General features: G+C 47.3%; 4 protein-coding genes, 1 long non-coding RNA gene and 1 other non-coding gene across 14 annotated transcripts in view; 3 read left to right on the forward strand and 3 right to left on the reverse strand.

Moving 5' to 3' along the window:
* rab35b (RAB35, member RAS oncogene family b) overlaps positions 1-1,249 on the forward strand; it is a 15,778-nt gene extending 14,529 nt beyond the window's left edge. Inside the window, exon 6 of the mRNA XM_049005432.1 lies at positions 1-1,249. This exon is cut by the window's left edge and continues 473 nt beyond it. The gene's annotated coding sequence lies outside the window, so the exon portion shown is untranslated.
* A 520-nt stretch (positions 1,250-1,769) lies between these two features.
* On the reverse strand, positions 1,770-36,422 carry bicdl1 (BICD family like cargo adaptor 1). 3 transcript variants are annotated; one of them, XR_007389126.1, is made up of 11 exons: positions 35,396-36,421; positions 33,316-33,531; positions 15,393-15,509; positions 12,189-12,335; positions 9,377-9,556; positions 8,816-9,034; positions 8,202-8,345; positions 7,990-8,120; positions 7,205-7,325; positions 6,714-6,833; positions 6,375-6,512 (listed from the first exon to the last, which is right to left on the reverse strand). XR_007389126.1 is itself a non-coding variant. In XM_049005426.1 (10 exons), exons 1-10 carry the CDS (start codon positions 35,819-35,821, stop codon positions 6,339-6,341), a joined length of 1,875 nt encoding a protein of 624 aa, XP_048861383.1. In that variant the 5' UTR covers positions 35,822-36,422; the 3' UTR covers positions 1,770-6,338. The 3 variants fall into 3 exon arrangements, 2 of the variants coding, with proteins under 2 accessions (XP_048861383.1, XP_048861387.1); XM_049005426.1 differs by lacking the exon at positions 6,714-6,833 and having other exon boundaries at positions 1,770-6,512; positions 35,396-36,422; XM_049005430.1 differs by lacking the exons at positions 6,714-6,833; positions 15,393-15,509 and having other exon boundaries at positions 1,770-6,512; positions 35,396-36,422.
* On the reverse strand, positions 18,548-20,443 carry LOC125728527 (uncharacterized). The gene is made up of 3 exons (XR_007389167.1): positions 20,015-20,443; positions 19,850-19,904; positions 18,548-19,189 (listed from the first exon to the last, which is right to left on the reverse strand). It is a non-coding gene; the product is annotated as an uncharacterized LOC125728527 (long non-coding RNA).
* An 8,804-nt stretch (positions 36,423-45,226) lies between the features above and the next one.
* LOC125728494 (eukaryotic translation initiation factor 4E-1B-like) lies at positions 45,227-46,510 on the reverse strand. Its single transcript, XM_049005431.1, has one exon. It carries the CDS (start codon positions 46,296-46,298, stop codon positions 45,639-45,641), a length of 660 nt encoding a protein of 219 aa, XP_048861388.1. The 5' UTR covers positions 46,299-46,510; the 3' UTR covers positions 45,227-45,638.
* Positions 46,511-53,856: 7,346 nt separating this feature from the next.
* On the forward strand, positions 53,857-54,019 carry LOC125732343 (U1 spliceosomal RNA). Its single transcript, XR_007391725.1, has one exon. It is a non-coding gene; the product is annotated as a U1 spliceosomal RNA (small nuclear RNA).
* Positions 54,020-65,604: 11,585 nt separating this feature from the next.
* Positions 65,605-71,383, forward strand: part of LOC125728367 (citron Rho-interacting kinase) — a 57,524-nt gene continuing 51,745 nt past the window's right edge. For 3 of the 7 annotated variants that reach the window (XM_049005382.1, XM_049005397.1, XM_049005405.1), the window contains exon 1: positions 65,608-66,004. The gene's annotated coding sequence lies outside the window, so the exon portion shown is untranslated. Of the gene's footprint in view, positions 66,005-66,031; positions 66,181-71,383 lie in introns of those variants that run through there. The other 4 variants (XR_007389050.1, XM_049005378.1, XM_049005388.1 and 1 more) reach the window with 3 other exon arrangements.

The raw sequence follows: 71,383 nt of genomic DNA on the forward strand, positions 1-71,383 counted from the left end.
ACTTTAGGGATCGGACTCTGCCAGGAGGCCAGGCGTTCTCTTGTTTGTTTGTTTTTTTTATTGGGAGGTGAAGAGGTCAAAGGAGAACTGGAGGCTGTGTCTTACAGGTTATCAACTTTTTATAATCAGTGAAGGAAAAATAAGGATCAAATCTGAACGTCCATCTGACCTGCCCCCCCCCCCCCCGTCCCCCCATTCTCTGGTTCGTCAGGCGTCTGTTTCCAGCATCTTTTCTAGCAGAAGTGAGAAGAAATCCTCCATCTAGCATGGCACCAACTGTGCCGCAGGGGAGCCGGACTGTCGCTGTCAATCACAAACATGCCCTTTGTCCATTTGCCGCCGCTCTCCTCACATTTTTAAAACCTATTTTTTGTATTCCATGGTGCGGCCATCATTTACCTGACATGAGGAGGGATTGTTCTTGGCAAAGTCATCGTGATTGGAGGCTCCCTGCCGTCTTCTAGTCGCAGCCCTTGCATTTGGGAGGGATGACGGGCTTCTCCATTATTTTGTTCCTCTTCAGTGTCTCCAGGAGGAAACTTGCAGTATAGCCCCCCCCCCAGCATTCCCGTGCTCTGCATGGCCTGACATTCTCTCATTCTGCCACACTTGCAGGGTGCTTTCTGTCCATGAACGTGCCACGGTCTGTATTGTTTTCCTCTGTCGTGTTTGGTTGTGTCATTTTCAGGTGAAACGTGTGCCGTCTGGATGCTTTATTCTTCCCACTTAAGCAGGCCGGGACACGTTGCCATCGCATAGTATCGGTTCTCTGGTTCCGAGCCGTGACTGTTCAGCCAAACATGTTGGCATTGCCAATGTCACAGGACTTGTTGCCAAATTGGTGATCTGACCGTGGGGAGCTTGTTAAGGCCAAGGCTCCAACAGCTCACTGGTTCTCCGGGGTTTGCAGAGATCTGGGTGTGAGGGGAATGAGGGGAGGTACATGGTGCACAGTCTGCTGCTGGACCTTAAAGAACCAGGCGGAGATGAACAATGCCATCACAGATATGCTTGTTTCATATGTCTGTGTATATTTAAATATATTTCTGTAATATGTACAGTATATAAATGCATATTTAGGCACACATGCATGTATTTATATAGATGTATATATGTACATGCTTGTGTGTTCTAGTCAAAATGATTCTGTTTCACCTGTGGTTCTGATGTACACTGGAGAACTAAGATGTATCATTCATTTTTTTCCCATCATGAATTTAATCTATAATAAACATTTTAAAATAATGAACCTTTGACGGCGAATCACTGAGCTCCCTTCTTTTGCCGGTAGCTTGTGATTTTGCCGTGTTGCTGCCTCGTTTGTAATGTGGCAGGTTTCATTTTCGTGTGAAAACGGCAATAAGAGTATTCTTGAGCGTGAAGTGGTTTGGGGGGAGAGCCGGTGAGGGGTGCAGGCACACGTCCGAGCCTGTGCTGAGCCTGTGCTGCACACGTCTGAGCCTGTGCTGAGCCTGTGCTGCGCTGCTGTTGGCTGTTAATGCAGAATCTGTAAAACGTGAACATTTTTATGACCTCAGGTAGCTTAAATGACCGAGGTGAGAGTCTGATGAGGTAATTATTGCTACAGCTGTAATTTGGTTGGTGACCTTGCTGACTATATGTTGGTTTATGTATTTACATACAAGGTGGGGGCTGGTAAATCCATAAACCAAGGAAGGCTTAACATTTGGCAATTTTTATTCTCTTACAATGGCCCCCGGCATAAAGATGCATGTCAATGGTTCTTTTTTTTATTTTGCAAATGTCTGTGTAAAACCTTTTTTCCTTGTACAGTGTTTAGATCAGGGGTCACCAACCTTTTTGAAACTGAGAGCCATACGAAGGGCTTTCATTGTGAAACGCCCTCCTAAACTTATGTAAACTTCATGTATAATATAATGTTTTAAATGCTTTTTTTTTTAGATATCATTTTCAAATCTATATAAATGCAAATGTGATTGAAGAAGAATAGTAACAGGATAAAATTAGATTTTACACGCTGTTCACTAGTGAGTTGTGCTGTTTTTATAACGGGTCCGCGGGCGACCCGTGGTGCCTGGGGGCGTCCTGGTGCCCCGGGCACCATGTTGGTGACTCCTGGTATAGAGGATTATTACTAAAAGAAAAAATAAGCATTTTCCTTTTGTACATATTGTATAAAAGCATAAACATGGTTTTCTCTTTATTTCCTTTTATATACAAATGGGATATCATTATGAAAGTGCCCCTCAGTCATATAAAACTAGAATGTTATATGTACAGTACAATTCATATTTTTCACTTGTGCATAAGTCTTTAGTATGTTTAATGCACATCCTACATACAAACATACAAAATGTGTACAAAATTATAACTCCTTGCCGCCTGTCACTTGACGCGACCGGTAACCTCAGAATGGCATGAAAGCCAGACCTGGGCTGGCAAACCGGCACTGAGGAACCTCTGTGGGGCGCCGGTGAGCATGTCTGCCGAGGCCTGAGGGACTCCTGGAGGCCTTAGGTCCCATCTCAGCCATTTCATACTGTGTGTATACTTTGCTTCCATGCAGATACAAAGACAGGATACAGTTCATCCAGGATGCGAATCGGCAGCTGACGATGCAGCCGTCAGTTCTAAGGCTCTCACAGCAACATGAACGCCATCAGAGGACGTTAGCAGCCTTAATCTTAGCTTTGTACCCTTTGAAACTAATTGCACGTCAACTTCCAACTGTTGTTTTAAGCTACTGCAAAATATCTGTAGATTCAGTTATGACCTAACTGATTTCATCATGAAATGTGTAGAGTTAACGATTTTCTGTTGTAGAACTATCAAAGAAGTAAGGATGAATCTCAGCTTACATGTGGCCTGCTCCTGGATTTTTTTCTCTTACAGTGCTCAACCTTTTTTCAGCAACAAGGTAGAAGCAGAGCAGTGCACTGCCTGTTGGCCCTCTATAATTGGCTGCAGTGGGGTGCTGGGACCCTGCCCCTCTGGTTCACCTGATTCTTGCTGCCAGGCAGGACCTGCTGTAACCACTGTTTGTCTGCATGCAGGCTTTTCTCTCTGGAAGCTAAGTAGATGTAAAATACGTTGGTCACAATGGGAAAGTCCTACACGAGGTTTAAACAGATGCTCACCGAAGCTCACTAACACCTGAGCTGAGCTTGTGAACTAAAGAGCATAGGATTACACAAAAAAGACGCAATGTCTCCTCAGCGAAGGAAAGGGGGGTGGGGGCAGACTGACCTATGGAACGTGACCGATAAAGACACAAATCTGTAAACCGTAAAACAGGCTGTCATTCTACAGTGTAAACAGGTACAGTTGAGGTTTTTTCTTCATGGGGTTAAATACTGTTGATCTTCCCCTGTTCTGGCCTACAGCTTTCCTGGAGGGAGTCTGAAGCAGAGATGATGGGCTCCAATCTCAACATCTCAGAGCCACTGTAGCCATCAAGCAGGCCACCTCTGTGAGTGTCCTCTCTGCCTTTTCATAAGTCATTTAAAGCCAGGAAGTTAGCAACTGCTCTGCCAGAAGAAGCAAGGCATGACACATACACTCAGTGGCCACTTTAATCCTACGTAGTACCAAGTAGGACCCCCTACGCTCCTGCACATCCCTGTTGTAATGCGTGGTTATTTTTGCGCTAGTAGCCTTCCTGTTCAGTTTCTCTAACAAGGTCCTTTCAGCCACAGAAATTGCATGCACAGAATGCCTTTGTTCACTACCCTGGACTTTGTAAACTGTAGACACCGTAGTGGGCAAAAATGTCAGATCAAGCCATAGCTGTTTAAATGCTTGGCTAAATGGAGCTCCTGACCATGTGTGTCTGCTGTATGTGTTCAGCTGCAGCCACAGGGTCGACTGTTTGAGTGATTGAGCAGGTATACCTAATGAAGTGGCCACTGACTGCACGTACCTCTGATCAGCCACTGGGGGGCACTCTGCCTATTTAAACTTGGCTGAAATAATGCTACTACCACATTCTGCTGCTATGGGGACTTCTGTTCACTATGACCCTACATCAGCAGGAGGTGCTCTTATGCCCAGAGAACACCAATACAGCAAATGGGCTGCACAAGAATCATCACAAAGTAACAGCAGTCAGGTCAGGTTATAGCAGCCAAATCCTATACGCAGCTTCATTTTACCACCTTAAGCTTGGGAAAGCTTCAGTGAATGGATCAATGGGACAGTTCATCCTTCTATATACGTCTCTGAACAGCGTGCCGCCTCTCTTTCGGCAGGGTCAGTTTGCAGTCGTGCTGGAATCCACTGAGCCCTGTGTGTCTAAATTCAGAAGCACCCTCCCCACTCAGCCTGATGCCCCCCCCCCCCAGGAATTGTACGTCCTGTAAACAGTTGCTTGTAAAAACAAAAGACAGCAACAAACAAATATGTACATCTTTCTAAAAAATTTACTTTTCATTCAAAAGTTATAGATATATAAATATACTTCTCCCAAAACTGTTTTTTTTTCTGTTTAAAAAAAAAAAAAAAAAAAAAAAAAAAAAAAAAAATCATTCTTTGGGTTCGTTCTCACCAACACCTGCCTCATTTGTGCATAGCTGTGTTCAGGTATAACCAGAGCCTCCCTACAGCAGTCTGCTGCCAGTCTCTCACTAAAGCATGACAGGCCTCCCATTTGGCCCACAGCGAAAGCATTGAGCGCCCCCTAACCTCCAGGCAGTGTATGTCCATGTCCACAGGTCTAGAAGCGAGTCAATGACAAGCCATGAGAAAACATGTTTCATGAGCCCAGAAACACAGCATGTGCACAGCATGCAAGCGATGCCAACAGGAAAACGCCTGGCTACATGTTACCCTGATGCTGCCGCTGCTATCAGAAGATGAGCCACAAACCATTTAGCACTTCATCATAAATACCCGAGTGTGGTTATATGTGTATATAAACACACAAGCGTTTGCTTAACATTCAGTATCCGTAAAAAATGTCCTGCCCTGAGTGACTAATGAGCTTCTCTCGTTATTTTTAACTCCCGTGTAATATAATGATAGAGGCTCAGCCAGCTAACTCCCGTAACGGTAGAGGCTCAGCCAGCTAACCTCCGTAGCGTAACGGTATAGGCTCAGCCAGCTAACTCCCGTGTAACGTAACGGTAGCAGTTTAGCCAGTTCAAATTAAGACTGTCTATACTTCCCTTGTTAGTTGCAAGCCACTCTCATACTGGCCTCAACGCGTGGCCTGTGTCCCCTTGCTGCCAGTTTCAACCACCCTTTGTGCTCCTCCCAGACGTGAGGTTACCTGCATGCCTCATTACCAGGGGAAAGCTGTACACATATCTTTATAGAATATAAATATACTGTCTAATAGTACTTACATGCTGTATCGGCACCTGATTTCTAAGCAAGGATATGCTATAGCTTTTATAGAAACAAAAAATGCAATTGCACTTGCTCTAGTTTAAACAAAATCTGTTTTAAGAGGATTGCCAGTCGCATTTTGCTGCACTCTGTCCCCGACTGTCCCTGCAGTCCATGTTTTTCAGGGACACACGTGACAAGCCACTCCTGGAAACTGTCCCAGTCCAAGCATTTTCACAGTCTCCCAGGAGCATTTAGGGGCCGAGCATTGCAGCTCTCTTTCCTGTCTAAACACTGAGGCCGGGACCTGTCAGAAATGGTCTGAGATGCACTTCCTGTCACATGATAGGCTCCCTGGGAGGTTCTCAGAGACAGCACACATCAGCTTTTCTGTGCTGGTCCTCAGCTGACAGTATCACAGAGGCTGTGCTCCCCCCCCTAATATTTGAATGGTCCTAAGAAGGTGGTTGAACCTGGAAGCAACAAGATAATATGCCCTTGTGGAAAAAAAAGGAAAACTTGCCATCCTCTGCCTTCCCGGCTGGAGGTGCAGGCAGAAATTTAAACACAGAGATAGTTCTGGAGAAATTAGTCACTACTGGCTGAGGAGCTCATGTCTGGCCACAAGAGGGCCTTGTCATGCTGGGGCACCAATCGCAAGCCCACCCCCCAGGGCATGATGGGGAGACAGATAAAGTGCTAAATGATGGCGACAGCTTGTCAGCCTGTCCACTTCTCACTCTCAGAGTGCTGTCTGCCTCTCTGGCTTTGTTCTACACGTCGCCTGGTCCAGGGGTGGCCAGCCCTTCTCACCAGCTTAACGGTGCTCAGCCCGCCGCTTTAAGTTTACTAATGTAATGATATGGATAGCAGGTCACCTGACCTGGTGTTTCAGGTGAATTAAGTGCTTATTAAAATGCATTTAAAGGCCGCTGGGCTACTGCTCTTGGCCACCCCCGGCCTGCCTCCCTGTCTTCCTCTCTTATGAAGCCTGCATCACTTTGGTTAATTTCTTCCCCCACCCCAGCTTCTCAATTCTTCTTGAAGAAGGAGAACAACTTCCTGTCCCCATTGGCTAGGCGCGGAGGCCTCCTGGAGGGGGCGTCCCGCCTGGCCGGTGAATCGGAGGAGGAGTGTGACGACGCCCTGCCCCCTTGCCGGTGCTGGTCCATCAACTGCTGGTCGATGACCCGGTGCATGTCATCCTGGCGGGGGCGAGACAAAGATGTGAGGGGAGTAGCAGGAAATAATGGTTAGAGAGAGGAAGAGGACCAATGGCTGAAAGGGGGAGGGGGCTGAGAGATTACTTCCAATTTATCTTGGAATGGCTGGGCATGACTGGGGGGGCATGGAGGAACAGGATGTAGAGCTGGATGCAGGGGGAGGTGGTGCAGAGGGAGGCTCACCTCAAACAGAAGCAAGAGGGAGGTACCACAGGAGTGGTGGGGGGTGGTACGGAAGCGGAGTCAAGGCCACTAGATCAGAAACCACAAGAGCCACACAGTAAAGAGCCCTGAGGAGGCAAACTGCAGCCGGAAGAAGGAGAAGACGAAGAAGAAGAGGAGGAAGAGGGGGGGAGGAGAGAGAGAGGACAGAGCTGTCTGTTAAGGAGGACGGATGAGCAGGTAGGGAGATCACAGGCGTACTGGCCGATGGCAAGCACCTGTACATACACACAGTCCAAGTCAAGATTCTCGTGTCCGGAAAGTTGCCATTCCATGCAAGAGAGACTTAACTCCATACTGTTTGTGTTATATTTCATATAACTACACGTATGTAGACTCTTCTGCGGATAGCCTGGTCATGCCCCAATGCCACGTCCAAAAGCTCTCATGAACTAAGTAGTCTGGGTATAAGGTTTCTTCAACACAGCTGTGACCTGTGAACTCTGACCTACCTGCCAGGCCTCAAGCTGCTGTGACAGGTTGAGCTTCTGCTGGATGGCATCCAGCAGCTGGCTGTTCAGAGACATGATGTCAATCTTGCACTTGGCCAGTTCCATCTCCACCGCCTTCTTCCTGTGTGTGAGCGGAGAGAGAGAGAGAAAGGGCTGGGATGGTACAGGGCGGACACATTTACAGTGGTAGCTGGGCGTTTACAGTACAGACAGGAGAGGGATCATTGCTGCTTCTCCAGTTCCATGCCTGCGTGTTTCAGGCAGGCAGCTGAAATGAGTATGAGCCTCTTCGTTCTGTCAGGGCTCGCGTGCGACAGTAATGAACTCGGCTCGAAGCGGTCATTTGCTGTGTCATCCCATATTGATCCATTAGTGACAGAGAAGGTCACCAACATCACATCGATAATCTGCAGTGTGGGGAGCCGTCAGCCAAGTCCTGCATGGAATGACTTCCACTCGCACTCTGCCTTTTAGGGTTGTGCTGCATCACTGCTCCAGTGCAGGCGGAGAGATGCTGGCCCAGTGTCTTAGCCTGCACCAAATGCTCACTCTGTGTTCTGCTGCATTTTCCTCCAACCTCTGTATCAGTTATGTATGGAACATGAACTGGAGCTACTTGCAGTGACTGCTCTTAGCCACATGGTGGTGCTACATATGTTATAAATGCTACTTTCAGTATCCAGTCATTTGCCATGTGCTTGTTTGATAATTCAGATAAGAAGTGCCTGATTTATAAAACAGGGGTCATACTACTGCCCATTTTGGTTTCCTGGCAATAACCATACTTGGCAATTGCTTCATCCCGGTCCCGGATGGCGCTCTGCAGCTGCTCGCTGGGCTCCCGCACCTCCGCCACTGTTCGCAAGTGCTCGGTTTCCTCGCGCACAGTACATAGCTCTAGCGACAGCAGCGCCACCTGCAGGAGGGGAGGGATCAGCACAGCAATCAGGCATTGGTAAGTGTCCTTCTGTCTTGGTGTTATAGGTGACTCACTGACCTGGTTGTGCAGATGCAGCACCTCCTCCTGGCTAACTCGGGCCTTCTCCTGCTCGCCCTCACACTGGTCCCTGAGAGTCCGCAGCTCCTCGCTCAGTTTCCGTACCTGATCCTCTAGTGCCTCTTCGTCACTGCGCCGTGAGCCCTGCATAGGCCAGGTATTTATATACACAGACATGTATGTACACAGTCTTCCTGGGGTTTTCCAAACATAGAGCAATAAAACTAAAAATTTGTCCTTATGGGTAAATGAATATCTGCGTAGTGTCGGTGTTATAGATTATACCAGTGTTTCTTAACCCAATCCTCCGAGGCCTCCAGACAGTCCATAGTTTTGCTCCCTCCCAGCCAATAAAGAACACAGAATACCTGGTACAAGTGTGCTGGGAAGGAGCAAAAATGTCAACTGACTGGGGGTCCCCGAGGACTGGGCTGAGAAGAACTGGATTATACCACGCATGGAGTAGGTGTGTTTTTGTACCGTTTGTATGCTCAGTGTAACCTGGCTCCTTTCTGAACGCTTTGGGTCTAGTTCAGGGGACCCCTTTGTGTCACTGATGCAGCTGTTAGCTCTAAGTCTGCATACACCTCCATGTGTCTCGCAGCGCTCATTACCGTGGACTCGTTGCCATCCAGCAGGTTCTGCGTGAGCCTTCGCAGCTCCAGCAGGCTAGCATGCAGGCTGCCTGTTGGTACATCCTTGGCGGAGGATGTTTCAGACGACTCGTCCATAGAAGAGTCGGTGGAAAGTGCAGAGTCGGTGACGTCGTTGCCTCGCAGGTGAGAGCAGAGGGAGCGTACCTGGCAGTAGGCCTCCCACATCTGCAGCCGCAGCTGGGCGTGGCAGAACAGAAATCAGACATCCACAGCAAATGGCACGCTGATCGCCGGCAGTATGGAGCAAAGAGCAGTAAGTCTCCGTGAGATGGGTTTTCCTGCATAAGGCTTTGGAGAGGATTCACCTAGGGCTAGCTAACCTGTTAGCGCACACTGCCAGTTATACATGTAGAACCACCAGGCCTACATACAAGAAAATGTTAGGATATTCATGTGATTCTGGGAACTACTAAAATGATAGTTGTGTCACATATGTGTGCTTGGTAAAATGGTCGTGAGACGGTGCGTGAGCATATGTGCATTTGTGTGAAAGAGAGTGCAGTATCCCTGGCGTGGCACCTGCTCTCTCTCCTGCTCCAGCTCCTCCTGCTCCATGCTCTGCTCGATCTCACACAGCAGGCTGGGGGTGTGCACACTCAGGCCCTGCAGGCTCCGCTCCTCACTGATCTCCTCCAAGCGCTCGCTCAGCTGCCGGTGCGACAGCCTCACCTCCTGCAGCTCCTCCTGGCTCTGCCTCAGCTGCCAGACACAATGGGGGTCAGGGTAGCACAGCCAGTCTGGGGGTGCTCTCAGCGTTGCAGCCAGTGTGTGTGATAATCGGAAGGACAGCAAGTTAATAGTAACCGGACTAGGAGCTTGTGTCTGTTTCATTATAAAACTGACGATGTCATAAGTGCCTAATTGCGGCAGTGAATTACCAGCAGGGAAATTGTATTTAGATGTTTTTTGTAACTTATCATACTACTTCTGGGAAGTACAGTATGTGTAGTATCACTGAGTATCCTTTTCTTTAATTATAATGAATAGCAATACAGAGACAAGAAGTGGTATGGCAGTTAAGAAGCAGCACCAAAACTCTGGTAGTTACGCTGGCCTCCCTCTTTTTAAGGAGATTAAATACAGCTGCCTGCTCAGTCTCATGGTGTTAATCTGTAAGGCCGAAATGAACCAATAAGAATAATAATTATGAATAACCCCTAGATGAGAAATATTCTGCTGTAGTGCAATATAAATAGCATATGTATCTATAATTAGTCATAAAAGTGCAAGCCTCTGTGCCTGAGGTCACAAGTTTGAGCCTCGCCTCGTCGGAACGGTCACATGGCCGTGGGCCCTTGAATAAGACTGTTCCCTGGGTGGCACACACTGGCTGACTCTGTGCTGTTACCCCCAAGCTTGCTCTCACCTGTATGTGTGTTTGTGTATCTCATGGAGAGCAAGATGGGGCAAAGTGAAAAGAGGATTTCCCCATGGGGATTAATAAAGTATCACTGCAGATGCATGTTAAATACACTACACATGTGTAAATAGTTGAAGTACTGGTGTAGCAGCAGGTAGCATGGTGATTAACAATGCAGCATTGGAACATGTAATAATATCTCTGAACACTTTGCAAAACAGCCCCAAGGAAACACTGAGCTGCAAAGCCATTTGGAATGGTAGTTTACTTTGGTAACAAAGGAATACATAGTCATTACAGCCCTGTCAAAAATATCATGTATTTTATTACTGTGTTACTTAGCTGGCGTTTTCACTCAAAGACTCTTTCACTGTACATTTCAGACATTTATATATATGAGAATTTGCTGGGGCAGCTCATGTTAAGTCTCAGCAGTACAGACCCATCCAAGGCTACACCCAACCTACGTGGATGTATCCTATGTGCTTAACCAGATACCTTCTCACTTGGATAAACAGAAAAATGATCAGCTTACCTAGAGCATTTTTAACGAGCACAGGTCATATCTACCACAAGTAAACGGGAGAGCCCAAAAAAATGGTGGTTTAATAGTTAGCAAAGCGCACTTGTAATTCAAAGATTGTTCAAATTCCTGACCAGCAAGGCACCACAGAGGTACCCTGAGCAAGGTACCGCCCCCAAGCACTGCTACCTGGGCACTGAATTAGCTGCCCCCTGCTATGTCACAAAGTGACATAAGGGTTAACCCTCAAAATGACAATAATCTCGCAGCGCGCCCTGTTATATATAACATTTTAGGAGGTCGACAAATACACAACATCTGTGTACATGAATCAGTGTTGTTCTGTTAATGTTCTGTTAATGAGAAAGCAGCCCCTCAATTAAAGCCAGATAGTGGTGTTTATGAGGAACGGAAACCATTTGCCCTCCTTCAAAACCTGTGCTTACGGCAGGCTGCTCCATCTTAGATGGGGGGGGTACACTTTGCCAAATGAACAAGGAAAACTTGCCAGCTAGCTAATGCTCTAGTTGAGTAGGAACTAGTGGTTCAATTTGCTATATTACTGTATGTCTTGTTCCGAATGAGAAACAGAAGTGGGGATTCATGGCAGATGATAGACTTGTAAGACAGCCTGCATATTTTTAGGAACAGGGTTGGGTCAGCATTCTTTTATTTTAGGTAAAGGGAAAGTGATTAGTTGTTATTGTTGACACCCCGTAATACACAACAACAAATGGTGTCCTTTACATTTAAGACTCAAGGCTGTGTTCAGAAGACATGCAGTGGTGAGGTCTGCACATGCACAGTGATTAGATAGGATACCATATGACACGAAAACAAAGACAATGCCTTTATACTGCCAGTCAAACGATTATCAGCAACTTATTGTGCTTTATTATAAACAGATGACAACCTATGTAATTAAAACAGAATTAATCTTACACTCCTCAGAACTGCCACCTTTTACAGTGATTACACCAAACCCTAGACACTACATTAAATAAGGACTGGAGCTACTTTTCTGAAAGTGCTCACTAATGAACTGCATAGCTGGCCCTCTAACCCTGACCCTTCTATCCAGTCATCCCAGATCACCTCCACGAGGCTCATTCCACGGGACCAGCTGCTATTTTTAAATTCCACCCCCCATCTTCAAGTCGTTTTGACATTTACAATGAACACATTGTTTGACGTTTACCCAAAACTCAAATGTACAAACAAACAAACTGACTGGCACTGTGTATTATATTTACACTATCAATTCACTGTGGCGAAAATCACACCGCCCCCCTCGCCGCGCCATACACGCCCTTACTTAACAGGTCATTCCGATATACAAAATGCGTAAAACCACCCCAGATCAACATTTGTTATTTAAACATCCTCTCATCAGTGAAATGAAAGTATAATATTCTAAATCGAAGAAGGCGACACATGACGACCGTTACCTGCAGGTCCTTCTCGCGACACTGACTCTCCAGCTCGAAGGTGCGCTCGCGCAGCTTGTCCACCGTAGAGTGTAGCAGCACGTTCTCCTCGAGAGCTGCTTCCACGTGCCGCTCCAACTCGCGCTTGCGCTCTGACAGCATCTTTATCTGCCCGAAGGAAAAACCGACAACGGCAGCGATTCACTTTGACTTCTCAGAGATTCCTAATATTCCATTATTTGAGGCATTAATCCTATTTCTTTTTCCCCACCTCTTGACCCATGACTCGGGGACCGAGATGAACTAAGTAAACGTTTAAGGAGATTAAAACGCTCCCCCTGTTCGGAGGAATGCTCGTTGCCTAGAAGCTTTATGCACGTGGTTGGTGGCCGAAACTCTCTTGTTAATTAAAGAATTTCGCAGCGCCGCTATAGACAGGGCACACTTTTAATTAGATTTAGCTTAGTTTAGAGCCATAGTTTAAAGCCTGATAGTGCAGATTCACACTTCCTGTCTTGCGGCGCTTATCTTTCTTATTCTCGAAAATTGCTTTACTTAATTTGGAAGAAATCGTTAACATCTGATTGATTTCTGCTTGCCCGATATCCTTTTAAAAACCCTGGTACCAATTCAATACATACGCAGGGCATCGGGAAAGGCTTACAAAATACATAACAAATATAGTCACTTTAGTACTAAAAATGTACGCGTTTCTGGTTCTGTTTCTGTCCCGACTGAAACACTCCCAGAGTATCAATCTTGGCAGGAGTACAGGATGCCCTTTACGTCATTGTGAGAGAAAATTTGCTGACTTGGCCCAAACTATCTGCGTGAGTACATCCAGTTAAAAACACAGCCTGCTCTAGTTAGGAGATCAGTGTTTGGTATCCCTCATCCTGCCATGACCTATATCTGTTAACCTACTTCAGGATAAAATGCTGAGATGGTGCTCTGCACACCTCTGCACCAAAACGCACATTCACTTTACTGTAGATAAGGTTCTTCCATGGAAAAAGGAGCCTCATCTGAGCCAACTGACTTCCCAACGGAGATGTGGGATGATTATTGGGAAAATGGTGCGTTAAGAGTGAGCAGTGGCAGCCTGCGTGTCCAGTCTGCACCCCCGTTCTGCACAGCATGTGGGTTCCCTCCAGCAGTGCTGAATGGCTTCCCCAGTCCAAGAACGTATGGTTTAGGGGGCTGGTGTCCCTGAATTGCCATATTGTGTGTATATGCAAGCACTAGGCTTCCTGCAACTCGGGACTGGATAAGCAGTTATGGAAAATGGATGGGCGGAGAAAGCAAACAGAGAAGGGTATTTCTGAGAAGGTCTATATATGTCCGTAGGAGCATATACAAATGGTACGTTCCTGGTGCTGAGGTAGGAAGCTCATATATTCACTCACTCTGGCTAAAGATAGTGCTTCTCCTGTGCTAATTACTGCTGCGGTCTGTCCTCTAATCAGACTAAAAGCTGATTCGCACTTCTCCGCACTTGTACGTGCAGACACACTGCGCATGCGGCAGCTCCTCCTCCTCCTCCATATCCATATTGGAATGACGGAGCAAGTACGCAAAGTGCGCATGCACACTGTTTTTTATTACTGCAAGCTCGATAAAGTCATTATTAAATTGTACACACACTAGACGTGCTACATGAATTTCATATTTTTCATTTATGAGTATATGAACTTTGTCTTTGGTCAGTATTTAACTTTTTTCCCCATCCAAATTTAATGTGTCTTTAATTATGAGAGCCACAGAATCCTATGCAGTCAAACATAAACACCATCCTCATACGCTGCCTCATACGCTGCCTCATACCCTGCCTCATACGCTGTCTCATCCTCTGAAAAAACAGAGGAAACAACAGAGGAACAGAGGAAAAAAAGTGGTTTTTAAAGCCATGCTTAGGGCGTTGTTCTCTTTTTGGAAAAGTGAAAATGCGTTTGCTGTCCGGTAAGCAGCTGTAAACCCCGAACCCTGTCTGGCATGTCTTACTCAGACCTTCAGAGCTGGCACACCATTCCAGCAAAGCTGCAGTAAACCGTATATTAGGGGAGGGGGGGCACTGTTTTTGTGCCCGCATAGAATTCACAGAACTGAATTATATTTTCTATTCTATTTGTGCTGAATTCACAGAACTACCACCTTAATGTATAATCAGCTGATTTCATATTGTTTAGATTGAACTGACTGTGACCTAGATCTCGATATGTTGATTTTGGAATCATGACTTGAGTGAAGGAATAGGATGAATGTCTTGGGAGATTCAATAGCCATGAATGAATGGAGAGACCACTATTCCAGTGCTAGAATGAATTATGCTCCATCACTCTCATGGAAGTGATCATTTGGTTAGAGGTCCTCCAGGTCTGCAGATAATGAAGTGGTCTGTCTTGCTGCTACGGGTGAGATTGTGAAAATCGGAGCAGCCCATCTTGCTGTTATGGGTGATTTTGTAGAAAATGAGTGGCCCTTCTCTGCATTATGGGTGAGGGTGCGGAATCAGAACGGCTCGTCTTGGCGTTATATAAAATTTTATCCGGACATCAGATTTTGACTAGTATTGCCCAAGCACCCAGCTTCCGAAACCGTGGGCACCAGAAAGATGGACAAATAGACAGCTTCACCTCAGGTTTGTACAGTGGTAATCCTGTTCCAGGCCATATGGCCAGTCAGTAGCAGCCCTTCAGTCCACATATATTGTGTCTTACTGACTGGCTGCTAAATTATCAATGGTGCAGTCTTAATTGTCCAAACTTGAGGTCCATGTTTGTTTCAGACTAATGGATAGCAGGCATGCAGATGAGCTAATACAAATGTTTATCTACTTACTTCTAGTCCTTGCTGCTCCAATCAGGAAAAGGGACACAAACAAAGGGAGTGTATTTGAGAAGAAAATGAATATGTGGATTTATGGGAGGCTTTATAACCCTTGAGAGTGGTTGCTTATAGAAAACAAAGCATGTTTACCTTTTAAAACGTCTATCTGTGAATTTCTACACCTCATCGTACAATATCCAGGAACATTTTGACATGACATATGAATAAATCCATATTGTCACATGAAGTATATGCATCCAACCAGAGGAACTTGCATGAACTTGGCATTATCTCTGTTTGTCTTTGTGGATTCCCATTACATCATGTAGGTGTGAGGTGAGGGTGTCTGTGCTCTCAGCAGAGCTGTACACGAGACGCTGTGTGGCCAATGTCTTTCACCTCGGCCTGCAGACTCTCCAGGCGTGACACATGCTGGCTGCTGGAGGCATTCTTCTCCCGGAAGTCATCTCGGAGCGAGTGGACCTGAGTGGACAGCTGCCTCTCCACTTCTGCAGCCTGCGGAGGTACAGAGGAACGCACGTGTGCAACGACTAAGTGAGATGAGGTCTGAGTCCCACAGGCCGCATTTTTTCCCCTCCCTCTTGCCTTACAGCAGCATCCATCGGGTCGGCCATTACGGAACCAACGTGAAGGAGGCAACGGCGAGTCTCCAGCTTTTGGCTCACAGGAGGATGCGCTCACAGGAGGATGCGCTCACAGAGCCGAGCGAGTTTTCATCAGCGTTGCGCCACTCATCCAGCCATGTCAGGTCGCTCTCGTCGCCAAAATGGGAACGTGTCCCGTCAGGTTTGCATACTGTGATGTATTTTCTAACTAGCAGCCTGTAGCTTTGCCTTCTCTGTGTGGGAGTCTGTCCGGCTCCAGGACCTGCTGCCAGAAGCTGACAGCTCAACTGATCTGGCCTGAGTCATCCCAGTGTGGTGTGACAGGGATATATATACTCACACATAATTAAGTATAAGGCAATACCTCACCAGTCCGTCATTCTTGCTCTCATCCTCTCTCATACACCCACATGAGAAAATTTATTGTTCTCTATATACTTACTCAATGCAGTTTTAAAGCCCTCTACTGGAAACACTGCAGATTTCCTGTTTCACCATCAATTGTTCAGACACGCACCACTTCAGTTGAGATAATCAGCTGTTATGGCACAGCGGCTCTCCCTGATTGTGTTCTGTGTGAGGCCGGACTTTTCCCCTCGGCAGAGTGACTCTCCCTGATTGTGTTCTGAGTGAGGCCGGACTTTTCCCCTCGGCAGAGTGACTCTCCCTGATTGTGTTCTGAGTGATGCCGGACCTTTCCCCTCGGCAGAGTGACACACAGTGTGCGTTTAGTCACAGTGAGCTTGACTGTGTCCCCACCCCCGGACTCCCTCCAATAAATATACCTTCTGTGTAATGCTACATGCCGGGACAGCATGCAGTTCCTAACCTCTGGGAAAAGGGCTACTATAGTTTCTGTTTTCAACTGATAGAGTCCAAGTGGGTGTGACACGGCTGGTGAAAGTAACTGCTGAATATCGCATATTACCCAAACTCCTATACTGCTTCGAAAAACTGAGCTTAGTCAGCGTACTATCCAAACTCCTATACTGCTTCATAAAACTGAGCTTAGTCAGTGTACTATCCAAACTCCTATACTGCTTCGTAAAACTGAGCTTAGTCAGTGTACTATCCAAACTCCTATACTGCTTCGTAAAACTGAGCTTAGTCAGTGTACTATCCAAACTCCTATACTGCTTCGTAAAACTGAGCTTAGTCAGTGTACTATCCAAACTCCTATACTGCTTCGTAAAACTGAGCTTAGTCAGTGTACTATCCAAACTCCTATACTATTTCGTGAAACTGAGCTTAGTCAGTGTACTATCCAATCTCCTATACTGCTTCGTGAAACTGAGCTTAGTCAGTGTACTATCCAATCTCCTATACTGCTTCGAAAAACTGAGCTTAGTCAGCGTACTATCCAAACTCCTATACTGCTTCATAAAACTGAGCTGCGTTAATATACAGTATAAACCCCATTTCCAAAAAGTTGGAATATTTGGAATCTGTCATATGTTAATTCGCATGAACCTTTTACTGACAAAAGTACAAAGAAGAAATTTTCAACAGTTGCACTGACCAAAGTTAGAATTTGAACACACATAGCTTCAACATACTCAACAAAAGTTGGGACAGAGTTAAAATAATATTGAAAAGTGCACTGAATATTCCAGTAACACTGGTTCAGAAGACTCCACATTAAGCAGGGTAATTGGTAGCAGATTGGGTATGAATGTAACATCCATCAAAGGCTCAGTCTTTGCAAGCAAGGATGGGCCGGGGCTCATCCCTCTGTGCCAGAATTTATGAGAATTGTTAGTTCAAAAGGAACATCCCTCAATGCAAGATTGCAGAGTATTTAGGTCTTGCAACATCTATGGTACATAATATTGTGAAAAGATATAGAGAATGCAGACATCTCAGGTCATGAAGGGCAACTTCGGAAACCACTGTTGATGCGCATGGATTTTGAGCCCTGAGGCAGCACTGCCTAAGAAACTGTCATGCTACTGTGACAAATATAGCCACCTGGGCTCGGGAGTACTTCGGAAAATCATTGTCACTTAACAAAGTCCATCGCTGCACTCAGAAATGCAACTTAAAACTGTATTATGCAAGGAGGAAGCCATACATCAACTCCATGCAGAAATGCCGGCGAGTTCCCTGGGCCCGAGCAGATCTCACATGGATCGAAAGACTGGAACTGTGTGCTGTGTCAGATGAGTCCACATTTCAACTTGTTGGAGAACTTCATGTTCTCCATGCCAAAATTGAAACCAACCATCAAATACTAACTTTGTGCATACTTACAAAATACAATTAAGTTGGTCAGTACAACTGTTGAAAATTTTTTTGTACTCTTGTCAGTTAAAGGTACACGTGAATTAACATATTACAGAATTTAGTTTTTACTGCACTTGTTCAAACTTTTCTGGAAATGGGGTTTGTACAATCCAAACTCCTAGCCAACCTGCTGCACTGCACAGGAAGACCGACCAGCTTGGTCAGTATACTATCCAAACGGCTGTATTGCCTCATAGAACCTGCTGCTCTGCACGGGAAGACCGACCGGCTTGGTCAGTATACTATCCAAACGGCTGTATTGCCTCATAGAACCTGCTGCTCTGCATGGGAAGACCGACCGCTGTAGAGTGAAATGTGCTCTATAAATAAATTAAACTGACAGGGTTGCTCATTATACTATCTAAACTCCTATACAGCCTCATTGAACTGTGCACATTAACTGAAAGCGTTCTAGATCTTTATGGAACAAAACCAGATAGAGGCCAAAGTACTTTTAAAGTGCAAGAAGGTTCCATAAAACCATTTTATTAAAGACCTTTTACTGTTAGTTATGTAAGTATAATGCAACTTTATTCTATAGTTTTTCTTGAGAGATTCATAAATAGCAGTTGTTGCATATTACAAATGTAATCAGTAAGTTATACTGTACACTAAAACTTTCCAAAGGCATGTTGATTTCTGGCTGAGATATTCAGGGAAACACCATTAGAGGGTAAGGAAGACAAACTGAGATACCACCATGCTGAGGCTACGGGTTCACCCTCACGTAGCTGGAGAGGTTTAGGAACCCCAAAGTAATATTCTCCGTTTTTGTTTCTTTGCCATAATAAACTGCACAGAGGCGAAGGCTCGGTTTTCTCAATATCTTCCTATTTTAAAAACACCTGGGAGAACAAACCAGTCTGCACTTCATCAAAATGATCCAGCTAAAGCAACTAGCTATACAAGGCTGGGTGATGCATGTCTCTAGTATTTTACAAGAAAACAATGCAGATGTTGGGTGAAGATGATTTCTGTTATTATACTGGGCACTGAAGTGCATAACAGTATTAAAAAGCACATTAAGTTTGTGGTAGAATGCCATGTGACAGAGCTGTGTGCTTTTCATTTCACCTGTTCTCAGATTCCCTAATGTTCCTCTGTCAGTCCATGGGTCGTGTGAATCGATCAGTTGATTGCCAATGTTCCCTATCTTGCTCTTGCCAGGATCCGCCACTGCCTGCGAGAGCTAACATAGCATACTCTACACCTGAGTATCCAAATATGAGAACCTGCGAGAGTTCCAAGCATGGCATACTATAGATCTGAGAGTCCAGAAAAGGGAACCTGTGAGAGCTCCTAGCATGGCATACTATAGCTCTGAGAGTCCAGAAAAGGGAATCTGTGAGAGCTCCAAGCATGGCATACTATAGATCTGAGAGTCCAGAAAAGGGAACCTGTGAGAGCTCCAAACATGGCATACTATAGCTCTGAGAGTCCAGAAAAGGGAACCTGTGAGAGCTCCAAACATGGCATACTATAGCTCTGAGAGTCCAGAAAAGGGAACCTGTGAGAGCTCCTAGCATGGCATACTATAGATCTGAGAGTCCAGAAAAGGGAACCTGTGAGAGCTCCAAGCATGGCATACTATAGATCTGAGAGTCCAGAAAAGGGAATCTGTGAGAGCTCCAAGCATGGAATACTATAGATCTGAGAGTCCAGAAAAGGGAACCTGTGAGAGCTCCAAGCATGGCATACTATAGATCTGAGAGTCCAGAAAAGGGAATCTGTGAGAGCTCCAAGCATGGAATACTATAGATCTGAGAGTCCAGAAAAGGGAATCTGTGAGAGCTCCAAGCATGGAATACTATAGATCTGAGAGTCCAGAAAAGGGAATCTGTGAGAGCTCCAAGCATGGCGTACTATAGATCTGAGAGTCCAGAAAAGGGAATCTGTGAGAGCTCCAAGCATGGCATACTATAGATCTGAGAGTCCAGAAAAGGAAACCTGTGAGAGCTCCAAGCATGGCATACTATAGATCTGAGAGTCCAGAAAAGGGAATCTGTGAGAGCTCCAAGCATGGCGTACTATAGATCTGAGAGTCCAGAAAAGGGAATCTGTGAGAGCTCCTAGCATGGCATACTATAGATCTGAGAGTCCAGAAAAGGAGACCTGTGAGAGCTCCAAGCATGGCATACTATAGATCTGAGAGTCCAGAAAAGGGCCCTGCGAGATAGAGCTGAATGATTTATCACTTTCAAATCGAAATGTGTGACAGTCATTTTCACCAGTCAGAAGTCTCATGTTCCTCACCTGTCAGTCATGCTCACCAAACAGAAGTGGCCCAAGGTGACTGCGGATCCACCCACAAACAACAAACACGTGAAACCCAAGGAAAATGTTACATTTTGAAGTGCAAAAAAGTATTGATTCCACTGCTGAGCTATAAGTGAATTACTTACCAATTTCATGGTCAGAGATTGTTTGCAGAAATGTTTTAATATTAGGGGTTCAAGCAGCGTGAGGCATAACTTCGTAAAACTGTTCTCACGACAGTTTTAAAACTGATGTGCTACAGGATCCCTGTTGTTTTTTCTTACTGGAATTGTTTTATTTTTATTATTTTATTTAACTTAACACAGTCACAGCTTTTGTGATAATTGTTTTACATTTGATTGTTCTCTGCTAATTAAAAAAAAATTCATGTTGGAACAAATACATATCTTTAAATTCCCATCCTTGCATTAGAATATAGACCAGTAAATATTTTGATGGTATCTCATGTGGTAATGCCGCATCATATGTTTTAAATCTGTTACACACCAAATATAGAACTGAAATTTGAATTAAAAAAAGAAAAAAAAAAAATATATATATATATATATATATATATATATATATAGCAAATCAAATTGCACTGACGATATCTGATGGAAAAATCGTGATTGGATATTTTCTCTGAATCGTTCAGCCCTTCTGCGAGAGCTCCTAGCGTGGCATACCCTAGACTTAAGAATACAGGAAAAGGAACCTGCCACCTCAAGTTCAGCATCAACGATGAGAATTGAGTTTCGCTGGGACAGGGAAGGTAATATCTGGAGCATCAAGAGCATCATGGAGGAATTTGGGAGGAACCAGGAATGCCACAGTCTCCTCCTTCACCGTCTGCTTTTGTGGCCAACAGACAAGTATGGAAACATGAGAAAATATATTAGGTGGAGACAGGACAGAAATACAGTCTATACTGTACATCTGGAGCTGAAACCACAGCCTGATCCTCAGCAGAGCAGCATGTGGTCTTTCACTGCTTTTTCTGGTTCCCTCAGTCAAATGCTGGACGTGTCTTGCAGGACTAATAGGAGGCAGTTTTTTTCAAAAATTTGTCTTTTTTAATTGAATAACTGTGAGTTTATCCGACATTTATAGAAATCTGTAAAAAAAAAAAAAAAAAAAAGTAATGTAAAAGCCCAAATATATGTGAGCTACATTTGGTCTCTCTTTCATTAGGGTCCGAAACGGTGGCACTGCCTGCTGCAGAGTCAGCCAGGGTGATTACGCTGGATCTGACTCTCGAGCCTGCCACAGCTCCCCCTGACAGATCAGCCCGGAGCAGAGGGAGGAGGTGACGCCTCTTTTTGATGTTTTCCTTACACAGAGGCATGAAACCAGCACCCCAGCCTGTTTAGCTGTCAGACAGCTGTGGTACAGCTTCTATAGATGGTGCTGGCCTGGCGGCAGAGCCTCTGCTGTATGGGGGCACAATCTGCCCCACGGCACCCCTGGCCTCCTCCAGCTCCCTGCCCCCAGCCCGCCAGCCCCATTGCTCTCTTTTCTTTGGAAGTAGGAGGGATAACTCACTGGGTCCCTAATCAGCTGAGAGCCTGAGAGTTTTTGATGTGAAATCCATAACTGGACACCCTTACTGAGCCTTACGCTAAGGGTAATGAAGCAGTATGGGAGATTGAATAGTACACTGACTAAGCTCAGTTTTAGGAAGCAGTATAGAAGTTTGGATAGTACACTGACTAAGCTCAGTTTTACGAAGCAGTATAGGAGATTGGATAGTACAGTGACTAAGCTCAGTTTTACGAAGCAGTATAGGAGTTTGGATGGTACACTGACTAAGCTCAGTTTTACGAAGCAGTATAGGAGTTTGGATAGTACACTGACTAAGCTCAGTTTTAACGAAGCAGTATAGGAGTTTGGATAGCACACTGACTAAGCTCAGTTTTATGAAGCAGTATAGGAGTTTGGATAGTACACTGACTAAGCTCAGTTTTATGAAGCAGTATAGGAGTTTGGATGGTACACTGACTAAGCTCAGTTTTACGAAGCAGTATAGGAGATTGGATAGTACACTGACTAAGCTCAGTTTCACGAAGCAGTATAGGAGTTTGGATGGTACACTGACTAAGCTCAGTTTTACGAAGCAGTATAGGAGTTTGGATAGTACACTGACTAAGCTCAGGTTCACGAAGCAGTATAGGAGTTTGGATAGTACACTGACTAAGCTCAGTTTTACGAAGCAGTATAGGAGTTTGGATAGTACACTGACTAAGCTCAGGTTCACGAAGCAGTATAGGAGATTGGATAGTACACTGACTAAGCTCAGTTTTAACGAAGCAGTATAGGAGTTTGGATAGCACACTGACTAAGCTCAGTTTTATGAAGCAGTATAGGAGTTTGGATAGTACACTGACTAAGCTCAGTTTTATGAAGCAGTATAGGAGTTTGGATGGTACACTGACTAAGCTCAGTTTTACGAAGCAGTATAGGAGATTGGATAGTACACTGACTAAGCTCAGTTTTATGAAGCAGTATAGGAGTTTGGATAGTACACTGACTAAGCTCAGTTTTATGAAGCAGTATAGGAGTTTGGATGGTACACTGACTAAGCTCAGTTTTACGAAGCAGTATAGGAGATTGGATAGTACACTGACTAAGCTCAGTTTCACGAAGCAGAATAGGCACAGAGATGCTGCATTTAAATAACCCACTAAACATGAGCAGAATCTCAGCTGAGCACATATGAATACACAGAAATCAAAGGCTCCCGATAAACATCTCAAATTATCATAATTACTCCAGCTACAGTTGTTTCATTTATATTCTCATTCATTCTGCTAAATATTTCAGGGCCTTGTTACATCATTGAAGTAGGACTCTCAGTCTTCCTCAGTGCATCCTCCCTCCACATTGCAGTGCAGACAAACTGTTGAACTGTCATGCATGCTGATTGGTTAGTGCTGAATCATGCCATCTCTGCATATCTCCTAGCGCATGTGACAGCAATACCCTTTCATTACAATATACAAGACAGGAAGCTGTGCGTCACATGAACAGTAATTGCCATAGCAACGCTGGAATCCTGATTGACTCGATCCATTCAATATAGATCACTGAGGCAAAACAGTGTGTTGAGTGGGGAAATGACACATTTCCGGGTCAGTGTGACGGTAAAAAGTTAATTGCTTCACATTACATTGATTGTAGGCATAATTAAAAATTCTCCTTATTTAAATCATTTAAAAACTGTAAAGGGAAAATCAATAACTAAATATAAAAATGTGGCCTGTATTAGAGAAGGACCAATTATTCATGTGGAGCTGCACTTAGGGAGTATGACTCACGATGCTGATGTTACTGCGTCCTGCTATGTATTACACTGCAGGGTGCCACACCGGACCCTAATTCCGTAAAGCTACGGGCATCCCAAACGCAGAAGGGGCTGCAGCCTGAGCCCCTCTTTTTGTTATGGATTAAGTGACTCTAATACACTTAAGGGTAGGTTTGCCATTTCTGGGCCCCCCTTAAAAAGGATACTTTGTAGTGACTATCTGTGGCCAGCAGGGGGCCCCCAAAAACTGTGGTTTGAGTGGTGTTAAATGCCACTGCTAAATACAATGGGACAGAGCTACAGGGCAAGGGTCAAGCCTCAGTGCTGTACCTTTAAACAAGTTACAGGGCATTATGAATGGATATGAAATATATTCAAAACCTGTAATTCGAGTCACTGTGTATACATTTCAATGTGATGGGAATTTTTTTTGTTTTCCCAGTTCCCAGTTTCCAGGTTACGATCCCCGGTCACACTGTATGGACACAGGGGCAGGATTTCACTGTGGCATACGTGTGCTGCTCATGTCTGCATGCACACACTCACTTAAAGGTTGGTCTCCTGTCCTCATTACCCTTAGCGTCAGGCCCCTAGCCGTAACATACAGTGTTATTACCTGCCCTTAGCGTCAGGCCCCTAGCCGTAACATACAGTGTTATTACCTGCCCTTAGCGTCAGGCCCCTAGCCGTAACATACAGTGTTATTACCTGCCCTTAGCGTCAGGCCCCTAGCTGTAACATACAGTGTCATTACCTGCCCTTAGCGTCAGGCCCCTAGCCGTAACATACAGTGTCATTACCTGCCCTTAGCGTCTGGCCCCTAGCCGTAACATACAGTGTCATTACCTGCCCTTAGCGTCTGCCCCCTAGCCGTAACATACAGTGTCATTACCTGCCCTTAGCGTCAGGCCCCTAGCTGTAACATACAGTGTTATTACCTGCCCTTAGCGTCAGGCCCCTAGCTGTAACATACAGTGTTATTACCTGCCTTTAGCGTCAGCCCCCTAGCCGTAATGTACAGTGTTATTACCTGCCCTTAGCATCAGGCCCCTAGCCATAATGTACAGTGTTATTACCTGCCTTTAGCGTCAGCCCCCTAGCCGTAACATACAGTGTTATTACCTGCCTTTAGCGTCAGCCCCCTAGCCGTAACATACAGTGTTATTACCTGCCTTTAGCGTCAGCCCCCTAGCCGTAATGTACAGTGTTATTACCTGCCCTTAGCATCAGGCCCCTAGCCGTAATGTACAGTGTTATTACCTGCCTTTAGCGTCAGCCCCCTAGCCGTAATGTGCAGTGTTATTACCTGTCCTTAGCGTCAGGCCCCTAGCCGTAACATACAGTGTTATTACCTGCCTTTAGCGTCAGCCCCCTAGCCGTAATGTACAGTGTTATTACCTGCACTTAGCATCAGGCCCCTAGCCGTAATGTACAGTGTTATTACCTGCCTTTAGCGTCAGCCCCCTAGCCGTAATGTACAGTGTTATTACCTGCCTTTAGCGTCAGCCCCCTAGCCGTAATGTACAGTGTTATTACCTGCCCTTAGCATCAGGCCCCTAGCCGTAATGTACAGTGTTATTACCTGCCCTTAGCGTCAGCCCCCTAGCCGTAACATACAGTGTTATTACCTGCCCTTAGCGTCAGGCCCCTAGCCGTAACGTACAGTGTTATTACCTGCCCTTAGCGTCAGCCCCCTAGCCGTAACGTACAGTGTTATTACCTGCCCTTAGCGTCAGCCCCCTAGCCATAATGTATCCATTTAACATTTGATTATTTACTTAAACCATTATCAAGTAAGAACCAAGCTTATATTTAGGCTGGGAGGATGTCTCCTTAGGCCATGAGTTGTTATTTGCATATGTGTGGCTGAATTTCAAAAGAAACTTATTTACAAATAATCCTGAAGATCCACAAACAAATGGTGTAAGTGGGTGGATGGCTTACTTATTCGGCACGGCTGTTTTTGGTGCATCGCGTAGGGGTTGAGTCTGCATTTATATGGGCATATTCTTGTCACTGAGGCTGCCTAACGTGCCACAAATTGTCTGACAGGAAGCCGTGAGCTCAGGGAGGCACAGCGGATGAGGCACTGGTCTCTGCGGCTGAGCGGCAGAGTGGGCGGACGGGAGGGATCACAAGTAAGTCTGGATTAATCTAATTACGCTAATGTGAGGTCAGGAACTCACTGCCCGGAATAACCAGGCAGGCCTGAGCTCAGCCTGTCACTCCGCCCTGCTAATGGCACAGTGCCCCCTACAGACCAAACACCTACCAGCTAGGGTAACAAATAAAACATGGCATTACTCTAATCTACCCCCTTTGGCCAACCCAGCGATATCCCCTTGGTTAGCTTATTTTCTGCTGCTGTATTAAAGCAGGTTATGTTAGAGGGTGTTCAGTAATCCCATCTGAACTCATTAATCAGCAAGCAGCTTGCCAGGTAAAAAAAAAAGCCCAATATGTCAGATTCAGCTACATTAATTACTACTAACCAACCCTGTGACACATGTGTAGACGTCATCAACATCCACAGCTGCACAAGACAAATGGCATAATTTGATGTGTCACCATAAATATTCTGTGACCCTGACTACTCAGAGGAAAGCTACGGTCTCAGACATGTCCTTGGACCAGACCAGCGTTCATATTGGACCCGTGTATCTCTGGCTACTGTCTGAGAGCCAGATACTTCGTAAGCGTGGGCGGATCCTGTCACGGGAACACGGCAATGAGAGAGCATGATGTCACTTTCTGGGAGCTGGAAAGGCAGATTCTGCTTCCTCCATGCGGAGGGAAACGGGATTTTACTGCTCCCATTTCCCTGGGAGGATCCGTGTCGACCGCTCTGCAAAAAAGCCGCGCATTAAAATATCTGACTGAGGGACCGTTTATAATAAGTGCTAAATATATTCATAACACCTGCAGATATCACAGTCATTATTTTTTTCTTTGTGTTCAAAAGAATAGTAGCTTCATATGATGTAGGCCAGAAAACTTCAAAGAATCAGTTTGCAATGAGGTTCAGGGATCAGGCCGCTGACTCCTGAGACCAGCGAGCTCTGAGACCAGCGAGCTCTGAGACCAGCGAGCTCTGAGTCCAGCGAGCTCTGAGTCCAGCGAGCTCTGAGTCCAGCGAGCTCTGAGTCCAGCGAGCTCTGAGTCCAGCGAGCTCTGAGACCAGCGAGCTCTGAGACCAGCGAGCTCTGAGACCAGCGAGCTCTGAGACCAGCGAGCTCTGAGACCAGCGAGCTCTGAGACCAGCGCTGCCCTGAGTAGAAGACCCTACAGAACAAAAATAGAAGGAACAGGACAGACAGCAAGCAGCCCAGGGGAAGACCAGCAACAGCTTCTCAAGTGGCCAGTCTGTCTCAGTGATTCAAAGGAATGGTTCCCTCGGAATTCGGAAGCTGGGAATGATGTCACACACGAGTTAACCATGTTCCAGTACAGCAGGTTGAAAAGCCATTTAGCAATCTGTTTCAAAAAAGCAGGATTTCTTGCTTAGCCGGATAACCTGTTGGATTTAATGTACCCCAAGTTTAAATGGCCTTCATGTTTGTTCACTTACATTTAGTGCAGACTACCTTCAGTACAGACTAAAAAGAAGGTTCTGCAGCTACCTCCAAGGAACTACAATTGGGCCGAGTTCCTGCAGTGGGAATGTAACAGGTTCCTTGTTCCTGAAAAAAGTTTTGATTCCTGAAAAAAGTTCAGCGGTGGGAATGAGCCTTATGAAAGATGTTACATAAGAAACACTCTTGTATTGATAAGAGCCTTTTTGTTTTCAGTGGCATCAGATATGTGCGGCGCTGTTTTCCCGAGTTAGCAGCATCATCCTTTCACTTGTAAATGAGAAGCCACTCACTGGGCCATCTGGAGTATCTGTGTGACCAATAGCTGCACCAGGACGGAAGCTTGTGGTGAGCTTATTGCTTATGGGGCCCTTTCTGACTTTGCTTGTGTTTCCAGCAAGAATCCTCCTGCAGACGATGGTGGCACAGCCTGCCTGGCCATGTGCATTTGCCTGTAGTTCCGTGTGTGTAGACAGCCAGTACAGTGCCGTGCAGCAGGAGGATACGTTCCCATGGTTACTCATTTGGATTTATTCTCACAAGGGTTGTCATGGTAACTGGCGAGAATGGGGACCATGCTCCTGCAGGCTTTTTGCTGTCCTCCTCTCCCTGTTCAACCTCACGTCAGTCTGTGAACTACTGTCATCCTGAAATACGGCGAAATATGAGAAAACAAGAAGTGAAATAAGCAGCATAAAGAAGCAGAGAGTGCTGTGAAGCGGGCAGGCTGCCCCGGGGAGCTGAATCCAGCGGTTACGCCTTTCATTAGCTCACCGCCTTCCATCCCACTGCTCTGTGAGAAAGCTGCTGCAACTACAATCCCAGTCGGAGCTGCTTCAGTGACCCGGCCATAATGAGTGTGTTTTTGGTGGCGCCCAAACACCCCTGCTCTTTCACTCCTCCCCCTGCATTTCTTATGTTGCTCAAACGATGTTCCTGTTTCTCCCTCACTGACGGCCTGTGTGTGATCACCGGTTCAAATTCCAGGCTCAGCAGAGTGATTGCAGCTCAGGATGCTGTGCCTGTGGTCAGGAGGTCCCCAGTTCAAATTCCAGGCTCAGCAGAGTGATTGCAGCTCAGGATGCTGTGCTTGTGGTCAGGAGGTCCCCGGTTCAAATTCCAGGCTCAGCAGAGTGATTGCAGCTCAGGATGCTGTGCCTGTGGTCAGGAGGTCCCCGGTTCAAATTCCAGGCTCCGCAAAGTTATTGCGGCTCAGGATGCTGTGCCTGTGGTCAGGAGGTCCCCGGTTCAAATTCCAGGCTCAGCAGAATGATTGCAGCTCAGGATGCTGTGCCTGTGGTCAGGAGGTCCCCGGTTCAAATTCCAGGCTCAGCAGAGTGATTGCAGCTCAGGATGCTGTGCCTGTGGTCAGGAGGTCCCCGGTTCAAATTCCAGGCTCCGCAAAGTTATTGCGGCTCAGGATGCTGTGCCTGTGGTCAGGAGGTCCCCGGTTCAAATTCCAGGCTCAGCAGAGTGATTGCAGCTCAGGATGCTGTGCCTGTGGTCAGGAGGTCCCCGGTTCAAATTCCAGGCTCCGCAAAGTTATTGCGGCTCAGGATGCTGTGCATGTGATTGGATCCCATGCCCCCCCAAGCTCCTCTGCACATCACCTTAATCCAGCATTACAGGCTCCAGTCCGGCACAGACATGGCCGTCCATCTGCGGGGGCCCCCAAAGACGACCCCATGCCCCCCCAGCGTACAGTCGCTTGCCTCTGAACTGCATTGTCACCGTTACTTTAATCTTCAAAGCGTCAACACAGCAGTTTTGGAAAACAGGGTTTTACTTTGAAGAGAGAGACGATGGCTGGAATGACTGTGACTTGTCACTGTGTGGATCAAAGCCACTGCTGTGTCACGCTTCCGGGCCTCGTTTGCTCCTCAGCTCTCCTTGCCGTGCATGTGCCCACAGCATGGGCGTGTTTGGCTGTTTGGGGCGGGGGAGCAGTGGTTACATAAACCGTACATGACTGGAGGGAGGCTGTACTAGCAGTCTCCTGGGGAGGATGGGGTGTGTACGGCAGGCCGTGTGTTTTGTGCTGCCCTTTCAAGTGTAAACAATTTTGTAAATCACAATATGAGTTGTCCTAGTCCTTCATTTTGGATGTATTTAATTCTCTCTCATTCTGCAGCACGATGGACTCATTCTGCTCTCTCAGAGCTGGATGTGCCCCTTCCTCTTTCAGAAACAGCAGTGCTTTGTTCATCCACAGTGGGAAACCGGGAAGCGTTTGCATACCAACTTCAAAACAGAGACATGCAGGGTTAGTCAGCAGCCAGAACAGGATTAAGGATGTTGCTCAAGGGCTCAACACAGATTTAATCACAGGATTTGATCCTATTACCTTCTGGACACGGACGCAGAGCCCTAACCTGCTGGGCTACACGCCACCCCTGTTGTTCCCATTGTCATAAGCAGCAGTCCCTCTGCATTGACCCGCCCCTCATACCACCACGTGGCCTAATCATATGGATTTGTGTTGTCCGGTTTATTCTGATTTGTTGAACTTCACTTGCCCACCAGCCTGAAAAGATACACACAAGCCTCAGGGCTCTGGGTCGGACATCTGACCCAACTTCGTCTGGGACACACTGGATTAAGCCCCTGATAACCTTCCACCAGAAAGGAGCAAAGGTGCACAAAGATTTATTTCTGGTTTCTATAAGGCCATATCTCCTGGGTAAACAGGAACAGGAGACTGGGAGCAGTGACGCTGACGGATAGCTCCCAGTTCGCCTTCTGGTAGCATTTACTGACTTGCATTTCTTGAGAAGAGGATACAGTTTGATGAGTGTCCAGCAGAGGCACCGCCCATCCATCTCAAAGTCTTTCTTGGCAAGGTTCTCCAGGTGGTTTATCAAATACTGCAGTGGTGCCCAGCGGGACCCTGGGCCAATGCCAGGCCACCAGAGATAAGCCCATCCCCAGCATGGAGGTCTTACTGCAGACACGCGTCCCCAAACGCCTTTTCCATACAATATATTCATCCATAACATGTCTGTTCTAAATCCGGAGCCTTGCCTCTTTCTAAATAACATACTGGTCATAAACACTCTCGAGTTTCACACCTCGATTTGGACTGAAGCTGAGCTAAGCAGCGAAACATCTCACAACATCTGCATGTGTGAAAGCTGCCTTCCCGCCAGACTCTGTCTTCACAGTTTCTGCCACAGATATGATTTAGTCTCGAGAATAGAAGCTGAGCAGGGATTGCAGCCATCAGCTTTGACCGAAGCGGAGCAGGACCTGGGCAGTGAGGCCAGCCTCAGCATCAGGGAAGCTCACGTCCGCTGATGTCTCTATGGAAGGATCCTCTCCTTCCCCTGAAGGCCTGAGCAGTTCTTGTATCATAGTATCTCCTGTTCTTTGGGTTTTTGCCGGGTTTACATTCAGTGAGCGGCAGCAGCAGCCAGCAGCCAGCACAGACCAAAGACCAGCAACAGCTCCATCCACGGCTGGGAGGACTTGCCCCCGCTTGGCTGTGGCACAGGGACAAAACTGAAGCCACTTTATATTATTCGTACTTAGGTCCAGATGAGTAAATCACCTGATTGTTCCCTGCCCCAGGACGTACATGTCAAGAAGCATTTCCTCATGGCCATGTTACTGCATCATCGGCCCTGGCTTCTGAGGCGGGGGGGGGAGGGGGGAGGGGTGTTGATAGTTAACTAGTTCTAAGGTCTTGTTAGTTTGGGATGTTCCTGTCAAGTTGCCAGACAAAGCAGCTCCACATCCATGCAGGATGTGCAGGCAGCCAGAGCTGCAACTCTGCTGCGCCCCCGCATCCACGCAGGACGTGCAGGCAGCCGGAGCTGCAGCTCTGCTGCGCCCCCGCATCCACGCAGGACGTGCAGGCAGCCGGAGTTGCAGCTCTGCTGCGCCCCCGCATCCACGCAGGACGTGCAGGCAGCCGGAGCTGCAGCTCTGCTGCGCCCCCGCATCCACGCAGGACGTGCATGCAGCCGGAGCTGCAGCTCTGAGGTGCCCCAGGGCTGCAGCATCCCTCGGCCACTAACTGATTCAGAGCTGGAGTTCTGCTGCTCCCAAAATGGGGAAATCACATAAAACTATCACACTGAAGCACCAATGCAAATCCAAGTGGCCCAATCACAGTTCTTGCGGTCTGCATCGCATTTCTGAGGAGGTGCTCGTCAGGCTACGACATAGACTGTGGCTACGGTATCGGTTCCACACGGAAGCATAAATCAGCCTGTAAGACTGTACCGCCGTCACCTGAACTGCAGAGGTACACTGTGATGCTCAGCTGCTGCCCATGGCTCTCAGTATAATGTCACCCAACAGGTATCTCTGTATCCAACAGGTGCCTGTGTATAACACCGTCGGTACCCCTCCTCATCGCCGTCCCCTTACCCCGCTGTCGTCGGTCCCTGCCCTGCTGTTATTGGTTCCCGCCCCTGTGCTGCCAATCCCCATCCCTGCTCCACTTTCTCACAGCAAACATCCACCATCATTATGCTGATGGAAACCTCCAGCAAGATCAACTGCTTCTCCAGGGTACCGCATCTGCCATCTTCAAATGCATTTATGTTCCATCCCTGGGTTTCACTCACTTATATGATTGCGTCCCACTTTCCCTTCTCCTTTCTCTTTTGACAGCATTTAAGCTCATCGGATCAATCTTTCTTTTTCTTCTTACAATATGACCTCTTTTATGAAACCACATCTGCATAAAGGAGCGGCTGTTCTGCTGAGGCTGCCCTGCTCCTGTTTCCCAGAGTGCTTTGCTCTGTGAGATCTTCCTCAGTCTCCTCTGTCCCGATTCTCCTCAACCTTAAACACGACTGACACTTCGCTTTCTATTACGAAAGCAGAGGACCTGGAGGAGATGAGAGACCTTGGCCAGGCAGCCCCACTCTTACTTATCCCTCAGGCTCATTTACAGTCCACACTTTCACACTACTACCCAGAGTGCATCTCACCCCAGGTGGCAGAGAGCTTCCATGTCTCTGCCAGACCTCTGTGCTGACCTTTAACCCCGAATATGCCAGCATTTAGCCCGCCTTTTCCAGGACACAGTGTACCCAGCTTCTGCAGTGTGCCAAGCTCTGCAATCTACCCATCACCCTGGACACAGCCAGGGGATATCAGCCGAGTGACGACTCCCCAGAGCCCTGCTGCAGACCAGCGTTCGTGTGCTACGGGTGGGCTTGTTTGTTTCTTTGCTGTTTCTTTCCATGACAAGCTGAGTGGACGAGAATATCTGCTACATAAATTAGATGCAAAATTATTGGAAAATTACGGCACTCAGGGTGTTCACAGTCCAATCAAACAAATGACTCAAACAGTCAGAACCTTATTGCTCCAATTTAACTGCAATTATACAGCAGATTGATGCATTTGATTGTTAGAATATTTGTGTTTATATATGACTGAGTAATCCAATTATAATTGTGTGTGTCTGAACGTTACACGTGTGTGTCTGTATGTTACACGTGTGTGTCTGTATGTATACATGTGTGTCTATGTATACACGTGTGTCTGTATGTATACACATGTGTGTCTGTATGTGTACACGTGTGCATGTGATCCCACACATCAGGCACCCATGCCTCTAGCATGGATGACTCAGCCCTTTTATGTGACGCTCTGTAGCGACCACCCTGCCTCTATCGCTATGGGTTGCCACACACACACACTCACACTCGCAAACCTCTTCCTGGTTCCTAAGCCCCCTCCCCCACCACTGCCTCCATCCTATCAGCACAGCACAGCTCGGCTCATCCTCCCCGGCATCAGCCAATGGGGAGCCAGCACATCCCCCCTCCAGCCATACTGATGGAGATGCTTGGGTCTCCCTCTCTCTCTGTAACCTCATCAGGAAGAGAGGATATTATAGCCAGCAGGCAGCAGACAGGCACGCACTTCCAGACCAGAAGAGGAGGCTCTGAGCTCTGCGGTAACGGCGACCGCACACCGCCGCACACGACTTCACACACCCCCATACCGCAGCCCGCTGCTCCAGCGTGACTCCCTCCCGCCGCAGGGTGCTGTGGCGCTTAGAGGTGGGATCCACGTGACACAGTGATTCAGCCCCTCAGCCTGGCTGAAGAGTCGTTATTGCATGTCTGCTGTCTGACTTGCCCAAGGGTCACAGAAATGTCCACATGTGAGCTTATTAGCTAAACAAACTAGCACAGAAGCCATTCAGCTCGCGCATTTTCTCAGTCCATGCACTACAACTGGCAGCGTCTCTGTGCACCGAATAATCCAGATGTAATGACCTAACCAGCAGCTGCAGACACAGGCCACCCCCTGGTACTGACCCGGCTGAGCTGCTCCAGTAGTCGGTGGTTCTGTTCGGACAGCTCGGACACGGCGCGGGTCTTCTCCCGGTCGGCCTCCCGCAGCTGGACTTGCTGCCTCTCCAGCGCCCCCTGCAGCAGCCGCACATCCGCCTCCAGTTCGGCCACGCGGCCCTCCCACTCGCCCTCACGGCTCTGCAGCCGACGCCGCAGCTCGTGCTTTTCCTGCTCCAGGTGCTGTGGGGTAGCATCAGGAGGAGGGGGTTAGACCTCAGGACGCGAGGGTGTGGGCATCACGTCATGGGGGTGGGGAAGGTTACACGTCAGGATGTGAGGAGGGTCACTGAAGGACACAGAGACACGGTGGCACCTGCATCATGGTGTGAAATAAGCAGTAAATATGCCTTAAACAGTACAACAGGGGTATAAGCAAAGCGTACGTGCCAAGATAGAGAGAAATGCGATTAGACAAGGGAATCCTAATATTTTTCATCAGATTTTATCAAGATTGCCCAACCATTACAGCCAGACAAAAGAGTCAATCTGTTCAGTGTCAACATGAATTAATCATACAGACTGTTTCTAAGTGTGTGCAGAGCAGGACATTGCGATCCGTGCAGAGCCGAAGACGCTCCCAGAGGAGTCTGATGGGGCCTCCATTGAGATGTCAAGCCTGAACCACATGAGGATGGAGATGGAGAGACAGGGAGAGACAAGGAAGAGGCAGGAAGAGGCAAGGAGAGATGGAGAGATAAGAGGAGGCTGGCAGGAGCAAGGAGTGATGGGGAGAGGCAGGGGCAGGAAAGGAGAGACAGAGAGGTGGGGAGAGACCGGGAGAGATGGAGAGACAGGGAGAGACCAGGAAGAGGCAGGAAGGGGTAAGGAGAGACACGGAGAAGGAAGGAGAGACAGGTAGAGATGAGGAGAAGGAAGGAGAGACAGGTAGAGATGAGGAGAAGGAAGGAGAGACAGGTAGAGATGAGGAGAAGAAAGGAGAGACAGGTAGAGACAAGGAGAAGGAAGGAGAGACAGGTAGAGACAAGGAGAAGGAAGGAGAGACAGGTAGAGACAAGGAGAAGGAAGGAGAGACAGGTAGAGATGAGGAGAAGGAAGGAGAGACAGGTAGAGACAAGGAGAAGGAAGGAGAGACGGAGAAACTGGGAGACATAGGGAGAGGCAGAGAGAGGCGAGAGACAGTAAAAGACAAGAAAAAGCATGTAGACATAGAGAAAGACAGGGAGCAATGAAGGCCACTACCTGTGAGAGCTCTGGGAAGGAGTAGGTTTTATACATGGAGTGAAGGGACAGCTATACAACGCAGAGCGGAGACCTCCACCGTCAGCGTCATTGAGGAGCTTACTGATTATGCCATGAGTCACCACAGCTGTGTGCGTCTGTGTCTGTGTGTCTGTGGGCGGCTAAGGGGGAGACAGGGGCAATCAGAATATATAAAAGGTAGAGGATTTATTTTCAAACTATAACTGCGACTTTAAAGCAGTTTTAAACTTAATTTCTGCATATAATCAAAGCAGTGAGCAGAGCAAGGAAGCAGACAGGACTGGCACCCTAATGTGGTCAAATAGTGATAATTACTTCTCAAGCCATTTGATTGACAGCTTTTTCTGGTACTTTCTTGCATCAGTTTTCAGCAAGTGTGTGTTTGGGTGCAAGAAATATATCACCTGTTATCTTACTGGTAGACTGTATTGTTTGACTTAATATCTCATATCTATAGATTTGCTTTTTTGAAAAACATACAATATTTAACTTAGATGCCACTTATTACTTTAACAGAATTATTATTATTGTCATTATTATTCTTCTTATTATTATTGTGCCTTTTTCATCGTGAAGTCTCAAAAAACAATAACTATTTTCGTCTGGTCCAGTGTAACAAGTAGGTTATCACAGAGTGGAAGCGAACTTATCTTTTTGGGAAGCGCTCCTCAGACAGGAAGCTGGGCAAATTCAAACAGGTATTCGGGCAATACGAGCGGCCTCATTAACAGGGAGCCTTTCGGACTGTTTTACAGTCAGATCAGTCACATTGCACGTCACGCATGGGCGAGATGAGCCGATGGTCTGCAGATGATCCGCTTACCTCCAGCTTCTCATTGAGCTCTTTGTTCATTTTCTCATATTGCTTCCTCAGCTCCTGGTTGCGCTCCAACAGCGCTTTCCCCAGCTTCGCGGCCAGCACCAGATCCTTCTCCTTTTGCCGAAAGAGCGACAGTAAGTCGGGATCCTGCCCGTTAGCGGGCTCGGCGGCGTCCTCCAGGCTCTCCCCGGCCAGCGCGGCCAGCTCCTCCTCCAGCGCCATTCCCAGGCCGCCGGGCTCCAGCTCTGGGGGGTACTGCTCCATACAGTCGCTGTCCAGCTCCGGCGGTGCTGAAATCGCGGCCGGGGGGGAGTGCAAGTCGAGGCGGAAAGCTGACATGGCCGGCCGGCGGACGGGATGCGGGTTCCCGGTTCGCTGTGTCACAGGTTCCCGGCGACCCGCTGATTCCTGCGCCAGCGGTATTTCCATATAGAGTTCCCCATAATAATGAAATACTCAGTGCTTTTCTGGTCGCTGCCTCCCTGAGCCCCGCCTCACCCTCCCGAAGCCCCGATTTCTCAGCCCAAACCCGGGCAGAATAACGATAGATCCGCCAGAGGATCTCCGGGGGCTGCTTCCCTTTAAATACGGCCGAGCTGAAGGCGTCGAACCCGCGCCTGAACCGCCTTGATGGACGCACTCGGTGTGTCCTTGCACATACGCCGGGGACCCGCTTTCCCCATTATGGTCGCGTCTTACAAGAGCGGCATCCTGCGTGGCCTGAAAATGATTTTCAGAAATAGCTCGCCGCCAGCGCGCGCTCCCGACTTCGGCGCCTCCTCTGCTTCCCTATGCGCGCTCCCGTGCGTGTGACGTGGCTAAAAAAATCCCGCACTAACGGATCCTTATTGGCTGGCCGCGGTAACGCCATTCACCAGAGCAGCGCCTGTGATGTGGCCTTGCAATATTATTAACCCATGTATCAAATCATTGTGTTACATCAGGTCAGATCTGCTTTGGTCTGTTTTTGGTCTTCTGAACATGATAATTTTACAAACTTAAAGACCAATGAAAAATAGTAGCTGATAAGTGTATTTTTATGGGCGAAAGCTCTCAACCTTATTGAAAGAAGTTATATATTATATTAACTTATTGTTGTTGCGCATCTGGCACAGTGTGTGTGTGAGTTTGCATAGATCACATCTGGGGACCAAAATGTCCCGAAAGTGCGGTAAAACTTGACACTTCCTTACTTTTAGGGACGGTTTTTTAGGTCCCCATTTGGATAGCCTCAATTTTATAAAAATCCCTGACTGCAATCAAATAGGTATGGATAGTTATGCCAACGTGTGTGTGCGTGTGTCTCCGTTTGTGTGTGTCGGTGTGTGTGTATGTGTGTGTGTTTCTGTGTGTGGGTGTGTGTATGTGTCTGTCTGTCTGTCTGTACATATGTGTGTGTGGGGGGGTGTCTGTGTGTGTCTGTGCATGTGTGTGTCTGTCTGTGCATATGTGTCTATGTGCATGTGTGTGTGTTTGTGTGTGTGTGTGCGAGCGGGTATACCTTACCTTATGGTTACACAATGTGTCTCCCGTTTTTTTCCCTTATGGGGACCAGTTTTAAGGGAAAACTCGATTTAATAAAAATCTGTGACTGCAATGAAAAAACTAAAAAGGCAAAACCTCTTGTATTTTGCTTGGTTACTTATGGTTATGGTTAGTGCAGGGTGGGGGTTACGGTTGTCATAGTTAGCGTTAGCATTTTTCCCATAGAAAGGAATGAGCGGTCCCCATAAAGATATGTTTACCTGACGTGTGTGTGTGTGTGTGTGTGTATGTGTGTGTGTGTATGTGTATGTGTGTGTGTGTGTACCTTGGGAGGATTCGTTTTTAATACAATCAAGAGCTTCCTCTGGTAAACAGTCTGATTAAGCCTGATCCATGTACTTCATCTCCAGCAATATCTGTCTTCAGATCCTGGCCTAGAGAAGCTGCTGACATTTATGGAGATACATCAGCTAATGGGGGCTGCATGTTTCTCAAGTAACAGGCGTGCATGAGATTACAGGAGCAGCCTGATGTCTGCTGCTCTGAAGAGATGTTTGTGCCGACAGTAAAGCACAGGCATGGCTGTGCGTGTGACTTAAAGCCGCTTAATTCGGGAGTAGCCTCTTATCTCGTATTCTTTACCACCTTATGTTCAGTTCAATAACGATACATCGTGCATCATTTTACAACGTGTGTAGCCTGTTTTAAAAGTTATTTATTGTCATGCTGACAGTATTTTGGTTCTTAATAGCACCAATCAACACACACATTGTTTCCTCTTCTTTTTTGACAGTCCACAGCATGCCATAGTATGGCATGGCATGGCATATGCACTGGTCTATGAATGACAGCGCCGATATAAACATTTCTTTGTAAATGTGATGTTTGTGTCGTACAGAAAGGAGCGGCAGGTAGTATGTGATACTTAATGCATTTTCGTGCGAGCAGACAAGATAATTAGGTCAGATGGAGGGTTCACCAATATGCTCGTGCGGGAGAGGCCGAGACAGGCGGGGAGGCCTGAGTCACCACAGCAAATAATCCTTCAGATATAGCACCTTTGGTGACTCTGTATGCTGAACTCGCCAAAACATATAACCTGGACTCGGTGTTATTGGCCTATTTGTATCATTATATTGTCATTCATTGTCGCTCAGCTCTACCGTTGCCTTATATAATGCAGGCGTTAATGAGCCTAATTGGGAGTATTATGGGTCCCTGACAGCTCATATGCTTCAGTCGTCCCTGTTGTTGTACATGTTATTAGCTGACTGACCCTTTCCACGCCTCTTACGGCAGGAAAAGGGTGTGAACAAATCGTCACTTAATAAACAAGCATATGAAGTAGGAGGCAACAGCAGAAGTGGTAATCCGTAATCCAGCTTTGAGCTTAATCCTCAGCGGGTGAACAAAAGCTATTCTGAGGGAAACACAAGAACAAACATTTCCCATTTTATTACATGTTCCTTTATTAAAGCTTTTGGCTGTAGAAAGAGGCAGTGACCCTGTTCTGTATCACCATGTCCTAAGCTTCAAAAATGGCATCTTTATCTTAGACGCCATCATTTAATAATGTCCTAAATGACAGATCAGAAAGACACATTTGGGTCACTCTCAGAATTCTTAGTGGCTGTGTTATACAGGGCAAATCTGCCTTAACTGAATGCTATTTTGTGTTTGATTCCTTAGTCCAAAAGCATGATCTTTTTCACTGCTCTAAAAAATGTAAGTTTTGGTGCAGTTAAAATATTGCAGTGTTTATTAGTGTTTTCACCTAACTAGCAACAGAGGTAAATTAGAAAATTAGCATTAGGTTATTATTTAGAAAACCCAGGCCCAGTGATCAGAAAGCCCAGGCCCAGTGGTCAGAAAGCCCAGGCTCAGTGGTCAGTACAGAATTATCACTGAATATTCATTGAATTGAATTCAGTTTGATCTCTGGGCCTGGACTTTCTGATCACTGGGCCTGGGCTTTCTGATCACTGGGCCTGGGCTTGCTGATCACTGGACCTGGGCTTGCTGATCACTGGGCCTGGGCTTTCTGACCACAGGGCTTGGGCTTTCTGATCACTGGGCCTGGGCTTGCTGATCACTGGGCCTGGGCTTGCTGATCACTGGGCCTGGGCTTTCTGATCACTGGGCCTGGGCTTGCTGATCACTGGACCTGGGCTTGCTGACCACTGGGCCTGGGCTTACTGATCACTGGGCCTGGGCTTGCTGACCACTGGGCCAGGGCTTTCTGACCACTGGGCCAGGGCTTTCTGACCACTGGGCCTGGGCTTACTGATCACTGGGCCAGGGCTTTCTGACCACTGGGCCTGGGCTTTCTGACCACTGGGCCAGGGCTTTCTGACCACTGGGCCTGGGCTTTCACAGAAGTATAAATTAAATATAAAATGTCGCAAACAAAAGGAGGCCAGTGAGCCCATTTTTCAGGTTTTAATATTTAATGTACAGGCACTGGTATAGTTTTATCTGATGTTACAGTAAGACTAACAAAAATAAGGATCTGGTTCCAAACCCTTTATCTTCTGTGTGGTTTCATTATCCAGTCTAAGCATGTAGCCTTGTGTTATCAGGTTTGACCTTGCTGATTTAAGCAGCGTAAATGGATTGTGATCAAAGCTGACTAGCAAGGGGGTCTTTGCTGTATCTCTTCTGCTGTGCGTTCCATGTCTGGCGGAAAATCTAATTTGCTTTTCTTTCCAAACTGAAATCTGTGAGAGCCATAATTAAATTGCAATTGAAATTAATTTGAAATGCATTTTAGCTGGATAACTTCATTTGTGAAAAATACACTAAGTTGTACCCGTTTGTTGGCAATATTGATCACATTGTTTTTCTCCGGATTGCAGACATTCTTTGGGGTGGGGTAACATATGAGCCATCAGACCATGGTGCACGTTCCCCTTGTCCAGGACTCCAGCTCTGGTGCTCCCTGCGCCAGCCACACATCTGTGTGCATCGGCCACATATTGTTCCCATTCACACATTAACTGATTTTGCAGATTTTGCAACTGATTTCAGGGACTGACTGATTTTTCACTGTTAGCTACATAGTTCCATCACAATTCACCTTTGCAGCTGTGCTTGCAGTTATGATATGAGCTTGTGCTTCATGTGGTGTTTCCGTTTGTCTACCACCTGTAGGCATTAAATTAAGCAGGAAAACTCATCTCTAAGAGCGTACTGACTCTACCACCACTGGTGAGAAGTCTTTGTTTGTCCTACAATATTTATTGTCATGAATTTGGACAATTCAATCAAGTTATTGTGATACAGGGTCTCAGATAGTGTAATATAGTGTGGGAAAAGAGGGATGTAATAGTTTCAACAAGACATTACAGACACTCTTCTACCTATGAACTTTCAACTTCTGAACTTTCAGACATACGAACGAAGTGCAAACTGTGTTCATTGGGCTCCAGTTTCCTGTCCGCAACATCAATTTGTTTCCGGCGTTCCAGTTCCGCCCAGTACGACTTCTGGCCGCTACTCCTGCCGCGCTGCAGCGTAGCTGCGTACTCCCAGCATCCTAGTTCTTAGTACTTGCGTATACCCTTAAAATGATGTTGAATAATGACTTACGAACATTTCAAGTTACGAGTGGCCATTCAGGACGTATCTTGTTCGTAAGTAGAGGAACGTCTGAACTCCAAGATCACTACATACAAGTGAAATTGGGGGCCACCTGTGTCGTCTATAGGACTGACCAGCCCGACAGTCCCAGCCGTCTCAGCAGGTGGAGTTAATGTGTTGGAGGTGTGGCAGGTCAGAGCCAGTGACCATCCTGACTGGTCTTTGTGGCAGTTTGAGACCCTCAGCCATCAGGTTACCGTTTGCTGTCAGACTGCCCTCGATGGTGCGGCAGCAGTTTGTGAGAATGGCACCCTGATGCCCTTTAGCTTTCTCGGAAAGAGCAGCCTCTTTCATGTTTTCTTTTAATCCAGCAAATGGCCTTTGTACCGTCATCTTTGATTGTGATGAAAGCTGACATGTGAATTAGATCTACACACACCTTGCTGAGCTTAGATGTTCGTTGTTTATATTTTAAAAATTCTCCTTTGAGAAATACTGCCATTTCTGCTCTGCAGGAAGCAAAACAATGATAATTTGCAGTGATTTCTTGTAAGCTTTACCTTCCTTACCATTGCAGCTACATGGCTCTGTCATTGCATTTTGGGAAGCTCAAACAGATTACTGTTTCATGGCAAGTTATTTTTCAAAGTCAAATTTCATCTCTCAAGCTACATTACAGCGGATTCCTGTCCTGTTGTAGGACAAGTCAGGATGGTCACTGGCTCTGACCTGCCACACCTCCAACACATTAACTCCACCTGCTGAGATGGCTGGGACTGTCGGGCTGATCAGTCCTATAGACGACACAGGTGAAAGGAGAATAGGCTCTAATTAAGCACCGTCCACAGGGTATGGCATGGCGTTGCAAAATGGAGTGATGCTGTAGCTTTCCTTCTTCAAGATCCATTTACCCTGTACAATCCTCCACTTTACCATCGCTAAAGCAGCTCTAGACCATTTCTTTGCCTCCACCATGTTGACAGATGTCACCAAGCACTCCTCCTGCGTCTTTTCACTTCATCTGCGTCTCACAGACGTTCTTCTTTATGATCCAAACACCTCAGACTTAGATCTGTCTATTCGTAGTACTTTCTTCCAATCTTCCTCTGTCCAGTGTCTGTGTTCATTTGCGCACCTCAGTCGTTTATTTTTATTGGCTATTCTGAAATACAGCTTTTTCTTTGCAATTCTCCCTATAAGGCCAGCATCCTGGAGTTGCCTCTTCACGTTATGACTGGCCTTTTGTGGGTACTATTTAATGAAGCTGCCGGTTGAAGACCTACGAGGTGTCGTTTTCTCAAGCTACACACTCTAATATATTTTCCCTCTCGCTCAATTGTGCACTGGAGCCTCCCTCTTCTCTTTCCATTGTGGTTAGAATGAAGGGAGTAGCACTCAGCATTGTAAGAGATCTTCCGTTTCCTGGCAATTTAATTTCCTTAATTTCTCAGAACAAGAATAGACTGATGAGTTTCAGAAGAAAGTTCTTTGTTTCTGACCATTTTGAGCTTGTAATAGAACCACAATCGCTGATGCTGCAGATACTAGCCCAAAGAAGGCCAGTTGCTTCTTTAATCAGAAACAACAATTTTCATATGTGTCAACATAATTACAAAAGAGTTTCTAATGATCAATTAATCTTTTAAAAATGATAAACCTGCATTAGCAAACACAGCATTCCACTAGAACAAAGGTCTCATTGTTGCTGATAATGGGCCTCTGTACACCTATGTAGATATTCCATTAAAAACAGCCGCTTCCAGCTGTGAAGGTCATTTAGTCAACATTAGCAACAGCTGTTTCCAGCTGTGATAGTCATTTGGTCAACATTAGCAATGTCTACACAATGTTTCTGATCATGCTGGTGTTATCTGGACAAAATGGACAAAGAACTTGCTTTTTTCAAAAGAAAGGAAATTTCTGTGTGACCCCAACCTTTTAAAGTGTGAAAATGTATGAATTTCACTCCTTATTTGAGATTCTCTTCCAAACTGTAATTCTCCCACAAGCATGATTCAATGATAGGCATGCCACAGTGTCATCATTTTCACAACGGTCAAAATACCGAACATACTGATACTACTAGATAATAATAGTGGAAAATATTAGATTCTTGCATGGTAAATGTTTTTAAAGACTTTATATAAAAGCCAAAATTAGACATACAATAAAAATGACCAACAAAGCGTCTTACCCTTTATGGTTAAATGTGATAGATCTGCTATGTATCTTTGTGAAATATCCTTCAGGTATACAATATGAACTTCTACATCCATCCATCCATTTTCCAAACCGCTTGTCCTACGGGGGGTCCGGAGCCTATCCTGGAAGCAATGGGCACAAGGCAGGGAACAACCCAGGATGGGGGGCCAGCCCATCGCAGGGCACACTCACACACCAGTCACTCACATGCATTTTTATGGGCAATTTAGCAACTCCAATTAGCCTCAGCATGTTTTTGGACTGTGGGGGGAAACCAGAGTACCCGGAGGAAACCCCACGACGACATGGGGAGAACATACAAACTCCACACACATGTGACCCAGGCGGAGACTCGAACCTGGGACCCAGAGGTGTGAGGCAACAGTGCTAACCACTGCACCACCATGAACTTCTGCACCCCTTGAACTTCTACAGCCTTACCATAAAAAAGAAAGATTAAAAACTAGACACTGATGGAGACAGATTTGTATATATATATATATATATATATATATATATATATATATATATATATATATATATATATATATATATATATATATATCTGTGTGTGTATGTATATCGTTTGACTTATATGTTGTTAGAGGAGACAGGTTTGCATATATATTTGGGTATGCGTATAGTTTGGTTTTGGTAATTCATAATGCAATGTAACCTGTTTTGTGATTTAGATCAATAGTCTCCTGATTCTCCCTGCAAAAGGGTCCATCGGCCCTCAGTGGGCCCCCGATTCCTGTGGGCCTCAGTGTGGCTGCACTGCCTATAGTTCTGCCAGTGACTCGAGGTGCACTGTAAGCTATATTTATGAATGAAGCGGATTGAAAGAGAGAAATTAGTATGTAGTTTCAGAACCTCGTAATTCCTACACGCCTTTAAATAATATCACACTGTTTTGTTTGAAAGCAGGTAAAGACTACATTATTTTCTAGTACTTTCTTCCCAATTAAGTGAAAAAAATAGTCTACGCCCTCATGCCAATTTGAGGCTCAAAAATAGTATAAAAAACTTGCAGATTTGAAGCTTTCCATTGAGCTAAGACTGTATACTGTACATTTGTCAGGGACGGCACCCGTATGTCTGAGTCTTTCTTGTCTTCCCACTAGTTGGGTAGTGGGTGTCGCTGGACGTCACGTCCTCCCTGTTGTCAGTCTTTAGTGTTTCCCCTTTTCCCCAGTGGCCGCATGGCTCAATGAGCTGAGCATGTGGCTACCTGTAAACCCCTCTGCTTTGTGTTCAGATCCCACCTCCTCTACCTCTGTTTTTGTATTTTTTGTAGATTTTTGTTCCCTAGTGTTTCATTTATCAGTTTTGCTGGTTCGTTTGTGGCTCGTTTTCAGTTTGGGTTTTTGCTTTGCCTTGGATCTGTTTTACCCGCCTTTATCAGTTTCCTTGGGCTTATATGCTGTTTCCTTGTTTCTTTGTCAGTTCTTAGTTTTCCGGTTAGTTTCTGAGTTCCTTGAGTTGATTCATTGTTTCACCTGTTGCCCGTTTTGCCAGCCCTTGTTAATTGTTCCCACCTCTCCTGTGTTGCTCTTGTATCCTTCTGTGTTTAAGTTCCTGCCTCACTTCAGTTCCCTAGTGGATCATTGTTGTACGTCTTGTTGAATGTTGTGTGTCAGTGGAGTACTTCAGTTGTATTGAGAATGTTTCCCTGTGTGGTTTAATGTTTGTATTTTGTTCCCTGCTTGCTCCTTGTTGCCCTGAGTTTTTTGTAGTCTTTGTTTTTCCTATTTTGCTGTTTGATCCCTAGAGGTCTGTTTTGTTTTGTAGTGTTTTCAGTTTAAATAAACGCCTGTGTTCCCTGAGCTGCCAGCGCCTGCCCTCCTCCTCCTCCTCCTCCTTCCCAGCCTGCACCATGCCACGCTCCCGTGCCCGATCCACCCGAATCCACGACAGCATGTGAGAAATGAAACTGTGAATCCTTACCTGTAATGCGGTGAAAGAAAACGCTACAGTTAATAAGAAAACACTTTGAAATCATTAACCAATCTATCCAACTAATAGACCAAGGATTAGTTGATATAGAAAGCCGAGCAGTCATCATTCTGGTTTGAAAGCTATCGTGTGGCGATGCCATGAAAGTAGATATGGAAACTTCCATTCGGGTGTGAAAAACTAATTTATATAGATGACCAGTGGGCAGGCTCTGTTACTACTATTTGGCATCGTACCTCGGAGTTTCACAAGTCAAGCGTATTTTATTACTTTTGCACTAATGCCACCGACTGAAATGGTGTTTCTTGTGAGCAATTTGGACAGTATCAGACAAGGATTCGGTCTTCATTTCCCCCAAAGAGAGTGAGTGGGGGGGGGGGTCATTTCTCCGTTAGGTCTCTGTAGTTTCTGCCCCCACCCCGCTCATATCTTTGAAAGGTACCCATTGAACAATACAACCAGAGATCAAGAGAACTGCAAAGATGTTAGTCTAATGCAGTGATATGTAAAACGCAACTAAAAGGTTTAAACGCAGCGTTACAGTTAGCTACTCCAGCATTGCCTTCTGTGTAACCTTGCATCATATGACCCACACTTCAAATTCCCAGGCAATGGCAAATGATGTTTTAGTGTGTGATAAATACATGTCGCTAAAAAGCCCAAGATGCAGCCATTCAAGATCAACCAGCACTGGATTAAGGCAAACTGAATAAACAGACGACCGCCAACTTTGTTTGCAGAAGTTCTCATCCCCCCATGACTTTAATTGCTTATGACAAAAAGAAGCTGCAATCAACATGTGGCTGAACAAGTCCCACAACAAAATGTTTTCACAAATGTTCTTCAGAGCAGCTGGTCTTACAACGCAAGTTCTGATATGAATAAAAGGGAAAAGAAATTAAATGCTGGGTCATAGCAGTGTTCCACATCCGCGATTATTATGGGGTATTTTAAAGCACGTGTACGGGACAGACCGAAAAAAAAAAAAAAAAAAATTTCACCAAATTCACAAGCTGTGGGAACTTCACACGACAAACTTGTTCTTGGTGATGGAGTTGCTCTTGGTGGCCGTGTCGGCGTGAGCCTGGTACCCGATGACCAGCTTTTTCGGCAAGTTGAGCTGCTCCTTGTACCTGCGCCCGATGTGGATAACGGCTTCGCGGTTCTCCGTGTTGGTGGTCCACACGGCGATCTTGTCCCCCTTCGTGCGGATGTTGATGACGGCGCCGCACACGTCGCCGCTGAAGGAGCCGAAGCCCTCGCCGATGATACACAGCAGCGACTCCAGCCAGAAGCGGTCCAGCTCGGAGTGCCGCTGCTGCTTGGACAGCGTGACCAGCCAGCGTCCCCCACACTTGTTGCGCCGGTCTTCCCACATGGGCATGATGCCGTCCCTGAACACAGCGTAATCGCAGCCCGACGACAGCTTGCTCGCCGGCTGCATGTTGTCGTACAGCGCCCAGAAGTCCTCCACCGTGTCAAACTTGGTGACGATCCTCAGGTTGTCCTGCCACATCTTGCTCTTGTCGTTCTTGTAGAACCAGAGCACCCAGCGGCTCTGCAATGGGTGTTTGATATGGGTGTTCAGCACAGCGACGGCTTCCCCGTCCTCCTTCACATCCTTCCTGCTCTGCACACCATCTTCAGAACGCAGGCTTAACATCTGCCCCGCTGCATCCGACATGCTGCTTATTTCATGGACCAGCTCAGCTCCAAACAGTAAACTGCAGTGAACCTCAGCTGTGCACAAGCAGCCAAGTAATCAGTTCAAGCGCAGGTCTGGCGGAGACGCCAAAGGAGGGAGCCCGTGATTGAGGCAGGTGCGGCGGGGAAGCCCGCTCTTCTCCATCGCCAATCTGCTGCTAGATTGACTGCAGCTCTGCATCTGAAGATTATCACCGCCCTCCAGAGATTTGTTTGACATCGAACGCATGGCGCGTTATATCCGTTAACAGCAGTTATTCCAACAAAATATGACTTATAATGTTAGATCTGTAAATGTTATAAACGTATCTTTAACAAATCTTAACTATTACAGGGTGCTTTTCTACTGTTGTACAGCGTTGGATAACCTGAGTCCGGGTTTGATGCCACTTTTTACTTACCCGGTCTTGTCTCGGAATTGAAAGCATTTGTACTCCATCATGAATCAGTCTCGAACTACAGCGTTTATGATTCGGACTCGTAAATTTAAATTGAGTTTTTTAACAACAACAACAAAAAAAAATCTAATTTATCCGACTCCAAAATAATAAAAATAGGCCAATTGATAAAATAATAACATTTCTATTGTTCACTTTGTTTTGGCTGTAATACATTATTATACAGTATATTTTGAAAAGACTGTCGATCACAGTGCAACACAACCTAAGAAATCTCTTCATAACAGACAAGATGTCGGTTTCAATAGTTATTCGATTTGGCGATCGATGTTAGTCACAAAAGTAGTGCTGTGCAATACAAGAACATTCTAAACTGCTCAGCCGGAATGAAAGTGGTCATCCTTCAGGCCTGACACGGTTAGTTCTACCCCGAATCCATTACGAGTTACGCGGGTATTGTGTTAACTCTTGTACTATGCCGATTTATCGCATTTATACACTGCTCAAACCAATTAAAGGAAACGCATCAGATGATAATGGGGAAAAAATTATGCTGGATATCTATACTGATACGGACTGGGTAACGTGTTAGGAACGCAAGGATGCCACATAATTTGATGGAAATGAAATCATCAACCTACAGAGGGCTGAATTCAAAGACACCCAGAAAATCAAAGTGAAAGAATGATGTGGCAGGCAGGTCCATTTTGCTGAAATTTCATTGCAGCAACTCGAAATCATACTCAGTAGTTTGTATGGTCCCCACGTGCTTGTATGCATGCCTGACAGCGTCAGAGCATGCTCCTATAATGAGACAACAGGATCTCCTTCCAGATCTGGACCAGGGCATCACTGAGGTGCAACCTGCCGTCGTCAGATGGACCGAAACATTATGTCCCAGAGGTGTTCTATTGGATTTAGGTCAGGGGAGCGTGGGGGCCAGTCAATGGTAGCAATTCCTTCATTCTCCAGGAACTGCCTGCATATTCTGCACCAGTGTAGGGTCTGACAGTGGGTCCAAGGATTTCCCCCCGATACCTAATGGCAGTCAAGGTGCCCTTGACTAGCTTGTAGAGGTCTGTGCATCCCTCCATGGATATGCCTCCCCAGACCATCATTGATCCACCACCAAACCGGTCATGCTGAACAATGTTACAGGCAGCATAACGTTCTCCATGGCTTCTCCAGACCCTTTCACGTCTGTCACATGTGCTCAGGGTGAACCTGCTCTCATCTGTGAAAAGCACAGGGTGCCAGTGGCAGACCTGCCAATTCTGGTATTCTATGGCAAATGTCAATCGGGTCCACAGTGCCGGGCAGTTAGCACAGGGCCCACTAGAGGACGTCGGGCTCTCAGGCCACCCAGTAAGGACAAGTCTGTCTCTGACCAAACAATCAGAAACATTCACACCAGTGGCCTGCTGGAGGTCATTTTGTAGGGCTTCAGCAGTGTTCATCCTACTCCTCCTTGCACAAAGGAGCAGATACCGGCCCTGTTGATGGGTTAAGGACCTTCTACGGTCCTGTCTAGCTCTCGTTGAGTATCTGCCTGTCCCCTGGAATCTCCTCCATGCCCTTGAGACTGTGCTGGGAGACACAGCAAACCTTCTGGCACGTATTGATGTGCCATCCTGGAGGAGTTGGACTACCTGTGCAACCTCTGTAGGGTCCAGGTATCGCCTCATGCTACCAGTAGTGACACTGACCGTCGCCAAATGCAAAACTAGCAAAAAAACAGTCAGAAAAGATGAGAAGGAAAAAATGTCAGTGGCCTCCACCTGTTAAATCCTGTTTTGGGGGTCGTCTCATTGTTGCCCCTCTAATGCACCTGGTGTTAATTTTACTAACACCAAACCCGCCTCCCGGTTTCCGGCACCATCTCTTCCGCCCTCTGACCTCTGACCCTGGCCCTCTGTTCCGTTCGAGGAGGATACAGCCTGCTGATCGCATCCAGCTTCAGCTCTTGCTTTTGCTTTTGTTGTATTGGTTTGCTTTACTTCTGATTGACTTCTGTGTATGACTGCTTTGGTTTCTCTGTTTTTGACTTTCTGCCTTCGGTCTGTTTGTCTCGTGGTGTTTGAACTCTCGCTTGGCTCCTGACTGCCCTCTTTGCTCGCCCCTTCGGATGCCGTATTTTTGGACTGTGTGTTTGCTGTGTATGTCTGTTAGGTGCGTAAGGAGTAGCTGCTCGTTTTGTTTCTGCGAACGTGGTGTTTACTGTTGTGTTCGTTAGGGAGTTAGACCGTCTTTGTCATTTCGTTTCCTCTTGTTTTCGTTACATTTAGAGTTAGCTTAGTCTGGGACGTGTCTGTTAGCTGTTTTGGTTGTTTTTTTGGCCTGGGTCACTCCCGAAGTTTGTTGCACCTCGTGTTTTGTAAACATGTCTGTGAATACATATAAAAAACGACAAAAAAGATCCCTTTGTTTCCCGTGTTCCCTTATCCCGTTCCCTGGTTGTCTCATCTTCCCATCTCCCTAACCTTTCTGCTGATCCTCAACCCTAGACTGGGGATCATAGCACTGATTAACAGCCCCCTCTGCTACTTAACTGACCAGATCAATATCCCAGAAGTTTAACTGAGTTGATGTTATACTCTGATTAAATAGTGTTCCTTTCATTTTTTTCGAGCAGCGTATATTGTATTACTCTTAATGATGTAGGAATGTATCACAACACACCCTTGGGCTATGCCTTAGGGCGACTCTGTTGTGGAAGGCGCTATATAAAAATAAATTGAATTGAAATTTTTATGAGTTCTTTGATCGGTTTATTATATCATAATCAGCTTTATACGTATCAGGCTCCGCCAGCAGAAGAAGGGCAGGCGTACTCAGACAGCACAAATCATTTCTCTTTTGTTTTTTAATGCTGACTGGTTTAAAACTCTACCGATCTTACGAAACCGCAAAGGTAAAAAAACTGTTCTCCTCAGAACAGAGTTACCATGGGATCGTCCCATATTGAATAATAAAATGTCTCCCTCTCCAGGAAGGACAAAATTTGTGCAGTAACCACAGAGGCACCCTTATATATAACAGTCTCTGCTTGTTACAAATAATGAAATATCAAACAAAGTCTTCGCCCCATCAAAGACTCAATCTTGACTCAATCTTGCCACCCCAAGTCTCAGTCTTGACTTGGTCTTCGCCCCATCAAAGACTCAATTTTGACACCCCAAGTCTCAGTCTTGACTTGGTCTTCGCCCCATCAAAGACTCAATCTTGACACCCCAAGTCTCAATCTTGACTTGGTCTTCGCCCCATCAAAGACTCAATCTTGACTCAATCTTGACATCCCAAGTCATGTTTTCTGTTGGACGAAAAAGCACATAGAACAAGCTACATGGACAAGGCCTCAGTCTTGACTTAGTCTTCGCCCCATCAAAGACTCAATCTTGACACCCCAAGTCTCAGTCTTGACTTGGTCTTCGCCCCATCAAAGACTCAATCTTGACACCCCAAGTCTCAGTCTTGACTTGGTCTTCGCCCCATCAAAGACTCAATCTTGACACCCCAAGTCTCAGTCTTGACTTGGTCTTCGCCCCATCAAAGACTCAATCTTGACTCAATCTTGACACCCCAAGTCACGTTTTCCGTAACATCATGTGGGTGGCCGGGTGCATGTGCGTTGTTTAGCTGGGGAAGAGATGGCACCGGCATGCACTATGGGAAGAAGGTGAGCCAGTGGGAGCAATGTGATGCTCTGGGTCATGTTCTGTCAGGAAGCCTTAGGTTCTGACATTTGTCCTGGTATTCGTGTTGATGTCACTTTAACACATACCTCCTACCTAAACATTATTGCAGACCAAGTGCACTCCTTCATGAAAGTGGTATTCCCCAATGGCAGTGGCCTCTTTCAGTAGGATATTGTCCTCTGTCACACCGCAAAAATTACTATCAGGAATGGTTTGAGGAACAGGCAACATGCTTTAATGGTGCAATCATTACTTCCAATTTTATTGTGTAGAATGAATCCATTGTGTAGTATGTGACTATATTCTCAGTAACCATCAGTTCTGTGTTGTGTCAGAAAACATCACTGTGCATATTGTGTTTCCTGTTATCGTCCCGCCCTGTTTGTAAGCATGCTGACACAGTTACTCTTTTTTTTCTACCATTTAAATCCCACTGCTGTTGATAGTATGCTATTAGCTATAATTCTGAAGACACAACCTATTCAGTATCTCTCATATTGTCAAATCGTTGACTGATATGCACTGTGGCACTTATTCATGAACAGTACTAGCAGTTATTATCTTGAAGTACTGAGTGAGTATGCCATTAATGTTTTCTGGCGTGTACATTGTGCTGCGGAATAGGCTTGTCATTGACTGACAAAGGCGTGCGTTGAGAGTGTCAGCAGGCCCTTCTGAAGCCAGGGAGCACGACTGATTTGTCAGGTGCCCAATTGCTTCTGGCTTTGCTCAGAGTGACACTGGTGACCTCTACGATGTTCTAGGGGGCCGCCTGTGATTCTGGAGTGAGACAGAGTGTCACGGCACATGATGGCGGTTGTGTTTTGGGGAACTCGCTGCAGAGAGCCCACTGGGCCAAAGAGGCATGAGCCTCTGTTTGCTGTGTCCTGTTTGGGTCATTAGTACTGCATGGTTATATTTTCAGCATCTGCATCGTCTTTGCCAAGCTGGATCTGCCTGGCACTACAAGTCCTGCATAAATGTTCTACTTCATGTTGATTATTATTAAATGCATAGGAACTTCTCTAGAGTTTGGGCTGAGCTTAGTTGGGCTGTCTGTCCATATGTTGCCAAACCCAATCATCTGTGTGCAGCACCCGTGGCACGTGGATCTTGTGAATTGGCGATGGAACCCGTTCTAAGTGCCTGCGAATGCATCTCTGAGTACTCTCTGATGGACAGTGGCTCACGCAGAGCAGTGATCTGGAGCTGTGATTACTGAAAGCGGACAGAGTGACGCGTGCAATCCCGACGTCTGGCCCCCTGGGAATCCGGGCAGCGCAGATCATGTCCTTGGCTGCTGCTCCTTCAATCGAACAGATGGATGATAAGATACACAGTCATGCTGAGCTGCTGGCTCGGAAAACTTTGGGGAGAGAACAAAAAACCAAATGCAATCGCTTTCCTTTAAACTATTCCCTGGCCCTTTTTTAGGAGAATCCTCAAGCAAGTGAAAAGTGAAGGCTGTGGAAGGTTCTGCCACTATTCAAACATCTTTCTCAACTGCAATATTGAAAGGAACAATGTTGTAATGCTGTGGTTTTGTCAGGAGGGGGCAGTGTAGCCTTTTTTGTTAAATCCTTTGCTTTTTAGGAGTGAAACAATAGTGATGGCAAGCAATATACAAGACTCTAGTTTTGTTCATTATATAATATTTTTAATTACGTCTGAAAGAGATGCTGTTGTTTAATGCTGCATGATTTGACATTGTTATTTTATCATTTTGCTGAGCAAAAGCATCATATCTGTCTCTATGTTTGGCAACCTGTCATGCGGCATTGCAGCCTCACCATAACCTGCTGCCTGTGTGTGATTCTGTAGGCTTTTGGCACAAATACGGTACGTGTGCGTGTTTAACAATTTACAAAGAAAACACTTGTAGTATTCAACGGTAATCATCAGTAACGTTATGATGCCTGTGGGTGTCTTTCTACATCCATATTTTAATGCAGTAGGACAGTGGGAAAGCCTGAGGTTTACAGCTGCATGTCCTTGGTCCCTGTAGACACTGGGCAGCTCCTGCCATTTAGGGAACCTGGTGGTGAAGCACAGACAATGTGCTCATTCTACAGCGTCTGCACGCCATGTGCAGTGTAATGAAAGGGAACTTTTACAGGTCGTGAAATCGGAGAAGCTGGAAAATCATCCCCACTGAGCTTATGATCCGGCACTTCTGTTCTGTCCTGTACGTTACAACTGGCAGATTTTTATGTTCTGCTGCCATATCTTAGTTTGTTTTCCGTGCAACCATTTTTTAAAGCCTCGTGTGGCCTTTTGTGTGTAGCGGGTTTAATGTAAATGCGTGTGACCCTACACACTTTCTAGTTTCCAATGAATGTTTGCTATGACAATGTAGAACACAATCTACAGTCCTATTACAGTCCTTACTACAGACATATTCCTCTTATTACTGTATTGTTGTTGTTAAATGTTGAGTGTTGCTACTTCCTATACTGCTGATCAGATAATCAAAATATATCATCTGTTGGTCATTCACTTCCAGCAGTTGTAACCAGGCAAGAATTCGTCTTAACAGCCTAAATACCCAAGAGCTGTGACTCTTTGCCAGCTACGTCACGGCGCCTGTATCATCGTACCACAGGCAATGCAAGCGTGCTGCCTGGGTGCTCTTTTGTGATACAGGACGGTGGAAGGTACTGGTCACATCCTTTCAGGAGATTGACATTTGCTATGTAACACATGCTGTGCAAACTGCCATATCATCAAACCACATTTTCATTCAAGCTGTGCTGATTTGCCAGTTACTGTAAATGCCTGGATGAATGATTTAGATTTAAGAAAATGAAACTGTGGAGAAACTTAGTATTAGATGCAGGTTTCTGTAGCTACATGTACACACACACACACACACTCACACACACACACACACACACACACACACACACTCACACAGACACACATACGCACGCACATGTCAGGTAAACATATCTTTATGGGGACCGCTCACACACACATGCACACACACAGACACACACCCACACAGACAGACACTCACACACACTCACAAACACTCACACACACACACACACACTCACACAGACACACATACGCACGCACATGTCAGGTAAACATATCTTTATGGGGACCGCTCACACACACACACGCACACACACAGACACACACACACACACTCACACACACACACAGACACACACCCACACAGACACACACACTCACTCACACACACACACAGACACAGACACTCACACATACACACACACAGACACTCACACACACACACAGACACACACACACACGCACAGTGTGCTATACGGCTATATGCAGATGCAGGCTTAGAGCTCCAGAAAGACCTGAATTCATAATGACCAGTCAGTTTGATACCTGCTTTCACTCTCTCAGACTTCACCGTTTTCTGGAAATCAGGAGCTTTTCTATAGTCTTGTTCACATGCTTAAAGTGAGAAATACCTACCTGGCAGGGAGATACCGTGATCAGGAAGGTGCTTCACCCAGGGCGAGGTCCAGCCATCGCACTGCGGCTGTGCTGACCCCTGCCAGTTCCCCAGATGTGGGAATCTCCACTGCATAATTTCTGGTAGTGGGGGGCTGTGTTTGCGCTCTCGCCTGATTTCTTGTGGACAGTGGTGTCGTAATGGTTAGGGAAGTGCACTTGTAATTGAAAGATCGCAGGTTTGAATCTCCGACCAGCAAGGCACCACTGAGGTACCCTGAGTGAGGTACCGCCCCCCAGCACTGCTCCCCGGGCGCTGAATTAGCTGCCCCCTGCTTTGTCACATATGGGTTAAATGCAGAGGACACATTTCGTTGTAGTGCACTGTGTGGTGTGTCAACAATGACCACTGATCACTAAATTTTAAGTTGTATTTAAGTTGTATCGGCTCCAATATGGCAAACTCCGGATTTCGAAGCTGAAAGTGAATAAACTTGTTTTTACGGATTCAAATTTTTGCGCGACTGTATCCTATGCATATGTAATTTTTAACTTTTAGTCACAGTGTGAAATAAATGGATCTCGCTGCGGCAGCTTTACTCGGTGGGGGTGTCTTGGTTAGCCTCCTTATAGACGAGGCTTGTTGAGCAGCGCGGACGAAGCTTATGTAACACCGGTGGATTAGTCACAGGCATGACCCGGCGCCTCCTCTCTCTCTATCCGCAGTGCTTTTCCTTTCATGCGAACAAGCGTGCCTTTCTTATCCATTATGCAAGTTTCTTTGGAGAATGAGCAGCTCCTTTGAGCCGCCTTGGCCCTTACGTAATCCTAAACGGGCCACAGAACCGCCCGCTTTCTGGCCACAAGGGGGTGCTATATATTCTCTCAAAGCTGGTCAGTTGAGGAGCGTGTTAACAGGTCTTAAGAACTTCTGTAAGACGTTCTAAGGAGTGTCACGCCATCTGCACGAGTCAATGGTGAATAACGCGCAATAACACGTTTTTAAATAATAATTATTTCAAATGCGCGTGTGCTTTGTCCTTTTGCTAAGAGAAAATTAAGTGAATTTAGAATAAAATCTAGCAACAGCTTGTATCCCATAAGGACCGGAGATGAGTCGTTTGAATCAGCCGCATAATAATTGAATGAATTTGCATGTGTTGCGTCGTGACTTTTTCAGGCGCCTTCGGCCCATGTGCGCTCGAGTTCAGCGTGTCACGTCTCACGCATTTGCTTATGAACCATCCTATGACGAGAAGCGCTAAGAAATCGCCTATACTTGCACTTGTGATGCGTATTATCTTTTCCGATCACCGGACACCCCACCACCCATATACCTACGGGTGTCGTATAACCTGTCGGACAGAGGCTCCATAAAACGTCAAAAACATAACGCCAAGGTTCTGCAAGCTGTTTCCTTCGCGTCACTAGCGAAGTGCTTCCTCATCTCGCAGTTATTCATCCAGACAGTGATTTACCCAAAGTCCAATTGCGCTATTAAACATACGACGTGGAGTGTGAATGTGGCACTTCCCTGTCCAGCACGTTAACGGTTTCCTTCAGCTGATTTCAAAGAAAATGGGATTTATAGCACTTTATATTACATATATGCAATAAAAATCGGTCTTACTCCTTCATCCAGCAAAAAGCTAATTTGATTTGGAGCTCACAGATTACCAAATGTACAGAAGCATTTTCCATTTTGAGTTTTTATGAACAGAAATTTCCTACCCCAAAATAGGATCGCAATAGCAAAGTGCACATACGTTTTAAGACGAAGGACACAGCCACTGTTGCCTGTAACTCCCCAACACCCCCATTAGAAAAACACGACATTAAGCAGCTTCAACCGAAAAAGTGGGTTATTTTCCAGTTATTTCGCTTAACAGCCAAAATGTAAGGCCACAATTGAACAGATACTAAAGGCTAGACACATCGCACAGGGAACGCCAAATGGTCAAAGAGATATAATGGAAGCGTTTAAGTCTGTTTGCGCTACTGTTAGCAGGGAGATGCCGTGTTTTGCTGCCTGGCTGCTCCAGCCTTAGAGGACATAACATACCTTGTTGCTAGGCAACATGTCCGGGATGTTGCCGCGTGAGCCCAGCAACATTTCTGTGCTGGCCTAAATGTAAAGACTATTTTCAGTGGCTGAGTAGACACGTTTACCAAAAGAGACTTACATTAGCCTCTTACATGTTTACCTTTACCTACACACATCCAGTTTAACTACTGAATATGTGTTACAGCAGTTTAGCTTCCAGAGAAACTTATTTTCAGAGAAATATCCTCAGATTTGAGTCCAAAAACACTCGGAGCTGTCTGCAAAAAACCCACGTTGTTAACAGCACACTGTACACCTGACGATGCAACCGCAAGTCAGTATCCAGGACTGGTCCAGTTCATGTGTAGATGGATTCACCGATGAAAGAGAAGTTTATTGTGTTGCTATTAAGTTTTTGTAATTTAACAGAAATATATTAATATTCATGAGAACAATCTTATTTTTTATGAGTCATGCTGTTGAGATCTGCGGCTTGAGACTACTGCCAGCTCATGTCATATTCCATTTAAGTGTCCTGGGATTGAGGTTTAAGAGCTTGCCTTTGATTTCAGCTCATCACGCAGGGCTCTTCCAACTCCGCCAGGACAATTCGCGATGTGCTTGAAAACCAGCTTCCCAGGAGAATCACAGCACTTTTTAAAAGTACTAATAAAATCAAATTAACTACAGTGTCTTGACGATGACAATATACATTTCAGGAGTTTCCTGGACTTTGTTATAACAGACAGTTTGTTTCAGGTGGAGGTATCTATGCTTGTCTGCTCCTTGCCTTTGCATAATTATTACATTGTGGGAACCAAATGTCCCCACAATGTGATAAAAACCTGTAGCTTTACGTTGTGGGGCAAAGGAGAGTCCCCATCTGAGATCTGTGACTGCAATCAAAAACCTAAAAATGCCCAAAGTCTCGTATTCAGTTTGGTTACTTATGGTTAAGGTTAGGGCTGAATAGGGGGTTAATATTGTATGTTGGGATTAGACTTTTCCCCATAAAAATGGATGGCGCGTCCCCACAATGATATAATCACAAACCTGTGTGTGTGTGTGTGCTTTGCAGGTGCATCAGGTGCCTTACGCAACATACCGCAGACCCAAACTCTGCCACCGCAGCCTTTCCTAGTCCATAAGTAGGAACTGTTTCCATAGCAACAGTTTCTGCGGCTGCAGAGGAGCTGGGAAATGAAATGTGGATTCCACAGGCTTTTCTCCCAAATTCACCATCTCATCTCTCAGCATGATGGGAGGATGGGAGAGGCAGAGAGGGGGAGGGAGAGGGAGAGCCATAGTGGTCTGACCTGGCCTGCTAGCGAGTGCATCTGCGCTGCCAATCAAAGGCGAAACCTTAATAATGAATAAGACCTGAATAGCCTGGCTGAGCGCAAGGGCGCCGGCCGGCACTGGGCCTGGGAAGCTGCACGGCCTCCAGCTGCCTCGCCACTCGCATGTGTCGGCTCCTCTGCCAGTTTCCATGATGACTGCAGCAGTTATTTTTGGTCCTTGGAGGCCCCCACCTCTATCTCTGGCAGTCAGAGGTGGCAGATCCACCGAGGGTGAGGCTGCGTGTGGCTGGGAGCCAGGCAGCTCATGCGAGAGCAGGGCGTAACTGGGCGGCCGATTCGCCGAGGGCCTCGATCTGCGCACTCTCACATTCAAGTATGTTCAATTCACTTGCGTGTGCAAAGCACCCTCACGGACATATTTGACACAGAGCACTTCAAATATTAGTCTGGAAACACCCATAGATCAGCGAGAAGCAGGAATAGTTCCACAGAATGGCTTTTGTGGACGATCAGGCTGAGCTTCGATGCCATGTTCGCCGTGACGACGGTCCTGGGTGTCACCTGCCCACAGCTATTAGGCATCTTAGCATATTGTGCGAATCCATTCGCTCCCTGTTTCACTTCTCACAGCAGCCTCCTTATTTAACGTGTGTTTCGCATTAGCAGAACACGACGAGCACGAATGAGGCGTCTGAGGGCATCTGGCCCAATGACCCCACTTTTAATTACCGGACGTTTCCTGGGGTGTTTCTGCATCCGAGTGGCACCAAGGTGGGTTTAGAGGCTGGAGCTGACCTGCATTACCCTCACCTGACCATTGGAGCTGACCTGCATTACCCTCACCTGACCACTGGAGCTGACCTGCATTACCCTCACCTGACCACTGGAGCTGACCTGCATTACCCTCACCTGACCATTGGAGCTGACCTGCATTACCCTCACCTGACCATTGGAGCTGACCTGCATTACCCTCACCTGACCACTGGAGCTGACTTGCATTACCCTCACCTGACCATTGGAGCTGACCTGCATTACCCTCACCTGACCACTGGAGCTGACTTGCATTACCCTCACCTGACCATTGGAGCTGACCTGCATTACCCTCACCTGACCACTGGAGCTGACCTGCATTACCCTCACTTGACCACTGGAGCTGACCTGCATTACCCTCACCTGACCACTGGAGCTGACCTGCATTACCCTCACCTGACCATTGGAGCTGACCTGCATTACCCTCACCTGACCATTGGAGCTGTCGTATGGTATCCTGCTGGCTGCCAAGTTGCCTTGTCGTGTCGAAGTGGATGGCCAGTCAGCAGACTGGGGCATCTCGGGAAGGCGGCCTGACCTTAGACACCTCGGCTCCGTCTTCCTGGCTTTTATGCTTTATATAGCAGAGCACTGGGCTCTTTGGGAGAGTAGATTCTACTCAGAGCTGATCCATTCATGCTAGTTACATCAAATTAGCATTTATTCTCTGCCAGCACTCCTTCTCGTCCAAACACTCCGGTTTACTGCAGTAGTTTGAAAACTAAGCTGAAAGCTCCCCCCCCCCCCAATCTCTATCAACCCTGAACTTTAAATATAGATAAGCACATTTCGCATCTGCTAAATTACCAGGATTTATTTGTTACACCTACTTGCTATACCTAACCATTATAGGTATTGCGGTCTGTGATGTCCATGCCATTGGCCTTGACATTTGCAGTTACCTAGACCATACCAGTGGGGCGGCATGGTGGTGCAGTGGTTAGCACTGTTGCCTCACACCTCTGGGACCCGGGTTCGAGTCTCCGCCTGGGTCACATGTGTGCGGAGTTTGCATGTTCTCCCCGTGTCGTCGTGGGGTTTCCTCCGGGTACTCCGGTTTCCCCCCACAGTCCAAAAACATGCTGAGGCTAATTGGAGTTGCTGAATTGCCCATAGGTGTGCATGTGTGAGTGAATGGTGTGTGAGTGTGCCCTGCGATGGGCTGGCCCCCCATCCTGGGTTGTTCCCTGCCTCGTGCCCATTGATTCCGGGATAGGCTCCGGACCCCCCGCGACCCAATAGGATAAGCGGTTTGGAAAATGGATGGATGGATGGATAGACCATACCAGGCACATACATGCCTATCAATAGAAAGAAAATACTTAACTTGCTTAAAAATCAGAAGATGAAAACTAACTCTTGCATATAGATCTCCCTCGGTATAACTGCAGGTCACACTGACAGCTGCTAGCAGATCTTTTGTGATAAGAGGTGTTCTAAGAGATGTTATTTTTTGTAACAGCTGTGTTTTCATGAGATAATGGCTCCTGCAATCAGTAGTTTGATAACTTGTGACGAAAATTCATTTCAGTACATTTTTCTGCTGCATGTGGTCAGACTGGGTGCAGTGACACTGGAGGGGAGAGCTCTGTGGACCTGGGTGTGGTCAGACTGGGTGCCATGACAACGGGGGGGGGGGGCGCTGTGGAGCTGGGTGTGGTCAGACTGGGTGCTGTAACACTGGGGGGCGCTGTGGAGCTGGGTGTGGTGAAACTGGGTGCAGTGACACTGGGGGGGGGGAGAGCTCTGTGGACCTAGTTGTGGTCAGACTAGGTGCTGTGACACTGGGGGGGGGGGCACTGTGGACCTGATTGTGGTCAGACTAGGTGTTGTGACACTGGGGGGGCGTTATGAAGCTGGGTGTGGTCAGACTGGGTGTGGTGACACTGGGTGCAGTGACACTGGGGGCTCCGTGGACCTGGTTGTGGTCAGACTGGGTGCTGTGACACTAGGGGGGGGCACTGTGGAGCTGGGTGTGGTCAGGCTGGGTGCAGTGATGGGGGGGGCGGGTGCACTGTGGAGCTGGGTGTGGTCAGACTGGATGCTGTGACACTGGGGGGCGGGCACTGTGGAGCTGGGTGTGGTCAGGCTGGGTGCAGTGATGGGGGGGCACTGTGGAGCTGGGTGTGGTCAAACTGGGTGTGGTGACACTGGGTGCAGTGACACTGGGGGCTCTGTGGACCTGGTTGTGGTCAGACTGGGTGCTGTGACACTGGGTGCAGTGACACTGGGTGCAGTGACACTGGGGGCACTGTGGAGTTTAGTGTGATCAGACTGGATGCTGTCCATCGACCCCAGGCGATGCCGAGTGGCGTGTGCAGGGATCCAGAGTCCCTCTACTGTTTATGTGCTCCCTGTGGATTTAGGAGATACCGCTCAGCAAACGCATTCAGTTTCGAGGCTGACCAGATAAACAAGCAATGGCAGTAACACCCCCCCCTCCTCGACCCGTATTGGCCGAGCTGTCGCCATGCGCCGTTGCCGTGCCAGGAGTGCTGCGATTTTGTCCAATCACAGGAGCCAGCATGGGAGAGGTGCAAGGCCCTGCTGTGTGAGACCGTGTGTGTGCGTGTGTATGTGTACATGCCAACAGCAGAAGCAATTTTTAATTACTGCTGACTTTACAGTTATTTATTAATTATTGCACATTTAAAATGCTTTGCCTGTGAGAATGCGTGACTCACACAATAAAACACATAATGATTGTGTGCTGCTTGAATCTTGTCCTACAGAAAATGTAAAGTGCAGACAGTGTGGCAACTTGTTCTATCGTGAAGTTCCATATCGCCATGGTGTTATGGTTAGGGTCCCCGGGTCACAGTTAGGATTACCGGGTCACAGTTAGGATTACCGGGTCACAGTAAGGATTACCGGGTCACAGGATTACCAAGGTTTTGATGAATATTTGAATTTTAGCACATCACCATCATAACCCTGTAAGTGCTTTATCACACAGAGGCATGGCAGGCTTTCGAGCGTTCCTGTACTGCAAGGGATCCTCAGGACAGGCTGCAAGTCCAGCATTATCCATCACTGGGCTCACAGTCACACAGTCTGACACACACACTTGCTCACACAGTCACACTCACACACAGTCACACACATACACTTGCTCACACAGTCACACTCACACACAGTCACACACACACACATGCTCACACAGTCACACTCACACACAGTCACACACATACACATGCTCACACAGTCACACACACACACACACACAGCCACACACACACACACACATGCTCACACAGTCACACACACAGTCACACACACACACAGTCACACACACACATGCTCACACAGTCACACACAGTCACACTCACACATAGTCACACTCACACAGTCACACACACACACACACATGCTCACACAGTCACACTCACACACAGTCACACACATACACATGCTCACACAGTCACACTCACACAGTCACACACACACATGCTCACACAATCACACACACACACACAGTCACACACACACACATGCTCACACAGTCACACTCACACACAGTCACACTCACACACACACACACACAGTCACACACATGCTCAAACAGTCACACTCACACACAGTCACACACACACACAGTCACACACATGCTCACACAGTCACACTCACACACAGTCACACACATACACATGCTCACACACACACACACACACACACACACACACATATGTGCATATTCCTTGCAAATTCACACAGTCACATGCATACACAGTCACACACACACACACAAACACACACACAGTTTCTTACAGAGATATACACACAGTTACACACACACATACACATACAGACACACACAAACACGCATTATGGGCAATTTAGAGTCCCTGATTCCCTTAACTGCAGGTTTCTGGATGGAGAGAACCGGTGCAATTCCATCCCAGGTTATCGTTATTGAAGACTGAAGCTATCAGAACTGGGAATGGTTAGATCCGCTGTGACCAATAATTTCTGACCGATAATTATATATTTAGATTGATTGCTCCTCTCTGAACTGCTTCTGTATCTGTACCATGTTCAGTTGCATGGCATCATATTCAGTTGCATTAAATCGTATCTCATTCAATCGCACAGTGAAAATCATGTGAAATCACAATACATCACAAAAGGGGTGAATCATATATCACATTAGTTGTTGTATCATATATATATCTATTATATATTAGACTACAATAATAATAACAATAATAATAATAATAATAATTGTTCTTATTATTGTTTTTATTATTATAATTTTTCTTCACCCTTAACCCTTCACTTGTTCATCACCATGGAATTAAATCCCCTCATTATTTAATTTCTCCATTATTCCATACGCTCCCCTTATTCCATACCCCCATTCCATACCCCCCTTATTCCATACCCCCATTCCATACCCCCATTCCATACCCCCATTCCATACCCCCCATTTCATACCTCTTATTCCATAGCCCCCCATTCCATACCCCTCATTCTATACCTCCTCATTCCATACCCCCCATTCCATACCCCCATTCCATACCCCACATTCCATATGCCCCCTTACTCCATACCCCCATTCCATACCCCCCATTTCATACCTCTTATTCCATAGCCCCCCATTCCATACCCCTCATTCTATACCTCCTCATTCCATACCCCCCATTCCATACCCCCATTCCATACCCCACATTCCATATGCCCCCTTACTCCATACCCCCATTCCATACCCCCATTCCATACCCCTCATTCTATACCTCCTCATTCCATACCCCCCATTCCATAGCCCCCCATTCCATACCTCTTATTCCATAGCCCCCCATTCCATACCCCTCATTCTATACCTCCTCATTCCATACCCCCCATTCCATACCCCTCATTCCATACCTCCTCATTCCATACCCCCATTCCATACCCCACATTCCATATGCCCCCTTACTCCATACCCCCATTCCATACCCCCCATTCCATACCTCTTATTCCATAGCCCCCCATTCCATACCCCTCATTCTATACCTCCTCATTCCATACCCCCCATTCCATACCCCACATTCCATACCCCAATTCCATACCCCCCATTTCATACCTCTTATTCCATAGCCCCCCATTCCATACCCCACATTCCATATGCCCCCTTACTCCATACCCCCATTCCATACCCCCATTCCATACCCCTCATTCTATACCTCCTCATTCCATACCCCCCATTCCATAGCCCCCCATTCCATACCCCTCATTCTATACCTCCTCATTCCATACCCCCCATTCCATACCCCCATTCCATACCCCACATTCCATATGCCCCCTTACTCCATACCCCCATTCCATACCCCCATTCCATACCCCTCATTCTATACCTCCTCATTCCATACCCCCCATTCCATAGCCCCCCATTCCATACCCCTCATTCTATACCTCCTCATTCCATACCCCCCATTCCATAGCCCCCCATTCCATACCCCTCATTCTATACCTCCACATTCCATACCCCACATTCCATACCCCCCATTCCATACCCCCCATTTCATACCCCTCTTATTCCATAGCCCCCCCATTCCATACCCCTCTTATTCCATAGCCCCCCCATTCCATAGCCCCCCCATTCCATACCCCATGCTCTTTTTTCCACTCCCACAGGTGCCTTTTTATCCTCTGTTATAATTCTCGTTTCTGCTCCATCTCTTTGATCCCTTCCAGTTTTTTCCAGTGTCTACTTGACCCTTTAAATCCCAAATTTTGGCTTTTCCGATGTTTCATTTGCCCCTCCCCCTTCCAGTGCACTTCCAGTCATGCCCATCTCTTACTCTGATTCCACTGAGAAAGCCCAGTGCCAACTGTGAACCTATCACTGCCAACATATGGGTGCCCATCACTCCTCTTGGGGGTGCTCACGCAATTTCCCCAACCCCGCTGACCACATTCAGAGTTAATGATGTAGAAGCACAGGGTGCCAAAGGATGCTGATCAAATCCACCTGGGGATGGAGGACTGTCCAAAGGTGCAGCCATTAAGTGGCATGAACCTCCCCTCACACATTCTTTTAGTCAAATCACTGGGATAAATATGATGTAATGGTTCATAAACAAAAATGTCTGTGGCTCCCCTAGGACCAAGTTGGGAAATACTGGTCTAGAGCATCAGTCTATACCTCTTTACATGGAGAACTGACTCCCACCACCCTGAACAACCTGGAGCTGTTATAATTGCAGTGATGAAGTTCCTGAGATACTTCCAGGCTGAATCCTCTGCCGCCCATCTTACTTTGTGTGTGTATTTAATGTAAAATACACCGTATATGTGTATATCTGTTTGTCAGCCATCCAGATGAGGGCTGGTGCTTTGCCTGCTGACAGTTTGCTCCCCCTGTGGTCACTCTGTGCCCCCCCCTCGGCTCAGAGATGATTCAGTACTACCTGCCCTTGTTTTGTTATCTGCTGTTCCATTTTAGCAGAATTCTTTGAAATTTCATGATAGGAAACTAAATAATTGGAGAGGTGGGCAGGAGGGAGCGGCAGTGGGGCACTCATGGGAGAGTGTGGGGGTGCAGGGGGGTGGTAAGTGGCCATAAGCGCCGATGTGAGGCGGAAGGGGGCTCAGGATTGGCTGATCAGGGCCGCTTGTCCATCAGGGTTCATTTATGCGCCTATGAGTGTGTTTGTGCGGCACTTAGGCAGTGACTCAGGATGCATGTATTACTGTGATTAGTGGGGGGGGGGGCTGGAATTACTGTGCTGGGAAAGTGGGGGGGCATGTGTCTGTGTGTCTCTGAGCATGTGTGTATCTGTGTAAGTGTGTGAGTGTGTCTGTGTTTGACCATGTGTATGTCTGTCTGAGTGTGACTGTGTGTATGTGTGTGTGACTGTGTGACAGACTGTGTGTGTGACTCTGTATCTCTGAGTGTGGGTGTGTCTGTGTGACACTGTATGTATGACTCTGTGTATCTCTGTTTGATTGTGTGTGTGACTCTGTGTATCTCTGGGCATGTGTGTGTGTCTCTGTGTGACTCTGTGTATCTCTGGGCATGTGTGTGTGTCTTTGTGTGACTCTGTGTATCTCTGAGCATGTGTGTGTGTCTCTGTGTGACTGTGTATCTCTGAGCATGTGTGTGTGTCTTTGTGTGACTCTGTGTATCTCTGAGCATGTGTGTATCTGTGTAAGTGTGTGAGTGTGTCTGTGTTTGACCATGTGTATGTCTGTCTGTGAGTGTGACTGTGTGTGTGTGTGTGCCTGTGTTTCTGTGTGTGTGTCTCTGGGTGTGTGTGTGTGACTGTGTGACAGACTGTGTGTGTGACTCTGTATCTCTGAGTGTGGGTGTGTCTGTGTGACACTGTATGTATGACTCTGTGTATCTCTGGGCATGTGTGTGTGTCTCTGTGTGACTCTGTGTATCTCTGAGCATGTGTGTGTGTCTCTGTGTGACTCTGTGTATCTCTGAGCATGTGTGTGTGTCTCTGTGTGACTGTGTATCTCTGAGCATGTGTGTGTGTCTCTGTGTGACTCTGTGTATCTCTGAGCATGTGTGTGTGTCTCTGTGTGACTCTGTGTATCTCTGAGCATGTGTGTGTGTCTCTGTGTGACTCTGTGTATCTCTGAGCATGTGTGTGTGTCTCTGTGTGACTCTGTGTATCTCTGAGCATGTGTGTGTGTGTGTGTGTGTGTCTGCCGGTGCTGGAGTGGGTTCCTGCTCTGTACTACAGTCCTGTTGCCCGTTCACTTGTGCCCACGCTCCCACACTCTCTCCTTTCCTCCCTTATTCTCTCTCTCTCTCTCTCTCTCTCTCTCTCACATTCTCTTGCTCCGCTGCTTATCTGCCGTCTCACTTGCCACTTGCCTCCCATCCTTTCTCTCTCATTCTCACTCCCTCTCTCTGCACTGAAGATGACACTTCCAGCACAGAGGAGCCAGCGGAGCCCTGGTCCCGGCCAGTGGCTGCCCCAGCAGAAGTCCAGCTCCCGGGCCGCCCAGCTGCCAGCCTGCCTCCTCTAGGGAGGCCCCTTGCCACGGGACTGGGAAAAGCGACTCCAAGCTGAGTGAGTACCCCGGGACCTCACTGTAACCACACGCACACGCACCTCTTTTGCACTGGAGTACAGATGAGCATGGAGGACATCGGGGAGCAGAGTGGGGGCACAAGGGATTTCTAACTGGATGGCGAGATCGTCGCAACATGGAACCGTGCGGAGCCGATCACGGCACCACCATCACGGTAACTGTCTCTGCAGGGGGCGGGGCTGCAGGCAGGTGTGTGAGGGGCGTCAGCTTCCATCGTGCCCTCGTTGTGCTCATTGCCGGGACCGCGTGGCGGAGTGAGTAGCTGTGAGTGAAGGCAGCAGGGCCGACGGTGACAGGGACTCGTCCTCCGCATGTGGGTGGGAGTGGGGGGCAGGTCTCAGTGCTTGCGGGTCTTACAGCATCTTAGCAGAGAGGATGGGCTGGTACCTCAGCGAGAGTGTCAGACTGAGCAAAGAAAGTATTTCTATGGAAACTGTATGCCCTCCCAGCACATCCCCCCTCCCCTCCTCTGCTCTGTTCTCCAGTACCCTCCCTCTCTCTCTATCTCTCCCTCTGTCTCTCCCTGTATCTCTCCTTCTTCTTCTCCTGCGATTCTGGGTGGAAAGTGAAGGTGGTCTGGGTGTCGTCATTGCTTCATTCCGAGGGCGTTTGCTAACATCCCTGCTGGTTCCACACACCTAAATCTTGTTACAGACCACAGTGAGCAAGCCACGTGGCCCCCCACTGCCACCACACAGCTGCCTGTGGGGGCCAGGGGGCACTCTGCCAGTCCTGCTCTTTGGTACTGGTGAGATTAAAGCAGTGCTGTTCAGCTGTCGGCTCAGCAGGAGCTCCTGCATCGCCGGGACCAATCAGGTGGCACCATCCCGCTTTAGAAGGAACTACCCATTGCCGGGACCAATCAGATGGGTTCTCCATCACTGGGACCAGTCAGGCAGCTCTGCCCCACTTCAGCAGGAGCTCCTCCATCGCCGGGACCGATCAGGTGGCACCATCCCGCTTTAGCAGGAACTACCTATCGCCGGGACCAATCAGATGGCACCGTCCCGCTTCAGCAGGAGCTCCTCCATTGCAGGGACCAATCAGGCGGCACCACCCTGCTTCAGCAGGAGCTTCTCCATCGTCAGGACCAATCAGGCGCCACCGCCACACTTCAGCAAGAGCTCCTCCATCGCTGAGACCAATCAGGCAGCACCGCCCCGCAAAAGGCAGAAGCTCCTCCATCGCAGGGACCAATCAGGCGGCATCATTCTGCTTCCTCTGATAGCTGTAATGAGTTCCAGGAGATGGGGGCTAAATCTGGGGCGGGAGGGGTGGTGGGGGATTTAGGAGGTGCTGAGAAGTGTGGGAGGGTCTGTTTGCTCCTCTGGCTCGGTCAGTCACATGTGGTGGCGATACATGGAAATGAGGCGTTGCACAGTGCCAAATTCGCTGTGAATCTGACCTGTTGGGGGGATGCTGAAGTGTCTAGTGCTTCTGAAGTCCAGCTACATGGAACGACGTAGAGGGGGGGGATTTGGTCTCCGTGTGTGGCTCGCCTCTGGAGACACACTCCTGCTGTTGTTTTTTGGGTCCACACACCTGCCCCCGCCCCCGTACCTCTGAGTGCCGCGAGTCACATGGTTGCGTTCGCTTGCTGGGTAGTCGTGACCATGCTGAGACAAGCCATTCCTCTTGCCAATATGGGTTGGGGGGTTGTTGGGACGGTGAGTCAGAGACGCCCACAATCCGGCGCCACAGTGTGGGTCTCTCATGCACTGGGGGGGAGGGGGGGGGGGGGCTGGCTTTGCTGAAAGCTGAAAAGACATCTGATAAATAAAGAAATGATCGTGATCATATTGGCACAATAGTGGACGATCATCATATGTTTTCTGTCTTCTTGACAACAAAAAGTTTGTCATTCATTTAGCTCGGCTGAAGCTGTGTGACATGGCAGCTGTGAGGCTGAACTGTCTGAACTTTGATAACTTCGTCTCATTTGTTTTAAGTGCTTTTTTTTGAAAGACTGGGCAGCTTGGTGAACAGAACAATTGGGATTTTGTATCAGAGGAAATAACCCAGGATGGGGCGTCAAGCTATCGCAGGGCTCACTCACCATTCACACCTACAGAATCCGCTAAACCTTAGCATGCAAACCCCACACATGGCGCTGGGCAGGTACTCGAACCTCAGTCACCTTAGCGTGCAAACCCCACACATGGCGCTGGGCAGGTACTCGAACCTCAGTCACCTTGGCATGCAAACCCCACACATGGCGCTGGGCAGGTACTCGAACCTCAGTCACCTTGGCATGCAAACCCCATACATGGCGCTGGGCAGGTACTCGAACCTCAGTCACCTTGGCGTGCAAACCCCACACATGGCGCTGGGCAGGTACTCGAACCTCAGTCACCTTAGCGTGCAAACCCCACACATGGCGCTGGGCAGGTACTCGAACCTCAGTCACCTTAGCGTGCAAACCCCACACATGGCGCTGGGCAGGTACTCGAACCTCAGTCACCTTAGCGTGCAAACCCCACACATGGCGCTGGGCAGGTACTCGAACCTCAGTCACCTTAGCGTGCAAACCCCACACATGGCGCTGGGCAGGTACTCGAACCTCAGTCACCTTAGCGTGTAAACCCCACACATGGCGCTGGGCAGGTACTCGAACCTCAGTCACCTTAGCGTGCAAACCCCACACATGGCGCTGGGCAGGTACTCGAACCTCAGTCACCTTGGCGTGCAAACCCCACACATGGCGCTGGGCAGGTACTCGAACCTCAGTCACCTTAGCGTGCAAACCCCACACATGGCGCTGGGCAGGTACTCGAACCTCAGTCACCTTAGCGTGCAAACCCCACACATGGCGCTGGGCAGGTACTCGAACCTCAGTCACCTTGGCGTGCAAACCCCACACATGGCGCTGGGCAGGTACTCGAACCTCAGTCACCTTGGCGTGCAAACCCCACACATGGCGCTGGGCAGGTACTCGAACCTCAGTCACCTTGGCATGCAAACCCCACACATGGCGCTGGGCAGGTACTCGAACCTCAGTCACCTTAGCGTGCAAACCCCACACATGGCGCTGGGCAGGTACTCGAACCTCAGTCACCTTAGCGTGCAAACCCCACACATGGCGCTGGGCAGGTACTCGAACCTCAGTCTCAGAGGTGTGAGGCAACAATGCTAATTACCACGCCACCCCAGGAAACAACCAATGAGATGGAAAAAGAAACAATGCAAAATTCACACTGCATTCACACAAGTACCTCGCTGTGTGGGGGTGGCGGTGGGGGGGAATGAGGAAGGGTCTGGAACAAATTGTTGTCTGTGACCGTGGTCGCCTGACTCCTACTGGAAGGCACCCCCCCTCATGCACATTCTCACAGTCCATTTGAAATGAGCAGAACAGGGTCCAGCCTCTCAGAATGAGAGCGATTAAAGATGCAGATATTTACAGAACTGTGAGTGCTGTGCCAGGCGTACGTGCCGCTCACGTTAATGCCCACCGACGTTATTTACAAAACGGCACTGTGTTGACTGGTGTCTAAAAAGCTTTTTTAGTGCTATTACAGTCTTATGTAATTCACACCCTGCTCTCCATACACTGCCCAGTTTCAGTCATCCCTTCCTCCCCAGAAAACTGGCCTCTTCACTGAGCATGAATCACAGAAGTATAATCGTTCTGGGAATCTCATGAACTCCCTCTTAACGCTTGCAGACCTCAAAGAGGCTGGTGCCCCCCACCCAGGCACCCGCAACCCTGACTGAGTTGGTATGTGTGAAGTTGCTTATGTGTCGGTGCTGCAGAAACATGCAGCGGCCCCCAGCCTTTTGTTTACGTTTAAGGTTTGGGGGGTGGGGGGTATTTCGGCATAACCCGGTCGATGTCTTCCACCCACCGGAAGCCTTTTCCACTGACCAGAGAGACACGGCATGGCACTGGGTTCTGCCTCCATAAAAATGACCTGAGTTTATGGAAACGGATAAGTCTGAAGGCTCTCCAGTTACCCTGAAGTGTTTCAGCTCAGTTACTGGCCTTTGTACTTTGTCATGTCTCCAGTGGTCCACTGTGTGATATTTTCCCGGTACTTCTCTAGTTTTCTTTGACTGACCGTATGCAGATATTTCGCTGAATTGTCCTATTTTTATGTAATTCGCTGTAAACTGGGCCCTGCAAATTGCCTGGCAGTTATCGCTGTATGGCTTCTTGTTTTTTTTGTTGCTGTTAGGCTTCTTATTGTCCAAGCAGATTTTTTTTTTTCTTGCTCATCCTAATATTGTAAATCGTATAGTCTTTATTTATGCGTTTATTTATGCGTACAGGGGAAACCCAGTTTGTCGTCCATCCATCCTTAAACCTAATTAGTTTAATTAGTGAAAGCACATTAGCATGGTTTTTTTGTTGAATCCGCGCCATGTGGTTTTTCCACGATCTCGGACTGTCGATATGAAATAAATAAAGGCCGTTAACTTGTACCCAACACAAGTGCAGACTGAATCGTTCTCGAAATAATCTCACCTCTGCTGCATGACCTTTTGTGTCACGCTCAGCAGGCTCTGGTCCCGGGCCCTGACTTCATCTTTCCCCTAGATGGGGGGTGGGGGAGGGGGGTAGGGTGGGGGTGAGCTTCTTCAGAAGCCAGCAGCTCTTTTGCTGATGCTACATCTTTTTGGTCCTGGCATCTGCTGGACGGGTCCTGCAGTGTTTCTGCAGATCAGTCCAGCGATTTCTCGCGTGGCATAAGGGACGCTGTGGCTTCCAGCATGTGTCTGTGACCAGGGAAGGTGGGTTGGCACGGGGGTGGTGTTGGTGGACTCTGTTGGGTAGCGTAGAGGGGGACCGCTGAATCGGATAACCTGTTTGCTGAGAATGGAGCACATAGTGTAGGTAAGATTGAGTATAGGAAGGCAAAAATTAAGGCAGTAATATAGGGTGCAGGTTGTGGATGGGGGTGTTAGGTAGTGAATAATGCCCCCTCACACTGTACACTCACATACTTGCTTCCTGGATCACATGGGCTGTGCCATGTTGCCGCTGTGGAACAGTCTCTGCTGTGGGAGGTTCAGGTGGAACATCAGCTCTCTCAGTTCCCCTCTCCTGAACAAGCAAAGACCTTCTGAGTTCCCCATTCCAGGTGGAATGACAGCCTTTGGCTCTCTGTGGTTCTTGGTGGAACGTTGGCCCTCTGTGGTTCCAGATGAAACGCTGGTCCTCTGCAGTTCCTCACGGAACGCTGGCCCTCTGACATTCCAGGTAGAATGCTGGCCCTCTGCAGTTCCTGGTGGAATGCTGGTGGTCTGCATTTTCAGGTAGAACGCTGGCCCTCTGCAGTTCCTGGTTGAATGGTGGCCTTCTGTGGTTCCTGGCGGAACGCTGGTGGTCTGCGTTTTCAGGTGGAATGCTGGCCCTC

The sequence above is a fragment of the Brienomyrus brachyistius genome, chromosome 2 (assembly GCF_023856365.1).
Source record: "Brienomyrus brachyistius isolate T26 chromosome 2, BBRACH_0.4, whole genome shotgun sequence".
Classification (NCBI taxonomy): Eukaryota; Metazoa; Chordata; class Actinopteri; order Osteoglossiformes; family Mormyridae; genus Brienomyrus; species Brienomyrus brachyistius.

Bases quoted from the DNA above. Each gene is read 5' to 3' on its own strand.
- bicdl1 (XM_049005426.1), bottom strand. From the start codon at position 35,821: ATGGAAATACCGCTGGCGCAGGAATCAGCGGGTCGCCGGGAACCTGTG. The intron at 9,557-12,188 runs GTAACGGTCGTC...TGTGTCTGGCAG, and splicing joins GTCGCGAGAAGGACCTGCAG to CTGAGGCAGAGCCAGGAGGA. The intron at 8,346-8,815 runs GTAATGAGCGCT...TGGCCTATGCAG, and splicing joins TGGATGGCAACGAGTCCACG to GGCTCACGGCGCAGTGACGA.
- LOC125728494 (XM_049005431.1), bottom strand. From the start codon at position 46,298: ATGTCGGATGCAGCGGGGCAGATGTTAAGCCTGCGTTCTGAAGATGGT.